The sequence below is a fragment of the Lygodium microphyllum genome, chromosome 12, assembly GCF_053477565.2.
Source record: "Lygodium microphyllum isolate KBCC chromosome 12, Lygodium_microphyllum_v1.1.10, whole genome shotgun sequence".
Taxonomy (NCBI): Eukaryota; Viridiplantae; Streptophyta; class Polypodiopsida; order Schizaeales; family Lygodiaceae; genus Lygodium; species Lygodium microphyllum.
Window position 1 is genome coordinate 103,677,565 of NC_141146.1, and position 72,089 is coordinate 103,749,653.

Genomic DNA, 72,089 nt, shown 5'->3' on the forward strand with positions numbered 1-72,089 from the left:
AATGTTGATCCATTTTAGTGAGGAGGTAAGTGCTCCAATCAATAGCAACTCCTTTCAACACCATCCTGGAAGTTGTGAAAAGCTCTTTGGACAAGTACTGGGATGGCGTTTTGGCAGGCATAAACCTGCCCTGGAGAAACTGACAGACCATCTTCCATACGGGATCAGTGATCATGGAAAAGGAAACACCTGAAGAGTTGATCACCTTCTTAACATCCAACATTTCCCGTGTTTGTTTTTGCAACAGCTTCAGAATCTCTTCATTAGAGAAAAGCTGACGAGTGGTAACAAAAGGTTCACCTTTGGAGGGAAGAGACAGAGCCTTCCCTAGGCCTCGAGGTGTCAAAGTCATAGAAATTCCCTGGACTAGTCCTATCTTCTTACTGTAGGAGGCCAGAAACTCATCACATAACGATGGATCCTCGGGAAGTAATGGAAAGGAAGTAGCCACAAAAGCAGCGAGTCCCGCCTTCGTGAGAGGCTCAAAAGTGAGTAGGGAAGAGTAATCCCTACTAACTAATGGGACATACTGGATAGGGGGAGGAGCGTGAGAAGGCACCATTCAGATGGTTACACACACACCACAAACACAGACAATCAAGGAAAATGTCTACAAAGCAACAGACAAAAATCCAAGGATAAGAGAACAACCAAAACAATAAAACGTGACTCGACCAACTAACCCCAAGCAAATCACAACCTAGAAAAAATTCGACATGACCTAGAGACATATGCGACCAAAAGCTTCATGCTATGCATCAGACAAACACCCAGAACCCCGTATCAGGCAATAAAAGAAAAAACTACACACCGTACCCTTAATCGTATCAAAGACAGTAAACCAAAACATCACCACATCCGACACATATAAAGACTATATCGTTGATAAACCAGTGTTTAACCATGGAAATAACGCTAATGACTGCGCATACCCATCCCACGAAACGGTTCGTTAAAAAGGGGAATTAAGTGCAGTGAGGGGGGACTAAGTTAATGAAGGGTTTATTTTAAGAAATTATTAAGAATGGGTGAATTTTTATTAAGTGATAAACCTTAGCAAGAAAACGACGGTTCTTTCTTATAAATTTAATTACCAATTATTAGGTGAAAAGGTGCTTTAATTCGAATCCCGGACTGCGACACCCAGACTGGGTCTCTAAATGCAAGTTCATTGATTACAAATTAAAGTGATGTGGAGCGCTTTTTTGCCAACGCGTGCTCTTGTGACGGAGGGTCATTTTAATTAAAAATTAAAGTACCTCTGTAGCGCATGTAGCGCGTGCTAAGTGAACGGTGAGTTTATTTTAATTAAAAAATATGGTGTGTTTAGCACGAATGCGCGTGGAAACTATGGGTGAATAAATAGGGCATTTTAACAATTAAGTTGTGATTAAGGGGGAAATGAAAATAAATAAAGCACATAAAATAAATACCTGGAAGGGGTGTGTATGTAATGGCCTAAATGCGCACGGAAGAGTCCCCCAAAAGGAGTGAATCCAGTAAAAGAAAAGTAAAGACCACTGACGAAATAACAAAGACAACACCTTAGTGGGTTTGTTGATTGTTATTATTTTTTAGTATTGTATGACGAGTTATTAGTATGCTTTGTGTTTGTGTTGTTTTTTTTAATTTTAATTTTGTTTTGTTGTGTTTTGTTTTTGTGTTTTTTTTAAAAAAATTAGGTGTAGTATTTTTTGTTTGTCTTTTTTCAAGTGGTTAGGGTGATATTTGAGGGGTAATATGTGTGGTGGTTGGAGTTATGTGTGGTTGGCTGGATGTGTTTTTTAATAAATTGTATGTGGTGGTGTACTTATTTTATTGTTTATTTTCAAAAGGAAGAAGAATTAAAAATGGATATGGGATGAAGGAAAAAGAAAATTTCAGCTAGTTAGGAAATATCCACATTTTAGGGTATGAAAATAAGATGGAGATGTTTAGGGTGAAGTGGTGTGTGTTGGTCGTCTCTTTTTCTTTTCATGGTGTTGTGTTTTTCTTTTGTGTGTTTTTTTTTGTTTTTTTTTTTTAAATAGGGGTTCCATATATGAAAATATTTTAAAGTGAAAAATGAAGGAAAAAAGGTCAAGGGGGGTGATTGGAATTTTTTAGAATTTTTAAGAAAATTTTTGGGTATTTTTTACTAATTTTAAATGAATTTTTTACATTTGTTGGTAATTTTGGGATAAATTGGGAAATATGGAATTTTCAGAAATTTTGGGGGTGGAAATTTCCAGCTGACAAAATTTCAAAAATTTTCAAAAAGCGAAGGGAATTTTTATTTTTTTTTTGAAATTTTATGAGGTGGAAATTAATTTATAAATTAATTAAATCAGTTAAATCAAGAAAATCAACTTCGTTTGGTAAGTGAGGTCAAATTAAGTCAGCTAAGTCTTGGTAGTCTGTGTAAATCATGTAAGTCAGATTAAATCAAGTCAAGTTAATCAAATGGAACTAGGTTAGTCTCTGTCAAGGCAGATAAGTAAATTAAAGCAAGTTAGTGGAGACTAACCTAAATGGGGTTAGTGTAACTAAGCTAGGGGTAGATGACTAGGTTAGGGGTAGTCTAACCTAACTAGGGTTAGTTGGGTAGGTTAGGGTTAGTCTAACCTAACTAGGGTTAGTTAGGTAGGTTAGGGTTAGTCTAACCTAACTAGGGTTAGCTAGGTAGGTTAGGGTTAGTCTAACCTAACTAGGGTTAGTTGGGTAGGTTAGGGTTAGTCTAACCTAACTAGGGTTAGTTAACAAAGTGGTGGGGTTAGTTAACTAAGGGATAGGGTTACTGAACTAAGTTAGGGTTAGACTAACTTAATTAAGGTTAGTTTGACTAATTAGGTTAATGATCTTAATTCAAGTTAGTTAAACTAACTTGAGGGTTAGTTAGGAGGAGGAGGGAGAGGGGGGTGGCGGCACGGCCAGCGGGAGAGGTGGCAAGGAGGGCTGGGCAGCGGCGGCGACATCGACGGCAGCGGCGACTTCGGCGGTCCGCGGCGGTGACGTCGGGCCAGGCGTCGAGGACGAAAGGGCGGCGGCGAGGGCCAGCGACTGGCGTCCCGGCATTGGCGGCGACGGCATACAACTCCAGGGCGGGGCGGCGACTGCGGGGCCAGGCATGGGGGGCGTTGGAGCCAGCGACGGCAGCGACTTCGGGGCCATGCGTGGGCGGCGTTGGAGCTAGCGACGAGCGGGCGAAGGCGGAGTAGCGGGGAGGGAGTACGAGGTAGGAGGGGAACACGATGGGGGAAGGAGGGGCGATGGAGGGTGGAGGCAGGAGGTGGGGAGGAGGAAGAAGGCACAGAGGAGGCGGGGGGAGGCGGTGCCTGGAGGGAGGAGGGGAGGAAGAAGAAAGGGAGGAAGCGATGGAGGAGGCGGTGGGAGCAGAAGAGGGCGGGATGGAGGAAGAAGGGAGGTAGAGGGAGGAGGCAAAAGGAATCAGCAGGGGGGAGGGATGGAGGGGAGAGTCGCGGAGAGAGAAAGAGGGGTAGGAGAGAGAAAGAGGGGAGATGAAGAAGAAGAGAGAGAGAGGGGGATGGTGGTTGAGATTCGGGGGGGGGAGAGGGTGTCCGTTGGGGGGATGGGTGGGGTAAAATAAATTTTAAAAAATAAGGTAATTAATTAATTAAAAGAAGAAAAAAAAAGAGGGAAAGGTGAGACGCCCCTGTCCCGCGCGCATGCGCGGAGCGGGGGTAAAAAAAATTTGCGGTGATGGGAGGGAAAGGGCGCCCGAATATGGGGACGGAGCACGCGGACATGACCGGGGCGCGTTAAAACGCGTAAAATCGAAAACGGGCGCGTTCACGCGCGGGACGGAGCGCGTAAAAACTCATAAAAATAAAGAAAAATTAATAACTCCCAATCCGTACGTCAAAACGAAATGACATAAAAATAAAAAGTGGACAGGACGACAGGAGGAAGCCAGGAAAAATATGCAACGGAGGTTTCAGGAGGGGTAAAGGGTGGTCACGTGCAAAAAACACAAAAAACAAACCAAAAAACACAATTAAAAATTAATCTCGGGAGATCCGTGCATCGGAACGAGGTGCAGGAAAAAGGAAAAATGTGCAAAAAGATGTGCCCGACAATCCGATCACATCAAAACATAGTTCCGACCGAGATAAGACGCATTCACGTGGGAAAACCCCAAAAAACAAACCCGAAAATGGGATCGGAAATTAATATTGGACGAATCGTGTGCCGGAATGACATGCAATAAGAAGGAAAAATGTCCGCAGGAAGGAGTGGCACAAGGTTATCATGTTAAATTGCAGTTCCGGTGGAAATAGGAGGGGTTCACATACAAAAAACACCAAAAATACACCCAAAAACTCATTGAAAAATTAATAATAATAAATTCGAAAGGAAAAAGAGGGGGGACGAAAAAGGAAAAAGGCGAGGGAAGACACGGAAGATACGATTGTCAAATCAAATTGGAATTCCGATGCAAACAAGGTAGGTTCACATGGAAAAATGTCAAAAAGACGCACGAAAAAGTCTTAAAAAACCGGAAAATTAATATTGGACAAACCGTGTATCGGAATGACTCGGAGTAAAAAGGAAAAATCTCAAGGGAAAAGTGGTTGGCAGGGCTATGACATCAGATCACGGTTCCGAAGCAAGAAAGGCGCGTTCACATGGTAAACCGATTAATTTGCACAAAATTCTTTAAAAATTAATAACTCGAAAACCGTGCACTGGAACAAGGGTAGGTAAAAAGAAAAAATGGTCAGTTCAAAGGGAGGAACAGGGCTATAAGGTTGGATTTAGACTTCGGTGAACATAGGGTGCATTCACATGGTAGGACCTCAAAATCAAGGAATGAAGGAAAACTGCAAGGGAACAACCCCAAGGGTGGGTGGAACATAAACTGTTGGGTGGGAAGGGACCCCATCAAGGTAATAGCAAGTCATGGCATACATGCATGAGCAGGTTAAGGCATATGCAGAAGGGTAGGCAATGTAGACGCGCAGGGACGCGTCCCCACTCGTAAGACCTTAATGGATAGGGTTAACCGAGCAACAGGGACCTAGGACCATGCTACAGACCATCCACTAACGTCCCCACACTTAAAACATGAACATCACGGAGAAACAAAAGTTGTAGGGTTAGAAAACTTGGCCCATGTTGTTGAGGATCACGGTTGATTGTCGATGGCACATCCGGTGTCGTTGTCGGCTGTTGGAGGTACCAAGGCATCTTTACAGCACACGTCCTTCATGGCAGGGACCATGCGGCAGCACCCAGGGAGGTGGCTGATGGAAGGAATCGCAGGAAATTCGTTGTCGATGATGAGAGATACTACACTCAACTCACAGTCACTCAAATGAAATGAAAGAACTGTCACTCGCCTCATAACTAATATCACTCGAGGAAAAAGGATTGAAACCCATATCTCATACCCGGTTTAGAAATCAACAGGGGAATGGTGCAGAAGGAGTATGCCAAGGTGCACAGTTGATGGTGCATTAGTGCGTCCAACCCGTCTGGCATAAGTGCAAGGAGAAAGGCAAGGGAGCCTTACAGTGCAGTGTACAGAACAGGGTGACGTGTCTTGTGATGACAATAGAGACCCAACCTGTGGGTGCATAGGGAAACGAGAACATACCTGACTCCAAATGTCGTAACGTCCCTCAATCTCACCTCTTGGTAATTGATTGAAGAAACTCCAGTCACACTCAGCCCACCCTCTGTCTCACGCTCTGTGGATAGTTACAGGAGGCAACCATGTCCTGAAACCCGTTGATGTAATCCTCACGGTCACTTGTGCAAAGGTTGTATGCCTTGTGCGCATTTGATGGTGCAACTGTGCATCCCGCCCTGTGCCGGCATACGGTGCGAGAAGGAAGGCCAGGGAGCCTTATGGTGCAGTGCACAGAAACAAATTGTGCTTTGTGCATTGAGAGGCCCATCCCATGTATGCAACACTTCATTCACACTTCTCACCTCTCATTTGATTTGAAGGGAAAAGACTGGTCACTCGGCCCACCCTCTGTCTCACTCTCTGTGGATAGTTACAGAGGGCAACCCATGCTCACGTCCCCATCCGGTTAGGATGAAAGCTCACGTCACTTGATTGTTTGTCAATGAAGATCGCGTCGTCAGTTGTTGAAGAGGCGTATCCAAGGAGATAGCCATCAAATCGAACGTTGAGTTGGATAGAACATGGCGTCTGCTAGAGGATAGTTAGACACTCTGCAGAGAGACCTAATACGCATCGTACCAAGGGAGGCAGCTTCGGAATTGGATCCTGGAAATTTCAAGTGATGAATCCACTTTCTGGACTGCTGGGTATTACCACCTTTTCCACAGCCAGCTTCTCGCCCAAGGGTGTGTGCCACCTTTTCTTGGAACGAGGCCTGCTATGACATGGAATTGCTTCCTTTTCTCCCATAACAGATTTGTTTTTCTTTTTTTTTCTTTTTTTTCTTCTTTTTTTAAAAAAAATCTTTTTTTGTTTGTTTTCCCCTATTCCCGAGGGTGTTTCTACCTTTTCTCGAAGAATAGGTCGGCATGACAGGGACCTAAGTCCTTTTCTCCCATGACCGATATGTTTTCTTTTTTTTTATTTCTTTTTCTTTTTTTTGTTTTTGTTTTTTTATTCTTTTTTTTTTCTCTTCGAATTGAGCAAGGGAATGGTAGAAAGACCATTTGTCAGAACCAACCTTGCCACTGTCGCTGGTGGAAAATAGAGGATAAGAGATCAAGGCTGGAAGGTGGAGTTGAGGGGACAGAGGGTTGCGTCCATCTCATCAGGAGTGACTGAAGAACGGCTATCAGAAGTAGCATCATAAGAAGTACAGTGCCGCGCCAACGAGGGAAAGGATCAAGTGACCGTAATTGTCAAGATCCCCAAGGAGGAAAGTACTTCTTCAGGCGATATCCATTGATCAGAAAGGGATCATCAAAGGCATCAACGGTCTGCACTTGGACAGAGCCATTAGGGTTGATGGCAAGTACCTTATAGGGGCCCATCCACCGCTATTGGAGCTTGCCAGGAAACTTGCCAAATCGTGAATCATAGGCTAGGACCAAGTCATCTTCTTTGAACTCCTTGTGCTTGATGAAGCTGTCATGGTAAGCCTTATGTCGAGCTTGCGTGGCTTCCATGCAGTGTAGAGCCATCCTGCAAATTTCGTCCAAACATTCCAGGTGCAGGAGACGGCATTGCAGTGAATCATCGTCCCCCAAACGCTCTTTGATAGCCACTCTCAAAGAGGGTAATTCCAGTTCAACAGGGAAAACAGCTTCTGTACCGTACACCAGTTGGAAAGGTGTCTGTCCTATTGCTGCTTTATGAGAGGTTCTGTACGCCCAGAGGGCCTCTGTAAGTCGATCATCCCAATCACGACGATGTGCGGAAATTGTTCTTGTCAGAATCGAACAGAGGATGCGATTCGTGACTTCGACTTGGCCATTGGCTCTGGGGTAATAAGGAGTGGACTTGCGATGGTGGATCTTATACAACTCTGTCAACTCTTCCATGACTTTGTTAAGGAAATGAGTGCCTCTGTCACTTACCAGCTCTAAGGGACTGCCAAAACGGGTGATGATATTCTCGTACATGAACAAGGCCACACTGTTACCATCATCCCACTTTAGGGCTTTAGCTTCACACCACTTTGTAACATAATCCATACATACGAGGATGTATCGGTTCTGTTTCCTTCTCGTGGGAGGATCGATTAGACCTACGAAGTCAATGCCCCACTTCTCAAACGGATTTAAAGGAAGGATAGGTTGCAATGGCATGGCACTTGTCTTCGTGGGTTTCCCCATTCTCTGACAAGCATCACATCTTTTACAGTAATCATAGGAATCCTTATGAATGGTAGGCCACCAATATCCTGCTAGCAGAGCCTTCCTGGCTGTAGCTTCTCCTGCAAAGTGACCTCCACATGGCTCGTCATGGCAAGCCTTCAAAACAATCCCAATCTCATCTTCTGCAACACATCTTCTGAGCACTTCATCTTTGCCTTTCTTGTACAGTGCACCACCTAGCAGGGTGTAGGGGGTTGATTCTAGCATAAGCTTCTTCCTTTCCCGACTAGAGATACCAGGAGGGTACTGTTGGGTTGCCAACAGATTGGCAATGTCTGCATACTAGGGAGTTACAGTTTCTACCAAGAATAGGGAAGCATCAGGGAGGTCTGGATCATCTTGCTCCTCGTCTGCAATTTGTGGGATACAAGACAGATGATCAGCCAAAACATGGGAACGACCAGGTTTAGTAATCCCCTCAAAGTCGAACTCCTGGAATAGAAGGAGCCATCTCATCATTCGTCCTTTCACATCTGCTTTGTTCATCAGGAAGGATAGGGCCTCATGATCCACATAAAATTTAAAGTGGGTGGACAGGAGGTAATGGCGAAACTTCTCTAGGGCAAACACCATTGCCAAGCACTCTAGCTCTGTCACTGTATAGTTCCGTTTCCTATCAGTGACTTTTCGGCTTGCATAATAGATCGGCTAATCCAGCTTCGAGGAACCCTTCTGGCAGAGAATTGCGCCTAAGCCCTCAACAGATGCATCAGTATGTACATGAAACTCCTTTGTCCAATCAGGAGGTTGCAGAATGGGTGCCTCAATTAGACACTGCTTCAGAGTGTTGAAGGCTTTGTCACATTCTTCTGTCCAAGTAAACTCTGCATCTTTCCTCAGAAGCTTGTGCAAGGAGGTTGCCGTTGTTGCAAAATGGGCTATGAACCTTCTGTAGTAACCCACATGGCCTAAGAATCCCCTCAACTATTTGAGGTTGGTGGATGCTGTCAAAGCTGCGATCTTTTCGATCTTTGCAGTGTCTGTTGATATCCCTTGTGCAGAGACAATGTGGCCCAATAGGACTCCAGAAGAGACCCCAAAGATGCATTTATTGCGGTTGAGGGAAATCCCATACTCCCGACATCGGTCAAAGCATATCAATAAAGTCGTGCAGACGATTTTGAAATGCGGCCATCATGACTCGCTGGAAAGTAGCAGGGGCATTGCAGAGTCCAAACGGCATCACTCGGTAAGCGTAGGTCCCCCATTCTGTGGTGAAGGTTGTTTTGGATTGGTCCTCTTCTGCTATCTGCACTTGGTTGTATCCGCTGAATCCATCCAGAAGGGAGTAAAGCTCATGTCCTACCACTGTGTCCAACAATTGGTCTGTGAAAGGGATAGAAAAGTGATCCTTCTTCGTCTTGGAATTGAGCTTGCGGAAGTCCACACATATTCGCAATTTGCCATTCTTTTTGGATACAACCACGATGGGTGAGACCCATTCACTATTTGCCACTGGATAGATGAACTCGGCTTCCAGAAGCTTCAGCAGCTTTGCTTTCACCAATGTGGAATAATTCGGGTTCATTTGCCTCTGTCGTTGCCGTACTGGCTTGGCATCAGGCTCCAAGTCAATATGATGCTGACATATTGTGGAATCAATCCCCTTTAGGTCTTTTTAGGACCACGCAAACACGTCCAAATTCTCTTTCAACAAGTTGTACAAGGTTGACAACTCCTCTTCTGGGAGACTGCTACCCACCTTCAAGTGGCGTTCAGTGCCTTCTGCATCCACAAAAGTTAACTGCCTTTCACCTTCTACTTCATGGATGAAGGTCCCGCGGACTGCTTCTGGATACAGATCTGACTCCTTCAAGGAAGTGGTGTCCTCATCTGATGTCCCACTAGACCCAACTTCTTCTTTTGGTGGAGACTTAGGTTGCTCCTTAAGATGTTGAAATGGGATTAGAGCTGTTTCGGGTTTGGTTTCAAGATTAATTACCTCTTGGCTTGAAGACTCATCTTCCGATGGCACATCCAGGAACGTCACATAACAGGGACCCTCTGATGCTTGTTGGGTTTGTAGGACTGGTGCTTGTTGGCACGGTGCATCATCATCATCTTTCTTTGGCAAGGATGGGTTAGGACGGCATGAGCCACTGTTGAAAGATGGCTTGTTCTTCTTAATCCATTTCTTATAAAGATTTTGCATACGATAATATCCATTTACCAGACCAAATGGTACCATTGCCATTCTGTCCCATAGCATGAGCTCATCTGCTTCTGATGCTTCTGGAACTTCTTCTCCAAATGTATCCTCTTTGGGTGGAATAGACTTTTCTAGCTCATTTTCATAACCTTCTTCTTCCATATCATATTCATCCTCTTCTATCTCTGTCTCTGCTTCTGTCTCTGCTTCCATCTCTGCTTCTGTCTCTGCTTCTATCTCTGTAGGAGCTCTGTAACAGAAGAACAGATTCTCTGTTTCCTCTTCTGCCTCTATCTCTGTCTCTGCTATGGCCATGTAACAGGGAGAGCAGTACATCCATGCTTCTATCTCACTGTCAGAAGTGATTTCGGAAATCGTTCCTGGTTCAGGCAGAAAGTATTCACCCATTGATAATGGCTTTGCATCTTTTGGAAGTCGGCTTATAGTATCCACTGTTAAGGAATGTGCCACCGTTTTCTTGGGAAGGATCTGTCTGACAGGATCTTTGTTTGCTGATGTTCCATCTGTAGCCTCATTAGGGGAGTCAGAAGATAATTCCAAGGAGGTGGATCCATGTCCTTTTTGAGAACCATACAGTTTCAGCACCACTTTGTTGGGTCCTCTACCCAAGGTCAAGGTTCCTTTGAACCAATCCAGGCTTCAAAAAGCCATAGTCTGCCCAGTAACAGAGGGTAGGATGTACTATAAGAGTTTGGCTTCACCACCAGATAGGTTAGCCAATAATCTTTTCCAGCCACTGTAGTCTTCACATATGGGAGAATGCCCAAAGGCTTGATTCTACTCTGATCCGCCAGTCTGATGAGCCATTGGGTGGGTTGCACACCTTGTAGGCCTAGATCCTTCATTGTCACATCCGTCATAATGTTCACTGATGATCCTCCATCAATCAGTGCATTTGCAATGAAGCAGCCTTCTATCCACACGCCAGTCTCTGGAGTACCCGGATCTAGGAAGGCGTTAGCCACATCCACTTCTTTGACAGGCTCTGGAGCTTTGTTGGACTTTGTCGCTGTTGAGGGAGCAATCCTTAAACCACGTCTTCTTGTCAGTATACTTTTGAACCTTTTCCGACAACTGGGAGACAACATCAATAATTGTCAGAATGTGAGGTTTGGTTTAAAGGTATCTAGATCTCTAACCAGATCGTATTCCTTAATAGGATCCACTGGCTTCTCTAATCGGTTAGGGAATGGGGCAACACCCATTTTCATTTTCCCTCTTTCTTCCAACAGGGGAATCATGGGAACTTCTTCTGCCACTTGTGGCACTTCCTCCTCTTCTGTCTCCTGGACCTCTGGTCCTATCTCTGGAACTGTCTCTGTAACTCTCTGTGGCACTGTAGTGCTCTGTACGGCACTGTCAAGCTCTGTTCTATTCTGTTCTTCTGGTGGAAGATTGAACTTCACTGTTCTGGCAGGAGGATTATTTTCTTTCTGGATAGGTTGTTCCTTCTGCTTTGCATAAGTGATGGCAGCAACTTCCAATTCCACTAAATTGGAGGTAGGCTCTTGGGCCTTGGCCGGGACTATCAGTAGCACTATTTTTCACTGGGACTGGGCTTGGACAGTCTTTTGCAGTGTGGCCTTCTCCTTTGCATCAACTGCATAAGGGCTTGTAATCCACTGACCTTCTGGGATTTGGACAATTTGGTGAGATGTGTCTCTTTTCTCCACATCTGTAACACTCCACTTTTGTCCTCTGACCACCGCCAGACTGTCTTCCTCTGTAACTTTGGGAAGGAAATCTTCTGGGTCCGAAATTAGGACCAAACTCTCTAGGCTTGGGTTCAATATCCTGTGTTGTCATTTTGGATTCCAGCAAGTTAAATCTTGCGTCTTCTTCCTTCCTTCTCCTATCATGCATCTCCTTCAGAGAGCAAATGTCCTCTGTATGGTTCTTCCGCAAACAGTAGGAACAGAAAGCTCCAGGGATAGTTGGTTTGCGTGTACATTCGATGGCTAAATGGCCTGCTTGATGACACTTACCACACCAAGTATTTGACCACATCACATCTCTTTCTGCTCCTGTAACGTTGGATATGCTAGCGGTGTGTTCACTTTCAGCGTCTGTAGCTGCTCTGTAATCACATCCATCAACTCCTTTTTGATGTTTGCAACTGAGTTGGATAAGTAGTCTTTCAAGCTTTCTCCTCCTGAGGCACTGGCAGGAGGGTTTTGAGGAGTCTCTGTAATCACTACATAAACTGGTTGGGCTGGTACAGAGGGATCTCTGTTCTGGTTCTGATTCAGAGCTCCTATTTGAACTGCTGACTGTTGACTCCAGTTGGTAGGGTTCCACTGTTGCTGTTGATTTGGCATTGAGGAAATTGGTTGGGACTATTGTTGTTGTGGTTAAACTATCATTTGAGGCATTGATTGTGGCCACCGAGGATTTGGTGCACTGTACTGTGATACTGAGGGCATCTGTTTGGTAGGGGTAGGGAACAGTCCCTGGGATTGCATTTGGTGGATACATCATTTCTGGCATCAGAGGAGGTAGGACTCCTCTTCCTGGATTCATCACCAATCTAGCTTCCACTTCATCGTATAGTCTTGCACCTTCTATTGTGCAGCTTGCAGTGTGGCTGGTCTTTGCAGCTCCACAAACTTACGGACTTCTGGTTGTAATCCCCTGAGAAACACCCCCTTCTGAATGCCATCATCTAGATTATGGTTAGTCCATCTCTTCAGGATGGATTCCATTCATGAGACATAAGCTTCTACTCTTTCTCCAGAAGACTGACTTAGGTTCATAAATTCCTCTCACATCCGCTCTTCAAAACCTTCACGCCTGAATTTAGTGAGGAATGCCAACTTCAGGTCGTCCCATGTGCCAAAAGTTCCTGCTGCTTGTCTCTCATACCATTGAAACGACGCGCCCTTGAAAGTGGCGGGGAATATTGCCAACCAATGCTCAGGGGTTCTGGCATTGTTAGCCACACATGCTACCATAAACTCTGCTACATGAAGATCGGGGTCTTCATTGTACTCTCCCTTAAAAACTGGCAATGGGACTACATTCGCTAGCCTGTCATCAATATTTCCAGGATGGATCTGGCTTGGAAGTGGACCTCCAGCAGGAGGAGGAAGGGCTTGATGTGCCATTGGGACTTCTGTAAATAGTTCCGCAAGGGCTTCAAAGGCAGCTTCTACTGCGAGCTCGATCTCGGCTCTGATTTTTGCTTTCTCTCTTCTCGTGTACCTCTGGACTCGTTCTAACGCTTGCCTCTTTATTGCATCATTCATCAGGGGGTTGGCTCCACTATGTTGTTAGTGCTCCACAGAGGGTTAACAGAAGGCTTCAGTCTCTGGAGGACTCTCTTGCCAACATTTCTTCTACTTCTTTCTTTTCAACGTCCCTGAATTCTGCTTTCATTCCACTGCACAGAGGAAGGTATTCGGTTCTGAAGGTGTCAAAATGCATACGTCTGAGCATTGTGGTGGTGCCATCATCATAGTAATGCCAGCTTCTGATGGTTTCAACAGTGTATGTTGTGAAAAACACTCTGTCTACCAACTTCCAGTGGGTTGCTAATTGAACAAACAAAAGATTATCAGTACATCAAGCATCCCATGTATCTTGCTGTTGAGCATCCACGAACAAATTCCAACTCTTTTCCTTCTTGTCTTTGTGAACTTCCACAGCCCAAGACTCCTGAAGCTTCTTCACAATCTCCCACTTGATGTTGTCTGGAAACTTCTCAATGAATGCCAAATCTTCCATGGATGGTCATTCTCTCTGTTTCTGCTCTTCAGTTTATTCCTAAACAGTTTGCCACCAAGATGCAAGTTTCTGCTGCTTCAACAGGAAGAGGAAACTGTCCACCACATAGAGCATGCATCATGATGGTGATGTGTTTCTGCCATTGTGGGATGAAATTCTTGTGGAAAGTGGCTTTGATTATGAGGAATTCCAACTCTTGAGTGGAAAAAGGAACTTTACAAACATCCATTGAATTCTTCTCTTCTTGGCAATGCCATTTCCTTCATTTTCCACCTCTTCTGGTGCTTGTTGATGGCAAGTTTCCCCGGCTGCGCACCAAAAACATGGAGCCCCAAGAGGAACACCAAGGAAAGGGGAATTCTCTTGCAAGAAAATAGATCTTGTAACATCAACAAGCTTGTTTATCATGTTTCATATGATCACAATGAAGAAAAGAACACCAGGCACAACAAATCTTCATACAGCATCATGTAGATCTCCCACGGATTTGATAGAATCAACCATATTCTTCAACATCTTCACAAAATCCATCAATAGAAAAAATAAAGCAAAGAAATACACCATCTTTGAATGGAAATACATCACATATTATTCATCTTCAATATCTTCATAGTCTTCTCTCTCAATCTCTCATATACAATCACTCTATTTGAGTAGAATTGGCTATCTCTGACTCTCTCTCTCTCTCTCCATCAATAATACATCATATCCTCACTACAATCTCTCAAAATCACTCTCAATAATCCTTCTTAGGTCGTGGATACCCCTCCCAAGAGGTATGTCTGATATGAAGAGTCACCAGAGCCACTACAGTGTCCTTTCATAACTCACTATTGTCACTTCACTCCATCTTCACTTGAGTCTTCAGCAGCTACTTCTTTCACTTCTTTCAGCTCTTTTGCACTTGTATTCACCTCTTTCCAGGCTAGAAAACTTTCCCAAGCTACACTCTCATTCATCAGAACACATACAGAAGCATACAGAACAGTCTACAGACAGTACCAGAACAGCTACAGTATAGAACAGAACAGAACAGAAACAGAGGCTCTACAGAAGACCTACAGAAGGTTACAGAAGGTCATCAAAACCACATAACTCATACTCAAACCATTCCAAACTCTCACAAACCATTCAATAAGCTTTCACAAGATCTCAATCTTCATCAATCAATACTCCACCCCTCCTTACAGAAGACAATCAGAACAAAACAGAACAAAACAAAAGGTATACAGAACCAATCAGAACCTATCAAAACATCACACAACCACTAATAAACATCATGAACTTCCAAAACACAATCAATATCATCCAAAACACTCTCAAACCACTTCCAAACCAATCAATCATCTCATAAAATCAACAATTCAGCTCTCAAAAACAACAAAAATCAGCCAAAAAACAAGTCATTTCAACACTCAACATGGAGAGGTATCCTATGCCATGCTCAATGAAAAAGACTTGCCAGATTTTTATTGGGCTGAGGCAGTTGCTACAGTAGTCTACATAATGAACAGGACTCCCACTGCAGCAATACATGGGATGACTCTAGAGGAGAGGTATATTGATAGGAAACCATATATTTCTCATTTGAAAATTTTTGGTTGCATTGCCTATGTTCATGTGCCAGATGAGTTGAGATCCAAGTTGGATCCAAAAGCTGAGAAGTGCATCTTTATTGTTTACTCTTTGTAGCAGAAAGGGTATAGATGCTATAACCCTTCTACTCGTAAGTTTACAGTGAGCAGAGATGTTGTTTTTGATGAGATGAGTAGCTGGTATAAACCAGTAAATGTGATTGATAATGTAGATGCACAAAACGGTAATGCTGCACAAAATTCAAAGCAGCAGTCACAAGATATTAATGGACTTGGAGCGTCCTCTAGCAGTGGTTCACATTCTTTGCCATGGACAGGCAGATTGAGATCAGGAGAATCTTGTCAAAGCAATGCAGATAGTGGTATGCAGGTATCACGAAAAGGAAAAGAGAAGGTAGATCAGCCCATGTTTGATGTGAATGCAGGTCACTCTTATGTGGATGGTGAATCCAGTGGCTCAGAATAGAGCATTGATGATGAGTTGGGTATTCCTTCTATTGTTACACCTGGATTAAGGAAGACCAGGGATGTTTTGAGAGCACCTGGGAGTGAACCTACTTTGCGCAGGTCTAATAGAGCTAGGTATCCTGTGGATAGGCTGAAATATGATGGATTTACAGCCATTCACTATGCATATATGGTCAAAGTGATACATGAACCAGAACCCACTTCTTTTGAGCAAGCCATGGGAAAAGAAAAATGGGAGAAAGCCATGGATGCCTTGGAAGCAAATGCTACATAGGAATTGGTACATTTGCCTAAAGATAAGCATGCAATTGGTTATAAGTGGGTTTATAAGGTGAAACACAATGCAGATGGCTCTGTGAATAGATATAAGGCAAGATTAGTAGTCAAGGGGTATGCACAAACATATGGCATTGATTATGAAGAAACATTCAGTCCGGTTGCAAGGATGGCAACCGTAAGAGCAGTCATTGCTATGGCTGTATCAAAGGGATGGTCTTTACATCAGATGGATGTAAAGAATGCCTTCTTGCATGGTGATTTTCAAGAAGAGGTCTATATGGAGCAGCCACCAGGTTATGTGCATGCTGTTCATCCTGAGTTTGTTTGTAGGTTGAAGAAAGCCTTGTATGGCTTGAAGCAAGCACCTAGAGCATGGTTTGACAAGATAGGATAGTATCTTGTCACTATTGGCTTTCAGATTTCCAAGGCAGATTTCTCACTTTATGTGAGAAAAACAGAGAAAGGTATTATGCTACTTGTCATTTATGTTGATGATTTGATTGTGACAGGTGACAGTGATGAAGATATCCTTCATGTGAAAATGCTATTGAAGCAAAAGTTTGAGATGAAGGATTTGGGAGAGCTGCGTTATTTCTTGGGCATTGAGGTGATTAGATCACCAAGTGGGATACGGCTCTTGCAGAGGCAGTATGGATTGGACATGCTGTCCAAATATGGGATGACAGGCTGTAAGCTTTTGGAGATACGTTATTTCAGTTCCTTTAGAGCAGATGCAGGTGAGCTTTTGGAAGACCCTAGGAAGTTTGATTTATATGACTATTACCAGGCCAGATTTGAGCTATGATGTTGGATTGGTAAGTCAGTCTATGCAGGTGAGCTTTTGGAAGACCCTAGGAAGTTTGATTTATATGACTATTACCAGGCCAGATTTGAGCTATGCTGTTGGATTGGTAAGTCAGTTTATGCAGGCTCCAAGGAAACCACATTTAGATGCGGCTAGACGCATACTCAGGTATGTGAAGTCCACATTGCAGTATGGACTATTTTATGAGACTGGGGTTCAGATACAGTTGCATGGATACACTGATGCTGATTGGGCTGGTAGTATTTCTGATAGACGATCTACCAGTGGATATGTGTTCTCTTTTGGGAGTGCTGCAATCACTTGGAGCAGCAAGAAACAACCTACAGTTGCCTTGTCGAGCACAGAGGCTGAGTACAGGGGTGCAGCAATGGCTGCATGTAAGGTAGCTTGGTTGCATAAGCTACTTTATGATATGCATTAGCCTACAGATGGGACAGTTGTCATTTATTGTGACAACATGAGCAGTATACACTTGGCAAATAATCCAGTCTATCATGCTAGAACAAAGCACATTGAGGTGCATTATCACTATGTGCAGGAGAGGGTTTTACTACGTCTTATTGATCTAGTTTATGTCAGCACAGAGGATCAGGTAGCTGACATATTCACGAAAGCATTGGGCGCAGAGAAGCTGCGCAAGTTCAGAGACCTGCTTGGTGTGCATGAATTGGGATTGAGCTGGAGGGGGAGTGTTGAGATATCGAGCTCCACTCCTGATATGCCAGGGTGACCGTTGTGTATTTATGTCACCGACTTGTGAGTTGGCAGATGCGGTTGGTACACCGCCCATGAATAATAGCTAGATGACAGCTATCCTTATCTACTCTAGTTCGTGGCTCAGTTAGTATGCCACCTTAGTTAGTTGAGTTTGGTTTGAGACCCATATATAGGGTTCTTCTATTTCTTTGTACAAGAGTTCTTTTGGCTTACACAACTAAGAAGAGGAAAATTGTTTTCAGCCTCCACCTTTGTGTGTATTCCCCCATTGTGCAAGCAAGAAAGCTACAAGTGAGACTCCTTCCTTCTCTCCCACAATCTTGACATCTTGGGGATGGAGGAACCTAGAAAGAACTACATGTGATCAATTGCTCATCAATTGGCCTTATAGAGAGAGAGTCATTGGCTTTGTAAGGTCACATCATCCGGACACAAAACCCAATGGTCAACTTCACCAACCCCCAAACTGGTGCATCTAACTAAGCTTATAACATCCCCCATAGGCAACCCACTTTGGGTGTGCAAGAAAAAAAGGGATATTAAAGACCCATCCACCCAATTGGCTATGAAGACCTAGGTAGAATGGAGGAAGGAATTCCTGCACACTAGACCATCAACATGAAGAAAGAGAACTCAAAAGGCGCAGTGGGCTATGAAGTCAAACAAATCAAATGCACTGATATAGCGACACATGACAATCAATATGCTACTTATTAGAGCTAGGATCTCCAAGATTGTTAAGGTATCTTCGTGGTGTGTATCGTGTAGGAATAACAAGGAATGTACCAAGCACCTGTTCTAGGGTTTCCCCTAGTCCCAAGTAGTTTGGAGAGTGCCAATGACATGGTAAGAGTGCACATGGAAGTTTGTCTTATAAAGAAATAAAAATGGAAAATAGATTGAAAAATGGTTATATAAAATGCATTAGTGCCTATATACATAGCCCATCTAGTTGTCCTTCATATTCTATAGCACACGCAATTTAGTTGCAATATTTTGCAAGTAGCAACCAATCATGTGACAATAGCTATATGTTTCAAGGATAGAATCCATCATGATCCTGAAAGGCCAAAGTTTGAACCTGTTAGTGCAAAAAAAGTGGATTTAAGCAAGTTAGAACTCATTCTATCAGATAGTGTGGAAGGAAAATGGAACTAATATAGGTAATGCTTGTTCTAAGGGAAATATTTTTGGTGAGATTTCTTAGATGGCTTTCACTCCATTGCCCAAATAAGTAATATCATAGCTTATTTTACATCATGCCATAATTAAAATGTGTAGGTGTCCCAAAAGATGTCACCCAAAAAAAACAATGCATGATCATAAGAAGGGTGCCTAAAGTGTCTCTTTTGGAAGATAAGAGGAACTACATTGTCCAAATAAATAACATCATGGTTTATTGGACATAATCCCATCACTATAATATGTAGGTGTCCCAAAAGATTACCCACAAAAAAATACATGATCATAAGAAGGGGACCTAAAGTGATCTAATTAAAGGTGGTTTATAGGACAAGCATTACCAAGGTGGAGAGAGAACAAGATAAATCCATATACTTGGGAGTTTGTTGCTCATTTAAAGGTCCTACATGAGCAAAAAGATAAGTGTTGTGTTAATGCTTTCGAGGGTGCATTTTGTGTTAAGTCTGGATTCTTTGGCCACAATTTCCCTATTTCTAGTCTCCCCATGCCCAATGTGCTCACCACAGGTATTGTCATCCGTGATCATCTGCAGCTCATGATGTACAACATTGTCTATAGGATGATGTTCAACACAAGGTTCAAAGGGTTTGATGACCCCCTCTATGTGTAGTTCATGACCCTTAACACGGACAATGGACTTATCGTGCAGAGCTTCAAGTACAACTATGGTGACTTTGTGGCTTCCTTCAAGCCCCTCATCTGCGGGTACCTCAAGGAGGTCTCAGACGCCAACCAACAGAGGCTCGCATTCCTCCGGGACGTGTTTCTTAATGAGTGCAAGAAGTAAGAGTTACTCGTCATTTGCTGCTTTGTTTGTAGATTCCGACCATCTATTGTACTATACCGAAGGAAACATTACTTAACCTAAATGCTATGTATTGAGGATTTTGAGACCCACGGTGCAATGCTTTAATCTACAAGCACGTTCTAGTGTTGTATGGGTGCAATTCCTACCATTATGCAAGACTTGTAATTTCTGATGTATTCTTTTAATTGGCTTTGCAGGCAGAAGGGGAAGAAGATCGGAGTGGACTTCTTTGTGGACGCCTACCTCAAAGGAGATATTAGTGAAAACAGTGTGTTGTATCTTATTCAAAACATGAATGTTGCAGGTAGGCTATTCATCTGTATCTTGATGTAGCAAATTTAATCTTTTCACTTGGAGCATTGAACAATATTCACTACTTCTAGGGGCCTTTACAAACCTGATCTGTATATAGATAGGGAGTTCTCCTCACTCATGGTGGAAGACAAATGTCTAATAATGGATGACACTCTAGTCAGTACTGTACACCTGCAGGCGCTACAAGGAATCACTTTAGGGAAAAATGATTCTATAAAGGGCTTAGATTCTTCACCTTGTAAAACATTCATGAATTATGTTCTTATATGATTGTTTGGACTTATTTTCATGTGCAACAATTGAAACCACATTGTGGTCATTGAAATGGGGCATTGCAGAGCTTGTGAACAATCCATACATCCAAAAGAAGATAAGGGATGAATTGAATACAGTGCTAGGAAAGGGTGTACCAATAACTGAGCCTGATGTCCCAAATTTACCCTTCTTACAGGCAAGCTTCCCAGATTTGTGCATAATTTTTGGACACTTGAAAACATTCTGCATGTATAAGTGGATGAAATGCAAGATGTGTGCAAAAGATGATTTGGAACTATAGCACTTCATGTGTGCAAAATTCTCTTCAAGTCAATGAAGATGAAGAAAAATCGGTACCCAGCATTGGTGTTGTTTGTATCAGGCCACAATGAAGGAAATCCTCCAAACACACATGGTCATTCCCTTGTTGGTACCCCATATGAACCTCCAAGCAGCCAAGCTATGAGGCTTTGACATTCCAACAAACACCATAGTTTTAGTAAATGCATGGGGCATAGCAAATGACCCCAGGCAATGGGACAAGCCAAGAGAAGTTCATGTCGGAGCGGTTTTTGCAGTGGAAGATAGAGCTCATTGAGGCTGACTTTAGTTTAATCCCATTTGGCTCAAGCAGGAGGAGCTGTCTAAGGAGTATTATAGCTTTGCCAATACTAGCACTAGTGTTGGGAAAGATGGTGCAGGCCTTTGAGCTTCTGCCTCCACCTGGCATGGATAAAGTGGACCTAAGGTCTGCTGGAGGAGAAGAGTTGAGTCTCAGTATTGCAGTGAGGTCCATTGTGGTGGTCAAGCCAATGGAAGATAGAGAGAGAGAGAGAGAGAGAGAGAGAGAGAGAGAGAGAGAGAGAGAGAGAGAGAGAGAGAGACAGAGAGAGAGAGAGAGAGAGAGAGAGAGAGAGAGAGAGAGACAGAGAGAAAGAGAATGAGAGAGAGAGAGAGTGAGAGTGAGAGAGAGAGAGAGAGAGTTGATGAACATCTGGGGTGTTGTGCTTCTACTGCCTAGAAGCCCCTACAGCATGTACTTCCTCCATAAATTGGACAATGGTAGTCTAATTGTAGATGCACCAACAAGTAGTCCATAGGTACCTATGATGCACCTCAATTAGAGCCAGCTCAAATTGGGCCAACTCAATTCATTAATAGAGGGTTAGTGCATTGCTAGAGTTTTTGTGGCAATATATGCTAGCCACATCTTGGGCTAGTGATACCTCAGTTCAAAATGTGTGCTAATATTTCAAGGACTAATATGGTGTGAGGTTTTCTCATCTAATGTTCACTATGTGTACTGATATTTGTTGCATATGCAAGTTTCTATTTCAATAAGAAAAGCATCATCATCAAAGGATGTTTCAAAGAAGAGTAAAGGTTCCAAGGAGGAACGAAAAAAAAAAAGAGAGAAAGGTGTATAGTTTACCAGGGTAGAAGCATGATGCTCCACATGAGGTGGCATATATTCTCTCTCTCTCTCTCTTGCTTGGGTCTTAATTTGTCAAAGCTATTTTGATTACTTATATACATCATAACTTTATTGGCTCTTCTTTCACACGGATCCTCTCAGGATTTTTTATGAGAGTTTGTACAAGGAAAACCCTAAAAGGGAAATCAGTACACATGCATGCGCACATACAAGCATGAGAGTTAGAAGGATGCACAGATTTTGGTCATTGAGAAGTACAAGAAGAGTGTCCTCCACTATGTAGCCCGATATGGCCAGAGCTCCTGCTACAATATCAACCAATTGCTTGGTTGTTGGGCCAACTGTTGCGGCGATCTTTTAGATGAGGAAGAAGACTACAAGACTTTCCTTGCGGAAGTTGTGAAGGCAGGAAATGCAAAAGCTATGAAAGTTGTGAGGAGTAGCATAGCAAATACAAGTCTGAACAAACCAGTATATCAAGGAGGAGCCCAACCAAGTGGTGCCCAACACTCACATTGAATAGAAAATTGAGGACCTAGGGCACATGAAGAAGGTGATGCTTAGGAGTCAGGATAGTTGGAAACTGGCTGGTAACACGAAGGGCTACATCAAGCAACATCAAGCACCATGGCACGGCTTTCATCAGAGGCACCATCAGTAATGTTTAAGCACATGTACTAATTACCGGTCAATGTTGGTTTCTAGCTTGGAAGATGTCTGTGGGATGCTACCTTAAGATGATCAAATATGAAATGCCAAAGGATCATGGCATAAAGGAAGTAACCACAAATGCTCAGGTGAGAGTTTTAATAATTTTTCTTGTCCTTTTTTTCAACATGGTTTTTTAAGAATAGTGGATCAAATTTGAAGAGATGCAAAATTTGAAGCCAATTTTCAGCTGGGTGAGCCATTCAGTGCATGACAATTCCATTATCCAATCTCTTTGTGGGCTACGAGCAGCTTTAGGGAGACGCTTGACATCAACAGAGCTTGGGAACTTGTTCCTTCATACCGGGTTTTCCTAGCTCCTTGCCTTGTATTCATGATGTGTGATATCATCTTTCAGCTCCAGCTATGCTGTTGAGCCCTTGGTAGTTCTTTAATGGTTCTAAATAATATAATTAGCCACACTTTATTTTGCCAAAAAAGGCTGAAGTGGTGAGTAAAGAGGCATTAAGTGGTGGGCAAGAAAGTCAAAGACAGAGATCGAGGAAGAAATAGTAGGGCAAGGAGCTGATGTATCATGTACAGAAAGTTATACACTAGAAAGGAGAGGGGTGGGTCAGGTTGAGGATAAGTAAGGATGGGCACGGAAAGTTAGGAGGGGCCACCTTATGATTTTGTAAAGCACTATTGACAGGTTTCTCTGTGATTTTGTAGTATTAGGTGGTGTTAAGGTGTAACCAACTAAAATCTTTGTATGTATGAGTGTGTAAACAATGAATTTGGTTTCTTTATAATGCTATCAGTATACTAACTCCAAAATTTGTAGCCATCATTTGAAGGATCACAAGCTGCAACTTTACATGGTGCTAATTTTAACTCTTCAAATAGGTTATGGCTGAGGAAGCAACAACACATCATTTGAAATTATTGATCCCTATGTTGCTCAGGTACCAATTTTCACCAACAAAAATCCTAATTTTGATGCACAATCACTATCAGAATTGTGTCTAGGATAGCAATTAACAAACAGTGCATGCCTTTCTCCTTTGAAGCACCCCTGATGCCAGGAGGCATATTCCACGATGGATTCCGTGAGGTTTTACGGTGGATTCCGTAAACTTAGATGACCGGGGCTCATACACAAAGAGGATTCTTTGTGCGAGAAGTTGATGGAGATGCCTATCCTTTTCGGGCGTTTCATTAATTTAGTGTGTACATGGGTGATTCCATAGTGGGTGATTTCGCAAAATGCATATTAAATTAATAAATGTTTATGAGTTTAGAGTGCGCACTCGTAATAAATTAAGGTTAGGATTTATTTCTAACCAGTTGATTTATTTTTGTAGCTGAAGACTGCTAGGTATTCACTTTTGTCGGTTTAATTGTATTATTTTACTAACGATTGTGAATGCTTCAGTTGATGTGTAGAGATAGTAGCAGTGGCGGAGGAAAGCATTGGAGTCTAGCGAGTATTCGACTTATGGATTATATTTTTATAGGCGCCACCCTCACGTAGTGAATCCCGGAAGGTCCCCAAGAACAATGAACTCTACCTTTTTGCACAAAAAACAATGTAAAAGCATGAACGACAAGAAGCAAGAGACCAATTGGGTTCAATCTCCCCCCATGCCTTGTGTGAGCGCTTCACAAAGCATGTATTTTATGTATATTTCCATCTTCATGCTTAATAATAGCCCAATTTACAAAAATATGACAAGCTTTTAGCTTTTGAGTTTGCTTTCTACAAAAATAGGAAATAAAGCTAATGGAGAGTGCCCATGGAGTCTGGCACGCCCAATCTCAATGTCCCAAATAGAAATAACATATCCATGCGCATAGGCGCATACAAAATAATAATCAATAATCGATGTCTCAATAGACATAACAAAATATAGGCGTGGCGCCTATCAAAATATAATCCATAAGTCGATTACTCGCTAGACTCCAATGCTTTCCTCCGCCACTGCTGCTATCTCTACATATCAGCTAAAGCATTCACAATCGTTAGTAAAATAATACAATTAAACCGACAAAAGTGAATACCTAGCAGTCTTCAGCTACAAAAATAAATCAACTGGTTAGAAATAAATCCTAACCTTAATTTATTACGAGTGCACACTCTAAACTCATAAACGTTTATTAATTTAATATGCATTTTGCGGAATCACCCGTTATGGAATCACCCATGTACACACTAAATTAATGAAACGCCCGAAAAGGACAGGCGTCCCCATCGACTTCTCGCACAAAGAATCCTCTTTGTGTATGAGCCCCGGTCATCTAAGTTTACGAAATCCACCGTAAAACCTCACGGAATCCACCGTGGAATATGGGAATTGACGGGGGCCCGCACAAGCGGTGGAGCATGTGGTTTAATTCGATGCAATGCGAAGAACCTTACCAGGGCTTGACATACTGCGAATCCTTTTGAAAAAAAGGAGTGCCTTCGGGAACGTGGATACAGGTGGTGCATGGCTGTCGTCAGCTCGTGCCGTAAGGTGTTGGGTTAAGTCCCGCAACGAGCGCAACCCTCATGTTTAGTTGCCATTACTCAAATTGGAACCCTAAACAGACTGCCGGTGATAAGCCGGAGGAAGGTGGGGATGACGTCAAGTCAGCATGCCCCTCACGCTCAGGGCGACACAAGTGCTACAATGGCCGGGACAGAGGGTCGCGACCCCGTGAGGGCAAGCTAACCTCAGAAACTCGGCCTCAGTTCGGATTGCAGGCTGCACACGGTGGATTCCGTGAGGTTTTACGGTGGATTCCGTAAACTTAGATGACCGGGGCTCATACACAAAGAGGATTCTTTGTGCGAGAAGTTGATGGGGATGCCTGTCCTTTTCGGGCGTTTCATTAATTTAGTGTGTACATGGGTGATTCCATAGCGGGTGATTCCGCAAAATGCATATTAAATTAATAAAAGTTTATGAGTTTAGAGTGCGCACTCGTAATAAATTAAGGTTAGGATTTATTTCTAACCAGTTGATTTATTTTTGTAGCTGAAGACTGCTAGGTATTCACTTTTGTTGGTTTAATTGTATTATTTTACTAACGATTGTGAATGCTTCAGTTGATGTGTAGAGATAGCAGCAGTGGCGGAGGAAAGCATTGGAGTCTAGCGAGTATTCGACTTATGGATTATATTTTGATAGGCGCCACGCCTATATTTTGTTATGTCTATTGAGACATCGATTATTGATTATTATTTTGTATGCGCCTATGCGCATGGATATGTTATTTCTATTTGGGACATTGAGATTGGGTGTGCCAGACTCCATGGGCACTGTCCATTAGCTTTATTTCCTATTTTTGTAGAAAGCAAACTCAAAAGCTAAAAGCTTGTCATATTTTTGTAAATTGGGCTATTATTGAGCATGAAGATGGAAATATACATAAAATACATGCTTTGTGAAGCGCTCACACAAGGCATGGGGGGAGATTGAACCCAATTGGTCTCTTACTTCTTGTCATTCATGCTTTTACATTGTTTTTTGTGCAAAAAGGTAGAGTTCATTGTTCTTGGGGACCTTCCGGGATTCACTACGTGAGCATACTGCAATCGATCTACGCACCAACCCCCTATCATAGGTAGGCCATGTCAAAAAGCATGTGGATAGACATGTTTTGGAGTACAATCATTGGTGCAAACATCGCTAGCAGCAATGTGTAAGTTGAGGGCTGTAGGCTCACAGTGACATGTGGAAGAAGTAGGAGATGTATTCAGCAAAGATCATGCTGAATTCCATGATGCATAGAATCAGTAGAAGCAAACTCAAAGATGATACCTTTTGTATCGACTTCTTGGAGCTTAATGAATTCATAAGAATCATTGGGCATATTGGATTTGAAGGAGTGGTTTCTTGAGTTCTCTTGAGACTCATCTATGGATTGGTACTTTAGTTCACCTTGGATATTCAATAGTTAAGACCAATCTAACTAGTGGAATATGGCTTGCTTATAGGACATTTTTCATCGGCATCATCATTTCTAATAGGAGTATCAATGCTTAGCTAGCATTTGAGAAAATCAAGGATTCTTTATTATGAATCTCTGTCTAATCTTTTAGATGAAGCCTATGCACGCTTGAAATCTCACTACTAAGAGGCTTGTTCTATCTAGCAGCTTTTGCCTATGGAGTTAGAGTGGTCATGGTAGCAACTCTTCCATACATGGGCAATGCCAACAAGGTTCTTGGAGGAGGGGAAGCATCTCAAACCTTGGACTGCCACCACAAGTTATGTATCCTTATGAAGAAAATCCATAGAAGGTACAACTCTTGCTACTTTAGTGCTCTTACATTAGATGCACCTCTTGCTACTTTGGTTGTAGCAATCCCAATAAAAAGTTAGATTGGTTGAAGTTTGAGCTTGATGGATATGTATGTTTCATCCACCTATCTAAACAGCTTGCTAAAACATTGAAAATGAAGAATGTAAGTTGAGGGTTTTGATATCCTATTTGCATGTAGTGGTAATCTAAATCAATTTGACTTGGTATGATACTTCAATCTATTGGATTCCTATCTTGTGGGCAAACTCAACCCTAGCATATGTGTTTGGTAAATCTTGTAGTTTGAGAGTCTAAATAGCATTGCATATTCCCACAAGGGTATGCATTGATTTGGATAGGCATTACATTTATCCCCATTATTAAGTATGATACAGTATGGTTCCATGAGCAAACAATTTAAATATCATTTCATTATTTGTAATGTTATGGATAGGACTACACGGTTTGAAGCATACAACTAGTAGAGTAGATCTATGTTGTGGAGCTATGGGAGATTGTAGTGCTTTTAGGATCAAAGGAAAGGCAGTTTGCTAAAAATGGTAGGTCTTCTCTTGTTGCTTTGATCTTTTTTCGCAATGCATAGGTTTGAGCCTTTTGATATCCTTGCTGATTGTAAGCATGAAATGTATCTAGGGACAACATTGTTGGTCACAGCAACAAGGATTTGCATTTCAAAAAAAAGAAAGGGAGGCTTAGGAAGAGCCAAGAAGACTTAAATTTTTTAATGGTGGAGCAAATCCGAAGAGGATGACAACTCTAGACCTATCTTAGGTGTTGTAGAATATGATGAAGCAGAGAGAATGTACTGTTCAAGACAATTTTTTTAGTGGAATCCATCACAATTCTATTGCTAACAATACAACATTGTGAAAAAATTGTGATTAATTTGCCTAACATGATATATTAGTGTGATAATGGCTAGTATTAATGGTTTCGACTAGTTTTCTTGTATAGGAAAATTTTACTATATCTATGGTTTCAACTAGTTTTCTTATCTAGGAATATTTTACTAGATCATAAACTAGGAATTTTAAAATTTTTCTATATAGAAATATTTTACTAGATCACTAACTTGTAAAGTGTTCCACTTTTACTAGTTGAGACTTTTTCTAGATACTTTGATAAGTATCTAGAAAATATCTCTTTTTGTACTATATGGAAAAGTGTTTAAAGTTCCTTGTGTCTTGTGTCGTTTTTCATGTGCGCCTCTTTTCTGGATTTTGGAGCAAGAGTTGCTTGCTATTTGGAGCAAGAGTAGCAATAGCAAGCAACTTGTCGGGTTGGCCCCCTCTATTATCTCACACACTCTCTCACTGCATGCAATCTTAATGTAACCATGTTTGTATGTTTTAAGCCTTGGAGACTATGGCTTATATAGCAGTTGCCTCTCCGCCCTCATTCATTGGCCTTTGCTCCCTCCGCATCCACGTCAATGCTTTGCTTCATCGGATCGATTCGGGATTGGCGTTCCACCTTTGTGGGGGTTGAACGACGTACCTTTCGTTGCCTGCAAGCTTTGCTCAATATTAACTATCAATCGACGCCTCTTCCTCGTGCTCACGACCCCTCCTTATTCAATGATGACCTGCTGCAACTTTTTTTAAAATTTTTAAATTTTCTTCTTTTTCTTCTTCAATTCATTTCCTTTCCCCCCTCCATTCTAAACCTTAGAATAGACATTAAAACAATCAAACAGAAATGTACCAATCAACCCTCTTCCACAACTCAGCTTGAACCACCATCATCTTTACGTTTTTTAGCCCACGACTCATCATCACAATCCCTTCCTTCATTCTGGAACTAGCTCCACACCCTTGCAACCACCACATGCATAGCCACATAGAGAGGAGTTGATAGAGAAGAAAAACTGTAAAGAGGAAATTGGAAATACCAATTCATTGCTCTTTCTCACTCTATCCTCACATACTACCTCAAATATACTATTCACCACAAGGAATGGATAAAAAGAAAAAATAATGAAAGAGAACTTCAAATCTATAATACCTTCGCTTAGCATTCACTCCATGATCTTTTTATGAATACTTATCTTTGAAGATGTTGCTACCATAAGATTCTTCCAAGGAGCCTTTAGAACTTTAAATTTGACGATCTTAAATCTGGCTCGCATTGTTGACCTCCACATCACATAGAGCTGTTAGATTTATATGTAGTTGTAGGTAGAATAGGTGAGAGGTATTCTTAGAGGGTTCATGCATCAAACCCTTAAAAGAATAAGGGTGTGTCAAATGATCCTCACTTTGAGCTCATAGAGTGTAACACTTTGGCTTGGTGGCCAGAGCAAAGATACTTTGGTTAAGGAGATATCATGTGCTTTGCATTGCGGGTTACGAGGGGCATGCAAGTGTTACTTAGGTGATGTGCCAAACCACCACAAAGCTCCTAGACCTGCCCCTTTTCACTAAAGCAATATCAAAATTGGTGTTGGAAAGAGAGGAGTCATGGGAGAGAATACAAAATCTTATCTTCTCTAGGTGATAATAATTCCATATGGGAAAATTTTAGATTGGTCATGGTTGGGATTCACTAAGGAAATCTATCAGATTTTGTCCAAAACTCCACCTTCTACTCATACAAGAATTTCCTTGTATCGACATCTCCTGGCCAACTATATAGAAACCTCCTCCAAAAAGAGCAACAACGAAGACCGCATTTGCATTAAATTAAAGTAAAAATTTCGTAACAATGTGCCAATTGTGCATAATTTTACTTTTTTTTTTGTAATATTAGGCATTGTTTCTAGGTGTTGTCAGAAAAACATCATGAGCTTATTAAAACCATTCCATCCTATCCAAAACACTCTCAAACCACTTCCAAACCAATCAATCATTATGTAAAATCAACTACTCAGCTCACAAAAATAACAAAAATCAACCAAAAAAACAAGTCATTTAAGCATTCAACATCTCTCTTTCACGAACTCCTTTGTCTACGACACCTCCTTTCTCTAGTGCCGCTCGACAATTCTAGATACAAAAAATTGAATATCACAGACTTTGAATTTATTGACTTCAAACTCCAAGTACTTCCCTATATCAACATCCCATGCCAAAGAAGAAATTATAAACTGCAAGCTTCAACTGGCCAAATAAGCTTGCATTATAAAAACCACTCACATTTGAAATACCATATGTAACCTTTAGAAGGAGAAATGCATTGAGGCATGTACTCCATCCATAGCTAGCATCTCTGTGGGAGCTTCCACTCAATCGCCAAGACCCACAGACCGCTTATTGTTTCAAGTGTTCCAAGCCGAGCACTAATGGCTACCTCTCACATAGCCGATGTGCCATCCATATCTACGGGTGTAGTGAGCTTACCTCCATGCCGATCGAGTTACCTCCTCTCCTACGTACTCCGGTAGCTCCACAATCCAAGTGCAAGCTTCAAGCAAGCTCCATCCTCAAGCTCCATGCTCCAAGCTCCATAGCCACGAGCAAGAGAAGAGAAGAGAAGAGAAGAGAAGAAGAGAGGGGAAGATGGAGAGCTTCTCCTCCCCGGTCCCTCACCCTCACACACTCACTCCCTCACACTCTCACGCTCCCTCTCTCAAGCACAAGCTCAACCAAGCAATAAGAAGAAGAAGAAGAAGAAGAAGAAAGCCACTTTTGGCCACACACAAGAATGAGCTTCTCATTCAATTTTCAACTTTATATACAAAACCCTAAATCCCTTTTGGGTGTTCATCCCCTTATCCCCTTTTTTACATGGTCAGCCGTGGCCTAGGCCCTTTTTCCCATTGTCCTTCTATCTTCCTAGCTTCCTTTCCATCGCCTATCTTCATTTACAAATTACATGGGTGAGAGCCCGGCGCTCCTTAAATTAAATCATGATGTGCTTGCACTCTTTTACAAAAGTATTGACTTGCGCTTTTCCTTGTGTGCCTTTTTTCCTTATTTAGGACTTTTCTACGCTTCTTATGTTTTTACATTTTTCTTGGCGTGCCTTCGTCTTCCGTTTCACTTTGCCTTGGTCTTTGTCTTCTGCTTTAGCTTTTCCAAATTTTCCATCTTGTTCGTCTAACGGTTAACATTACCCCCTCCTCGACGAGTGCCAGTCCCATGGCACTCACCGTCGTATAGGTAGCGGCTTTGGCATGCATTGAAGACATGGGTGGAAGGGACATCGGTGGTTGCCGTGGAGAAGTGTTGGTGGTGGTGTGGAGGAAGGTCATTGGGGGCACATTGGTGGTGTGGGTGGCTGGTGGTAGGGTTGTTGGAGTTGGTGGTAGGGCTATTCTTTGTTGGGGATTTCACTGATTGTCAGCACAAGTGTTGGTTTGTTGGGGATTCTGCATATGAGGATTGTTGGCGGGCTTGCAGGATGATAAAGGATAAGAATTTAGAGTTGGGTGTCGATAAAGAGCAAATGACACTTTTGTTGGAGTCTTCAATACCTGCAATTGAAAACCTCATAGGTGGTCTCTCCCTAGGGGTACTGCTAGTCTTCTCTATTGTGCACAAGACATGGTTCAATTAGTTTGCGAGACAGGTCGAACTCTAAGCAAGCTGAGAGTATTGTCTTGCACTTGAGGACCCAAACTGTGTATATATTTTGGTACAGATATTATGTGAGTGCTCGTGCATACTTAGATATTACGTAGTTAGAAGACCGCGGGCTGGTTTCTCGTAACAATGTGTGGATGAAGCAAAGTTGTCCATGCTGAGAAGTACACGTGAAGGTGTATGAGACATCCTTTGCATTGTGACTGCACAATGTAGCATAATTGAACACAGGGGCACTGCACTTTCTGTAGCTAGGAGCTATTGGACTTATTTAATGAGTACGGTGTACCTTTCATGGTCATTCGTGCGGTGCTTACCACAATTGATTGCAATGGTATTAAGGTAGAGTGCAAGAGGGAATTGTGCGAATGGGCCAGGGTGACAGGTCTAACCATAGGCGAGACAAGCTCCCTAGGTATGTCTTTCCCTTGATATGCCCTGAACAATTGTGAGTGATGTTAAAGGGCTAGGGGACTAGGGATAGAGCCAGTCGACCAAGGTCACTGGACGTACCTAGTTTGAGGACCCCTAGGTGATGTGCTGTGATTGTGGGTGCTTTGTATATTTTCATTCTTTTCTTTTCTTTTATCCTTTTCCATTTTCTTTTTTGTTTCTTTTTCTTGTGCTTATTTATTTATTTATTTATTTCTCTTCTCTTTTCTCCTCTTTTTTTTTTTGGGACTTGCCTGAGTACAACCATTGCAATATGTTGAGGCTATCAGCCTTTAAATGGGTTGGGAAATGTCAAGCTTCGAAGGCTCTAGAAATGGATATTACAGTGATGATTGTGTCCTAGCCTCGTTGTTAGAGAAGCACTTATTGAGATGGGGAGAGACACTTGAGATTTTGCAACCCTCTTTAGAACGTGCGATGTTGGTACAATTGAGGTAACAGCTGCCGTGAGTGCCCGGCATAGAGTGTAACCCAGAAAGAGGAAGTGGTTAAGATCATGCTTTGGGCCATGCGATGTGGGCACTCGCAAGGGTTATTTTTGCTTTCGGAAGCGTGGCTTTGTTGCTGTTCTTTGTGAGGTTGGTGGTCTTGCGGTGACTTGGGCATTGAATACGTTTGCACGAAGACTTGTGTCATCCTACATCCACTTGTCACTTCATGAGAGCATATGCAAGTCTCATGCATCAAGTACAATGAACAGATGCAATCATGTTAAGATATTACTTTATCAAAATCCTATGATGCTTATTGCGATGCATATTCTGTTGCTTGTTAAAGACGTGGCATATATTAGCAATAGGTAAGGAAAGTGTATACAGGTGGGGAGCCTACCCCTTTAACCATTTAAAGACAAAAAGTTATGGCAATATGGCCTTGTTAAGCTGCTTATATATCATAGGGGCTACTCTATTTGCATGAGGCGGGGTGAGTCTGGGTGGTTGGGCGACTGAGGCTCTACTGGTGAGGGGCTCCTGTAAGGTTGGGTAGGGAAGATGTCGACCGGGACCTGAATGGTGTAGTCCTTGGCCGCAACTGTTTCTGAAATGCTTTTGAACAATGCATAAAATCTTGCTTGTCTCGAGCTGCCCTCTCCTCTTTTGAGCACTTGGTGCCCGAACGTCTGGTGGGAGCCCGCTCGAATGGTGTTGCTATGCCCGATGTGCTCCCTTGAGCTTCTATTCCCCTGGCATGGGGATTTTCGGCCTATGTCCAGGGTGGTGTCGCTTGGGGCCTCATGTCTTTGCATACCTTTTAAGGGTAGGTACATAGCGTTTCGACAGAGGAGCTTGTGCTGCATGCTCCCTTCGATGGTAGATAGCGTCCTTGCAATCCAGCTGCACCGGGTGCTCCATGTCGGCTACCATAGGGGGATCTGTAAAATGAAAACCAAGGATTAGGCCTTGACATAGGATAAAATTATTCTCATGGAAGGGATTATATAGTGGGTTATCAAGCGCATATAATGAGGAGGCGAGAAGTGAGGCATGCAATGTTTGTTGTAGAGAGATGGCCCCCATGATGATGTTCGTTTTGCCTCCAGCCATTTGCAAATCTTGGCTTATGCTAAGTTGCATGGAGTGGTTGTCATGGAGTGGAGTAGGGCTCATCCCTGGAAGGATAGACCAAAAAAGGGGAAAGGTGTATAGAAAGGGACGGTGCCCCATCTACACCTTCACAGAGATGTTGGGTAGAGCTTTGTATGGCGATAATGAAGGTTGCATGCCCTCCTCCTAGATGTGGGAATGGTCACACAAATTCTAAATGCGTGGTGAGAGGAGGACCTGATGAGCTCAACCTGTCAAACCCAACTCTTCTCCCTGTGCTTGACTATCATTGCTTGTGTGTGTTGATCTTATCTATACATAGTCACAAAAGCCATTGTTTATTTATATACATATTTACGAATCCATGTCACTTCACAATGATAAAAACCAATTGTAGAACTCGGGATTGTACTGGAGCGTGGCACATTCATCCAGTACTTGTGGTAGCCTTCTTAATAACATCACGTATTTTGCAACGTCAAGTATCATGGTACCTTGTCCAAGTCTACTTGCAACATGTAGCTCCTCCTTAATGAGAACCTTATTAGCCAAAGAGTTCTCTTGGCTAGTTTCAGCTAAGTCCATACCTCGAATGGCAGTTAGCACTCGAAAGGAAGTTGGCCCCACATAGGTTGGGTCTCTTTGAGACCGCTGTCGTGATGCTGTGCATCTGAGCCGTGAACACCTCCATTTTTGTTGTGCATTTGTGTTAATTTCTGCGTGTGATTCATCGTTTGTGTGGCACATTTTAATAAACTACATTCAATGTATGTATATATTCCCTTAAATGTATTGCATACTCGATGCTTGTAATAGGAAGGAAAACCTATCCTACCCTTTGTAGACCGTCCTGTTCGTGGGAGCATCTGAGACTTGGGGCAAGCTTACAATGAGTCCTTCACTGAACCAGATGGTAATCAGGACTCTAGTGAAAAGGTCCCTGATTTTGTTGAGACTATGATATACTGTCCAAACGAGGCCGTTCGTATGGATGGTCGCTATGGATTAAAGGAGGAATTCACAAATGGGAAGATAGGGAGCTAAAGATAGTGGATAAATATTCGTATGGCAAAAAGAGGGGGAAAAGGAGGATTTGAATGGCTAAAGGGGGAGGGAAAAAGTTCAGAAAATTCAGGACCTCCCCGTGCTCGAAATGGGAGAGCTATTTTTGAAATGGTGGTTGAGGGCATTCGGGATGACTCGGCGGAGGATAAGAGAAAGGGAATGGAACGGAGTCTCGTGTGTTTTTTAATCGGATTCTGCAGGCATGGCGAGAGGAAGAACTGGAATCAGACTCAGATGACGAGTTCAAGACGAGTAGCAGATTGACAGACACATCTGCAGCACAGGCAAGACAAAGGAAAGACATACAGGGAATCCGTTGGAATAGATTGCAATTTACAAAGGAAAAGTATCAAGAGAGCAGATTGCAACAATACAAGAATTATGAGAATCTGAACAGGTCGCATCAAGACTTGGATAAGGAATGCTTGCAAGTAAGCAAAGATGGCAAATACTATGCATTCCGTCATAATACAAGATCGGTCCAGTCCACTGTTGTGCATTTCCAGTTGAGGAACCTTGTCTGGACTACGTCAAAGCATGATATTTACGTGGTGCAGCAGATTTCTTCGTTGTCAAGGGCTGTGACCTATGAAAAAGAAATTCCAGCACACCACGAAGGTGAGGAGGAAGCGGCGAACTAGGCTGCCAGGGAAGCACCTCCTTACGAATGGATGAAGAAGCTTTGTCCGATTGATAGTGAAGGGGAGAATGATTAATTGCTGAGCACTACTGTCATGGATTCCATCGACAGTCGGGATGCATACATCTCTCGTGTTGGAATCAGCGATTCAGAAGGCATAGCGTGAATGGATATGGGAGCTGCATCTCGCTGAAGGAAGGACTTCACTGACGGAAATCTAAACTCTCAGCTACATTCGCGTTGGATTCATCGCTTGCCCATGAAACGATTGCTGTTGCGATCAGCAACATTTCCAGTCACAATGGATAACAGTCCATGTTAAGTTGTGAAACAAAGCTCATATCTGGGATAGGGGGGGTGGATAAGCTCTGCTGATCGTGATTGCCATCTGGGGCTTGTTGCTGTGATCGACGTTCAGAGTGAGTTTTTCCATTGATAATGGAGGTCTAAGCTATGGAAATCTTTCTATCTTTGTATTTGAGGGTGCCACTAATCACAATGTACCCAGCCTTCAAACAGGATTTGCACGAGTGCTGCTGAACAAGTCTACCTATTCTATACTCGATGCTCTCAGCAAAAGCTAGTCTTTTGAAATTACTCGAGCGATGATGCTGGAATATGGGAAGAGGTCTAATGGAAAATAAACTGGGAACGTAATCTCACGAATTTCATTAGTTGATCCTGTGGCCTTTTCAGGCGCCATCAATTCTTTTTGGCTGGTCTGAAATATTAGCCTTGTACTCTCAAGATAAAAACTAATTGGAAATGCTCCATCCATGACAGTTTTTTTTTTACTGTGGTGGTTTCCCCCCTTTGAGCTTGTATCTGCTCTCAGGCAGTTTGAAGTTGATTTTGTGCTGTTGGCGGGATACCTAAAATTACTACCTGGAAAACTTATTAAGGCATACTCAGTTCCAATTTCTGCTTAGCAACATGCTAAGATGAAGAAGAGCCTCACACATGTTGAACGAACAAAATCCTGTGAAAGTACTCTGCTTCATCATGGAGATTTGAAAGAGTGTTAGGGTGGTCACATTTAACAGCAAAGTATTGTGGAGCCTTGATTGAGATTTGAGTGACATAATTCGCATTTTGTAACTGGTGTACTGTGATAATGTATGGAGCAGAGACATCAGTAACGATGTTTAGGTCTTCTTCCATCTCTATTGTTTAATGGAATATATGCAGTTTGTGTTCTTTGGCATTGATTTGGTACCTTGTGATCTCAACTACTTAGAGTTCCAAACAGTCTTTCATTTAAAGTACCCTTCAGACTGATAACAATAGAGCTGTTTATGATTAAGTCTTGAAACAGAGAGAATTACTTGGTGCCCTGAGAAGCAAGCTCTTATGCTTTATTGTGAAGCAGTGGTCAGATTGTCTTACTTTGACATTTATTTTGACTCTTCTCTCGTAAAGTACTTGACAAGCATTATAGTGATCTTTGGCGTCAAATATTGAGACTTTCTTGTTAGCCTCATTTCTTGCTGTACCTTGAACCCAGTGTTCTGCAGCTCTTGCACGATCTCTTTGACATTTCTGGTGAACCCGACGTGAAAGTGCTGCATCATCAGCAAGATGGGAGACTCGCAAGAAGAGATGACAGATGATAATGTCATGAAGAACCTGTTTCAGTCATTTACCATGTATATGCATCAGCAAGCTCATGCAAAACGTGACAGTGATGCTATGGATGCTTTGAAAGCTGTCCAACAGGAGATGAAGCAGTTTAATGGCCAGCAAGTGTCAACTTACTTGCATTTGTATGAAGAAAAGATGAAGTTTTTTGGAGTTTCCCAAGATGTTTGGAGCCGCTACTTCTTGCGGATCGTGGTGCGCGCTCTTGAAGGTCGAATTGCAGAAATTCAAGAGGCACATGCAGGTTGGGCTGAATTTAAAAAGGCATTAAAAGATGAATATTTCTTGGAGGATACAGGTCTTATGAATCGCAGGAATTTTTTAGCATGGGTTTCTATGCCTAATAAGGGACTTTCTGTTACCGCTCTTCTGCGAGAGTTTGAAAGCCGTTATGATCAGTTGGATGGGACTGAACAGCAAGCTTTGGAGATGCAGAAAGTGGAGTTGTTTTTGCAAGCTGCAGATGCTGATTTACAGGAAAAGTTGGATGATTTTTTGGAAGATCAAGCTACTGATTCAGGTTTAAAGACTGAGTGGAGACATGTTATTGATGCTGTGAATGCCCTTGTCAAGAAGCAGCGCAGGAGAGTCAGATTGCATCGTAATACAGGATTAGTTCCTGAAAAATCCTTGGAGACTTCTTCTTCTACCCCTGCTGCTTCTTTGCCTAAGCCTACTCTTCCTGTTGTGAATCCACCAGTACCTGCTGCTCCAGTGCCCTTATCTGTAGATGATGTTATTAAAGGCTTGGCGGATTTGACAATTGAAGCAGTCAAAGCTGAAGTTGGTAAGTTAAAGGAGCAACTTATGTCAGTACCTGCTGTAGCACCTGCTCCAGTGACTGCTTTTCCAGCTGGTCAAAGAAAAGGGTGACGATGTATTTGGTGTGATAGTACAGAGCACCAACACTGTAGAGATTGTAATGCTTTTCAGGAAGCACGTAGGAAGAATGTAGTGTTCTGGGGACAAGATGGGAAGATATGGCTGACAGAGACTGGCGCTCCTCTTGACACGAACTTTGGTAAGGGAGGTATGAAGAAGCTTGTTGATGATATGGCTGCGCGATCAGCTTATGTGAGTGTTAGAGGAGATGCTTCAGCTTTTGGAGTCCAGCTTGAGCAGAAATCTGATGGAGACTCTGCTTTATGGTCTTCTGCCTTGGAGATAGCGAGAAGAGGGAAAGTTCAAACTTCTACTATGACTTGTGTGGGCTCTAGCATCCGAGGAGAAACAGGATGGGATTCTCCTATTGACAGGTATTCTATTTTTGCTTATATGGCTAAAACGCAGGGTTTAGATGCCATGGTTGAGGAAAAGAGAAGAAGAGATGAGGAGGGTCCTAGCTCCTCCAAAAAGACTAGAGGGGGTGACTTTGTTTCACCTCCTGTTACAGCTCCACCTATGTCAAATTCTCCAACTCAAACAGGTTCCGATCAGCCAATGGAAGACAAGCAGAAGGAAAAGAGACAACCAAGAAAAGAGCCAGGATTCAAGCTCTTGTCAGACCTTGATATGCAAACGGATATGAGTAAGATTTTTCATGAAAGAATTTTGAATAGTGAAGTCACTTTTACTGTTGGAGAGGCTCTTGGGATTGCTAGAAGAGAAATACAGGATCAGATGTAGGATCTTTTGCGGAGGAAACTGCATGCGATGGAAGGACCTGCTTTACAGGGATTGTGGCATGGAGCTCTTGAGAAAGAGCATGATGATGATGCAGTGATGGTTGAGAATGCTTCTGTTAATCCGCAATTGGAGAAAATAGTGCAGCCTATGCAGTATGAAGATGATGAGACCCCTATTCTCATTCCTCGCAGCCATTTTTCACGAAGTCATTGGGCTAGAGCGACCACTGAGACAGTGGTAAGGATTGGAGAGAAACAAATTCCCTTGATTGCTTTAGTTGATCATGGTTCTGAGATTAATCTTATTGCTCGAGGTGTTTATGAGAGTGGCAAGTGGCCTATGGATGCAGAGCATGGCTGGCGCATGAGAGCCGCCAATAATACTTCTGGTGATATGTATGCTGCTTGTCCGAGTATCAGAATTTCTATTGGTAATGTTGAAGAGGATTATCATTGCTTTGTTCAGGATTCATGCTCTTATCCGATTATTCTTGGACAGCCTTTCATTACAGAAGCAAGAATGGAAACAAAAGTGATGGATGATGGATCAGCTTATGCGCGGATACGCAGTAAAGATGGTATGCGAGCTGTTCAGTTTATGACTGTTGGGGTAAATCATCCGAGAAACAGGGACTCCTTGCGTGAGGCACCACTACCTGCGAAGGAGTTGGATTTTCATTAGGTACCGCTGTCTTGCGAGACGCCAGTGGTACGGAGCGGAGAAAAGAGGAGATCTCGCCTCCTGGCAGCCAGTCTTTCTCCAATAACTTTGTTGGGATTACTTCAGATAGTTTGGTAAGTTATCAGAAAATTTCAGATTTGCCTAGAGCTGCCAGGCAGTACATTGGTCGTAAGGAGAAAGAGTTGAAGAATGCAGGTATTTTGCAAGCAGAAGAACATGTGGATGGATTGTATGAAGGGATGTCTTATGCAGATACATTGTTTGAGATGAGTGCAATGCTGAAAACTGATGTATGCAAGGGTTCAAAGTTCATACCTGTGCAAACCTTGGAAATGTTTCAGGAAATTTCTGGTTTTATGCTGCAAACAGAGTTAGAGGCTGAGAAAACTCAGCAAACTGAATTTATGGCTGATCTTGATCAGCTAACAGAAGTGCAGAGGGCTGAATCCATTCAGCCAACAGAGTTGAATGCAGAAAAATTTCTGCATACAGAGTTTCAGGATGCATCTATGCAGTCCATAGAGCCGAGGGTTGAATCCATTCAGCCAACAGAGTTGAATGCAGAAAAATTTCTGCATACAGAGTTTCAGGCTGCACCCATGCAGTCCATAGAGCTAAAGGCTGAAATTTTTCAGCCAACAGAATTGAAAGATGCTGAAAATTTGCAGAAATTGCAGCAAAGAAAAGAGTGCTTGAATGATGCCAAGGTTGACACAAAATATAAAACAGTTGATAAGAAGGTTAAGCCGATTGCAGGCCCGCTTCCTTCTGATAGTGATGAGCAGATTGAAAAAGCTATGAAACAGCCTATGTTGAGGGATCCTGCAAATATTGGACATAAGTTTTCAGGGCTGAAATCTGTTTTTGCTGTTAATGAAGTCATCATAGTTGGACATATGGTTGGATACTATGGCAGAAAGCCTTCTCCTGCAAAGGTGGATGCCATAAACGGGATTGCAGAGTATTGCTCAACTACTTCAAAGGTGCGGAGATTTGTGGGAGCTTGTGTATTTTACATGAATTGGATTCCACATTTTGCTCATATTGCAGATGTTCTCTATCAGTTGTTTCGAAAGGGGCAGAAATATTATAGGGATGATGAAGCTGATGAAGAAACAGGTTTACTAGAATCAGAAGATGGACTTGACCTATTTGTGGAGTTGAATGATCCTGGATAGTTGGCACATCCGGAGGATGCGCAGGTTTAGAGGGGGTGGATGTCGTGATGCTGCGCATCTGAGCCGTGAACACCTCCATTTTTGTTGTGCATTTGTGTTAATTTCTGCGTGTGATTCATCGTTTGTGTGGCGCATTTTAATAAACTACATTCAATGTATGTATATATTCCCTTAAATGTATTGCATATTCGATGCTTGTAATAGGAAGGAAAACCTATCCTACCCTTTGTAGACCGTCCTGTTCGTGGGAGCATCCGAGACTTGGGGCAAGCTTACAATGAGTCCTTCACTGAACCAGATGGTAATCAGGACTCTAGTGAAAAGGTCCCTGATTTTGTTGAGACTATGATATACTGTCCAAACGAGGCCGTTCGTATGGATGGTCGCTATGGATTAAAGGAGGAATTCACAAATGGGAAGATAGGGAGCTAAAGATAGTGGATAAATATTCGTATGGCAAAAAGAGGGGGAAAAGGAGGATTTGAATGGCTAAAGGGGGGGGGAAAAAGTTCAGAAAATTCAGGACCTCCCCGTGCTCGAAATGGGAGAGCTATTTTTGAAATGGTGGTTGAGGGCATTCGGGATGACTCGGCGGAGGATAAGAGAAAGGGAATGGAACGGAGTCTCGTGTGTTTTTTAATCGGATTCTGCAGGCATGGCGAGAGGAAGAACTGGAATCAGACTCAGATGACGAGTTCAAGACGAGTAGCAGATTGACAGACACATCTGCAGCACAGGCAAGACAAAGGAAAGACATACAGGGAATCCGTTGGAATAGATTGCAATTTACAAAGGAAAAGTATCAAGAGAGCAGATTGCAACAATACAAGAATTATGAGAATCTGAACAGGTCGCATCAAGACTTGGATAAGGAATGCTTGCAAGTAAGCAAAGATGGCAAATACTATGCATTCCGTCATAATACAAGATCGGTCCAGTCCACTGTTGTGCATTTCCAGTTGAGGAACCTTGTCTGGACTACGTCAAAGCATGATATTTACGTGGTGCAGCAGATTTCTTCGTTGTCAAGGGCTGTGACCTATGAAAAAGAAATTCCAGCACACCACGAAGGTGAGGAGGAAGCGGCGAACTAGGCTGCCAGGGAAGCACCTCCTTACGAATGGATGAAGAAGCTTTGTCCGATTGATAGTGAAGGGGAGAATGATTAATTGCTGAGCACTACTGTCATGGATTCCATCGACAGTCGGGATGCATACATCTCTCGTGTTGGAATCAGCGATTCAGAAGGCATAGCGTGAATGGATATGGGAGCTGCATCTCGCTGAAGGAAGGACTTCACTGACGGAAATCTAAACTCTCAGCTACATTCGCGTTGGATTCATCGCTTGCCCATGAAACGATTGCTGTTGCGATCAGCAACATTTCCAGTCACAATGGATAACAGTCCATGTTAAGTTGTGAAACAAAGCTCATATCTGGGATAGGGGGGGTGGATAAGCTCTGCTGATCGTGATTGCCATCTGGGGCTTGTTGCTGTGATCGACGTTCAGAGTGAGTTTTTCCATTGATAATGGAGGTCTAAGCTATGGAAATCTTTCTATCTTTGTATTTGAGGGTGCCACTAATCACAATGTACCCAGCCTTCAAACAGGATTTGCACGAGTGCTGCTGAACAAGTCTACCTATTCTATACTCGATGCTCTCAGCAAAAGCTAGTCTTTTGAAATTACTCGAGCGATGATGCTGGAATATGGGAAGAGGTCTAATGGAAAATAAACTGGGAACGTAATCTCACGAATTTCATTAGTTGATCCTGTGGCCTTTTCAGGCGCCATCAATTCTTTTTGGCTGGTCTGAAATATTAGCCTTGTACTCTCAAGATAAAAACTAATTGGAAATGCTCCATCCATGACAGTTTTTTTTTTACTGTGGTGGTTTCCCCCCTTTGAGCTTGTATCTGCTCTCAGGCAGTTTGAAGTTGATTTTGTGCTGTTGGCGGGATACCTAAAATTACTACCTGGAAAACTTATTAAGGCATACTCAGTTCCAATTTCTGCTTAGCAACATGCTAAGATGAAGAAGAGCCTCACACATGTTGAACGAACAAAATCCTGTGAAAGTACTCTGCTTCATCATGGAGATTTGAAAGAGTGTTAGGGTAGTCACATTTAACAGCAAAGTATTGTGGAGCCTTGATTGAGATTTGAGTGACATAATTCGCATTTTGTAACTGGTGTACTGTGATAATGTATGGAGCAGAGACATCAGTAACGATGTTTAGGTCTTCTTCCATCTCTATTGTTTAATGGAATATATGCAGTTTGTGTTCTTTGGCATTGATTTGGTACCTTGTGATCTCAACTACTTAGAGTTCCAAACAGTCTTTCATTTAAAGTACCCTTCAGACTGATAACAATAGAGCTGTTTATGATTAAGTCTTGAAACAGAGAGAATTACTTGGTGCCCTGAGAAGCAAGCTCTTATGCTTTATTGTGAAGCAGTGGTCAGATTGTCTTACTTTGACATTTATTTTGACTCTTCTCTCGTAAAGTACTTGACAAGCATTATAGTGATCTTTGGCGTCAAATATTGAGACTTTCTTGTTAGCCTCATTTCTTGCTGTACCTTGAACCCAGTGTTCTGCAGATCTTGCACGATCTCTTTGACACCGCATTTCTCAAATTGAATTTGACTCCGATTGCTGCTTTAATTGCTCTATTTCTAAGAGATTTGGTTGGTAGAGCACATCATCGAATGTTACAGTTAAGCGTAGTTCGTCGGCTTCCTCGTCAGAGATGAGTCACATAAGTTCATGTAGGAGCCTGTCATAGTGCTCGTTAAGATGTCCTTGCTCTTCCTAGGATAGGAAAAATGGCAAGTATTCTCCAAGCTGCTCCTTAGGGAATGCGCCCATGTCTACAAGGACATAGACACATGCGAACACCTTGAGCTTAGCATCCAACTCAGTTAAGCGTTCTGCAACAGTTCTATGTTCAACGAGGGCTTGCTCGATTGCTATCTCATGCAAGGTTCTAGGAGTTTGCCTAGGCTTTAGCATAGCTGGGGGCTCATGCCTAGATGAGCAAGATTGGTCAACTCTAGGATTGCTTATGCTCTCAGGGTTTCCATGTTTCTCCTGAGGCTTTGTTATTGCGCCATGGTTCTCCTTGGATGTGACTGGTATAAATTTATCACCCTGTTGTGATAGCATTGTATCCACTCTTGATTGGTCAATGCAAGTTCTATTTTCGGCGGATTGAGTATTGAAAGTAACCATTGATGGTAATGGCTGCCTTGATTTTTCAGAGCACACGAATGTGTTTGGGTTTCACTACTATTAAGAGAGACATCAATGGGTTCATTGGTGGATGGTCTCGATGCTTTATTCCTCAGCTCTTCGGCACTCTTGGTTTCAATCTTTTTGGGGTCTACAGCCACTTGCAACTGCTATTGTTGTCTTCTTTCTTTTCTCTTCTTTTTTGTAGGCAATCGAGGTGTATCCCTTGAAGACTTAGGACCTTGAACTAGGTCAGTTGTTGATGTGCTTGGCTGGGCCTCAGCATTCTCTTTCTCTAGTGTGTCCTCCTGGGGCATAGCCGTGGTCTGCTGAATAGCCTCGCTAGGTTGTGAGGGTACAACTGCCTCTCTTTTTGGAAAGTCTAGCTCTTCATCCAATTCTCTTCAATTTAACTCCTCTAGCCTAGGCTTTAAGCACTTTGGAAATGTTGGAGTTGTCAAGGATGTTGGTTGCGGCACCTCCTCCACAGGTGAACTGCTAAGGACACGTTTTGCAAGGGGCCTTGTTATGGCCAGGGGTTTGACTGTTGTGATCCCTGATTGGAAGTAGTAGTAGCTATTTCAGTGGGCTGGCTACTATTAATAGATTACAGTGTCAAGTCCTAGGGCTATCAAAAGTGGTCGTTTCTTTTGTTACCCTTTGACCGTTCACTTGTGTAGATTGAGCATGAGTTGATCTAGTCACATTAGGTTGCACATGCATATCCTTGGGCCGAGAGCTATGGATGGTGTCATGTCCCACCTCTTGGACATTTGGAAGCTTAGATGAAGATAGAGATTGGGATTGATCAGCTACACTTGATGACTGTTGTTGTGCTTCCTGTGTCCATTTAGGAAAAGAGGGTGTAGGGGACTTGGGGCTCCTAAGTGGCTCCGACATTGGTTGGAAGATTTGCTCGTGTGGCTGTTAGGCGATTTTACTATTTGCTTTGTTGAGTATTTAACCTTGCCATGAGCAATGTTGTGCCTATGATGCCTGTTATCCTCTTGGGGAATCAAAGGCTCCTTGGGCACTAGTGGCTTTTGCGTATCCTCAATGATTCCATCTGATATTTGCTTGCCAAGCACGCTAGGCTGAGGATCTACCCTCCGATTGGTCTCGTTTGGTTTCTTGATTTCGATCATGAGGGGCCCGGTCACTCCAATGTTTTTGACTCGAGACTTGGTCTTTCATTTAGATCTCCTCCTACACTTCTTTCCTCTTGATACAATCTGGCCTTCAATCCACAGAGGAGGTTTAGCAAGGGGTTTGGGCACCCAAATCCATCGGTTACCTGCGTAATACCCTTGAGCACGTAGCAACGCTTTGGATATCCATCGCGGTGTTGTGCTAACCCTCTGTCGATGCCTTCGTCTTTAAGGCTTGGGCTTCTTTTTGGGTTTTCTATGATATTTGTAAGTCCAAAGCCCGTCCTTGGCATTGTCTCCTAACCTTCTTATCTCAGACATGGCCTCACTCACTGGTTCTTGTTGTTCGACTTGTGCTTGCATCAACTCTTCCAACAAGTCCTTGCTCTTGTTAGTAGGCTTAACTGTTATGTCAGCACCTTCCTTGCCTTTCCCTCGAGGTTCGATGAGGTCACCCTTGCTAAAGGTTGTGACTATCCTCACTCTCGATAGTGTCAGGTGTATCCTCTGTGCTACATAGTCAGCCTCACACTTGGTCGCCCTTTTGAAGGGTCTTCCTAGGAGGGTTTCCTTCATGTAATTAGCACTATTTGGAGGAACATGAAATAGGATAGACAAGCTTTCAGTTTCAATTGTCGCAAGGATTTTGCACTTCCCTATGAGAGCTTGTGGGTGTCCCCCATAAGGGCTAAGAGTTGCATTAGTCAGTGTGAGCTCTGGTTGGCCTAGTAGGGTCCATGATTCATAGGTCAAGATATTAAAATCTGCTCCTTCAACAATCAAAGCATTGATAGTGTTCTCTCTTTTCGCGATGAGTTTTATCCTAAGATAAGCAGGTGGTACCATGTCTTCGTCTTCTAGGTCTTGGCTTGCAAATTTAAGCCTTTTGACAAATGTCCTTGAGTCCCCAACTACACGACCAGATGTGGATTCTCCACTCATGTCTTGGATCGTCAGTGCAGTGCTATTCAAGGAGCATCTATCGTCAGGACTGTCATATCTAGTCATTCTTGCTGTTGTAGCTTGATGTTGTTGCTTTTTGCTTTGACTAGATGCAGTCCGAATGCAACACATATGTGTTTTTCCAGTGAAAGGGTCTCTGCTTCTCTATGTTCGGGTATGGGCTTTTGGTTGCTCTTTTGCAAGTGAGAATCCATGCTCATGTAGAGCCATTACTACACTAGGGTCCAATTTGGAGGACCTGTCACGATGCACATTTTCTCTCCAACCTACTTGGGGGAGGTGCGGAGGGGGCAGAGCCCAGTAAATGCCATACGTGAATTGAAAGACCATTTATAGCCAAATTTTGAACTACTTGCTCTAAGTTTCAGCCCAGTGATCAATCTATGATATGGTTTTGGCTCTATATGGTCTCTCGATCAGTTTCACTATCTTCAGGTTAAAATTTGAAAAAATCTAAACTCGGCCCAATAGGTCCGAATTGCAGGGGCTGAGTGCCCGATTTGGCCCATCCGAGGGCCGAGTAGAAAGGGCCGAATGTAATGGGTCCGAATGCCAAATTCGGCCAGTCTGAGTCTGGTTCTCTGAGGGGTCAGCCGAGTGGTCGAGTGGGCCGAGGGCCGAGTCAGGTGGGCCGAGTCGGCAGGGCCAAGGGCTGAATGGCCGAGTGGTCCGAGGGCCAATTTTGGGACTCGACCCAGAATCGTCGTCACTTGGACACGCCAAGCGCGGCGCGTTTTTTTCCGTTGGACTTCAAAAATTTTGTTGCGCCGAGCATTGGAGGCCTTCCCACTGGTCGAGCAGCTCCAGATCCAACCTACTCATGCAATGGAAGGTGTGGAATTACCTAGGCTGGGCAAATAACTCCCGGATGGCCAAATCAAAGCGGATCCACTCAACGAAGCTTTCTTCCTCTCTCCTGCTCTCGTGAAACCCTGCAATGCACAATGTGGCCTTTCTTGCCACTCTTCGCTCCTTATTATTACCTTTCCAGGCCTGGACTCACCTTAATTTTGCTTCCCTTACTAACATTTAACCCAAAATTTCATTTCTTGCTCTTCTTTTCCCTGTTTCAGCCTGTTATACAACAACAGAAAACCCTACTGTTTGCTCAAACGTTTTTCTCCTATCCTTTCCAAATGCAAGAAAAAACTATAAGAAAAATATCTACACTACTCAATCATGCTTTCCCAAGTACAAAACAACAAAAACCTACTTGCTAAGGATATTTAATACCTCTTTAAACTCCCTCGATTCCTACCTATCTACCTCAAGCACCGGTTCGAGGAAAACCCTACTTTAATGCTTGATTCAAAGCGCGCAAGCGCTCAAGGCTTGAATCCGTTTGTCCAGGCAACGGAACCAAAATGTGGGAGCTTTCGCTCAACCGCCAAGACCCACAGACCACTTATTGTTTCAAGCATTCCAAGCCGAGCACTAATGGCTATCTCTCACATAGCGGACACGCCATCCATATCTACGGGTATAGTGAGCTTACCTTCATAGTGCGATCGAGTTACCAACTCTCTCGCACACTCCGGTAGCTCCACGATCCAAGTGCAAGCTTCAAGCAAGCTCCATCCTCAAGCTCCACGCTCCAAGCTCCATAGCCATGAGTAAGAAAAGAGAAGAGAAGAGAAGAGAAGAAGAGAGGGGAAGATCGAGAGCTTCTCCTCCCCGGTCCCTCACCCTCACACACTCACTCCCTCACACTCTCACACTCCCTCTCTCAAGCACAAGCTCAAGCAAGCAAGAAGAAGAAGAAGAAGAAGAAGAGGAGAGCCACTTTTGGCCACACACAAGAATGAGCTTCTCATTCACTTTTCAACTTTATATACAAAACCCTAAATCCCTTTTGGGCAGTCATTCCCTTATCCCCTTTTTTACATGGTCGGCTATGGCCTATGCCCTTTTTCCCATTGTTATTCTATCTTCCTAGCTTCTTTTCCACCACCCATCTTCATTTACAAATTACACGAGTGAGAGCCCGACGCTCCTTAAATTAAATCATGATGCGCTTGCACTCTTTTACAAAAGTATTGACTTGCACTTTTCCTTGTGGGCCTTTTCCCCTTATTTAGGACTTTTCTGCGCTTCTTGTGTTTCTAGATTTTTCTTGGCACGCCTTCATCTTCCATTTCACTTTGCCTTGGCCTTTGTCTTCTGCTTTAGCTTTTTCAGATTTTCCACCTTGTTTGTCTAACGGTTAACAATCTCCAAGGCCTTGTTGTTGTGGGATCCACATAATCCTTGTACTCAGATTACATAAAAGGGTTGTTACAAAAAGAATATCCTCCATGTAGGCCGCACATTTGCACCCCCCTAGAAGCATAGGCGAAGCTTTTTTTGGGTTGACATCTTCAAAGAATAGGATCCAAACCTCAAAGAAGAGATATAGATACTTACTATATATATCGAGCACTCCATGGTAGCCCATGCTAGCAGTATTTGTAAAATAACAAATGTTTTGTTGAATGTAGTACAATATCAAACTCCAGTGAGAGCTATTCAATCATCAAAGTAGATAAATAACCAAAACAAAGATAAAAGAAATAGGTCTACATAGACAAACAATGTTATTTAATCAAGCACTTATTTTTTATGGTACAAAATGAAGATAGTTCACACATCATTAGTCGAGATGTAACACCATTGCTTCAAAGTGTCTGTCCATGAGACTTTTTTGTCTTGCAAGAGATGTCACAAGAGAGCAATAGTAGAGGGTCAATAAAATATATGGATCTGTGGATCTTCAGTGGCAGTAGTGATATTACATAGCTATCAAATGCAAGGGGCACAAAAATAGATTAGTAAGGTGGCATACCAATGATTTAGAGGCTCGAAAAACAAATAACTAAAACTTACTATTGGAGGGCAAGAAGGATAGATTTAGTCAATTCCTCTTCATTAGGGTGAGCAAGCACTCCAATGTCTAGTGCATCTAGCTCCACAACCTACCGCTACCTTCTCAAAGGTACATCTAACGTAGCAGGAGCCACTACATCCCCCATTGTTTGCTGAGCACTCATTGAGGATGAGGTCAGGCTCATTATTGAGGGTAAGCTCATTCTCCATCAAAATCAATGGATTGTGGGGAGCTGAGATGGAGGTAGAGGTGCAAGAAAGTGTTAATGAGGAGAAGGGAGCTATTGTAAGCTGGATGTGTAGGGGCTCAACGTGATGGGGATCAATCTAAGTGGCTTGGTCTTGGTGGGGGAAACCTATCTTTGAGGGGGTCCCCTTGGAGACACTCATCCTAGAGGGCCTCATGAGATGGGACTTGGAGGGGCTCATGGTAGTGGGGATCATCTTTGAGGGATTGGGAGTGGTGGGGTGGGACTTGGAGGTGCTCTAAGTGGGGCTTTGAGTGGTAGGGCTAGACTTGGAGGGGCTCGGAGTGGTGGGATGGGACTTAAAGGGGCTACAAGTAGTGGGGCTTATCATGGAGGGGCTCAAAGTGGTGGTATAGGACCTAGAGGAACTCGAAGGCTGGGACCTTGGGGGGGCTCGAGGGTTGAGACCTAGAAGGCTTGAAGTGGTGGGGCTCATTCTAGAGAATCTAGAGGGGCTTAGAATGATGGAAATTGGGATGGTGGGGCAAGAGGCTTGGAGCCAGTTGGCAAGTCTCAATAACTTACTAGACTACTACTCTTACTCTCTGTAATCACATGTCCCTCTCATGTGGGACGGGGGATCTCGGCCTGAATCATCGATGGTGAAGAGGTGGGAAGGTAAGAATTTCCTACATGCTTCACTAAGATAGGGTTGCAAGAAAATATGGATCCTCGAAAAACTCTGTGAGAAAGTCCTCTACAATCTACTGAAGATATAGAATTATAGATATGCTCCATCTCATGTCAATGTTCCATTCCTTGCAAATTTTACAAACCAACCTTTCAAACTTCATGCATGGTATTGTAGGCTGCATGTAATTTTCTATCTTGCATAGCTCTCCAAGCACTGTCTATTGGTAAGCCTAGTATCTTATGCGTCTTGAGCAAGATGGAGGCATCAAACCTAAAGTAAAGACCAAAGAGAGTCACTACCAAGCAATAGAGACTATTGACTTACACTTACAAACTACACACCCAGAGAACTTGACTCTTAAGGACAATAACATGGGACAAGGGCCACCATCAAGTGAGGGAGGCTTCCTCTCACAATGGATAACAAACACCACTATTAGGTGGTGACTCTCAAAGACAATAACATTGGATGAGAGTCACCATCGAGCGATAAAGGCTTTCCCTGGTAATGAACATGTACTAAATGCTGTGTAGATTGACCCTCAAGTGCACCTTCTTAATCTAGTATTATGGGACACCACCAACCAAGGGAGGCTTCTCCCTAGGCTTAAGAACTCCCTTATTTCTTGGTTTTAACCCTCACGTGCATTGAACATAGTATGGGTCACCACACAATGATGGGGGCACCTCCCTAGGCTCAAGGGCTCGCACATTTCTTGATGTTGACCCTCATGTGCTCTTGAAAAAAGTATGAGACACCACCATATGAGGGAGGCTTATACCTAGGCTATAGATCTCCTACATCACTTAGGTTTGACATCATGTCCACTTAAATGCAGTATGGGTCACCAACAAGTGAGAGAGACTTCTCCCCAGGGTCAAGGGCCCCTGTAGTATTGCTTGATGTTGACCCTCATGGATCACCACCAATAAAGGGAGGCTTCTATCTAGACCAAAGGGCTCCTAGATCACTTGATTTTGATGTAATGTCCACTTGAACATACCATGGGACATCAACAAGTGAGGTAGGCTTTTGGTTGGGCTAAAGAGATCTCACATCACTTGGTTTTAGCATCGTGTCTACTTGAATGCAGTATGGGTTACCACCAAGTGAGGGCTTCTCCCTAGGGTTAAGGGCCCATGTATCACTTCATATTGATCCTCATGGGTCACCATCAAGTAAGGAAGGCTTCTATCTAGGCCAAAGAGCTTGCACATCACTTGCTTTTGATGTAGTGCTCACTTGAACGCAACATGGGACACCACCAAGTGAGGTAGTGGGCAAAATGAATCTCTTGGTGTTGACCCTCATGTGCACTTGAATGCACTATGGATCACCACCAAGTGAGGGATGTATGATTTAAAGCAGTTTGTTTAGCTTGGAGAATCATTTTCTACTTTTTGATTTTTTGTTGGGCACAAAAAATAGTAAGATCAATTTGGTATTTAAGAGTGACATGGAAGAGACCACGGATGAAAAGCTATATATACTCCTCTATAATACTAGTGCTCACTTGCGTGCTTCCAAGTTGTCATGCATGTTCAACTCAATGCTTTCTATTGAGAAAGTATTGGGATCCTTTGGGAATTTGCTGGTTGAGAAAATGGAGAAGTTTTCAAAGAATCACGTCATTTGGTAGGCTGACCATTAATGCAAAGAAATATGTTCCCTCAAATAGCTTCATGACCAACAATGTCGCCAAGAGAAAGTTAGCCAAGGCACTGGAAAAATTACCTACCAGTGCATACAAGGGCATGGAGGATTGCTAGTACACTCAAAGAGGTGTCATGTACTACATTATTTCTTTGTGTTCCTTTTCTACTTGCATCTCCTACCAGATAGGAATGACTCACAAGGGGCTTCGCAAGCATTACATGCTAGCAATAGGAGACAATCTACTATTTCTAATAGAGAGGTTGATGAGGTAGAGGTGATCATATCCTTTGATGTAAAGGTGGAGGTAGCAAAGGATGCTTGGAAAAGGCAAAGTTTTTACAAAGCCCTAGTTACTATCCTTGCCGGTCTAGAGGATGCACTACCACTAGATTCATATGCCGAGGAAGGAGGCATGCAAACCTATGTTTACAATGTTGGATGATTAGAATTATGTGTTGGCTACTGACATTATGATTTTACTAGACATCCATGAGGATTACGGTCTCACTGCCTTGGCCCAGTTTGGTGAGGTTGACTTAGGGTGAGTAGTGAATGACATAGGACTACATCTCCTCGCCAATGCTGCAATTGAAGATGTAAAATGTACATCATGTGGGGAGATCCTCGAAAGGCTTGAAGTGGAGGCCAAGGTCTATGAGCAATAGCAATAGTCTACTAAAGAGGAAAGACGGATAATAATGCAAAGGCTTGCCATTGTGAACATGGAACAACATGAAACATCAACGCCATAAAAATCCAGGGGTGACACAATCCCTTTATAGACATCATGGTTTCTTGAAAAGTGATGAAAATCAACTGGTATTTAATCTGTGTGCTCTTCTTATTCTTGGTCTACAATGGTTCCCAGCTTCTTTTCTAAGAATGTTAATTTTGCAAGTAGATGCTAGTTGATAACGAGATTATGACTTCCTTGCACAAGCAAGGGGCTCAAGGACATCAATTGTCAATAGGTCCAAGGCAAGAGGCCACAAAAAATATGCCACTCTCTCACAATACATTGGAAAATTGGATCATACAGAGATACAAAGATATATACACACAAAGATATATTACAAAGAAAGATTACATATTGATCTAAATAAATCACTTTGTTGTTATAGTTTGTAATTTTTCATAATGAATATTCTTCAAAAAATGCAAGGCTCTCTATTTTTACACTGAAGATGCTAACCAAGTCTTGTGAAGAATATGTGCATTTGGAAAATCCAAAGAAAACAATTTTGGTTAAGAAGTGGTATGCATTGTGGGTATTTGGCATTGGATATGGATGCCAATCTTTGATGGCCCCTTACTATGTATGCCATTACAACAGGGGTCTAGAAACTAGGAGACTTGCATTCTTATGCAAAACAAGAATATTTGAGGTGGACAAAGTGTAGGGTTCCCATAGACCTTACCCCTCCAAGAGTGCTAGATATAGAGTCACTACCTCCAATGGAGCCAGCACCACTTATACAACTACTAATATTGGATGATGGGGTGATGAGTGTGAGAAAATGCTAGCAAAGAAGATGAAACCATCCCCTTCCAATCCATGGAGTGAGGAATGAATACCTACTTATCACCATTCAACAACTTAAAAAGGAGTACAAGAGGTGATCACATAGATCTTTGTTTTGTACTTGAATAAAGAGGTTGAAGATCAGTCTACAAATTGAGCAAGTCACCCAGCTTTGAAATATCTTCTTGAGGAGTATAGGGATTTTTTTGAAGGGCCTACTTCATTGCCTCCTAAGAGAGAAGTAGATCACCCCATTGATTTGGAGCCCAATTCAAAGCCAATTAATAAGCCACTTATAGATTGTCCAAGTGTGAGCATTAAGAATTAGCCAAGCAAATCAAGGGGCTTCTTGAAATGGGATTCATTGAATCTAGTTCTTCACCCTATGCATCTCCAGTCTTGTTAGTTAAAAATAAAGATGGATCTTTTAGGATGTGTATTGATTACAGAGATCTTAACAAGATCACAATGAAGAATAGATACCCGATACCCATAATTGATGATTTTTTTAATGAGTTCAAGGGGGCTAGATTCTTTACGAAGATTTAATTGAGGTCAGTGTATCATCAGATCTGTATGCAAGGGGGTGATGAAATCAAGACTGCTTTTAGGACTAATCAAGGGCCCTACCATTTCCTAATGATGCCATTTGGGCTTACAAATGCTCTAGCAACCTTCTAGAGTCTGATGAACAAGATTTTGCAACCTTTTCTCTTTCAATTTTTCTTGGTCTTCTTTGATGACATTTTTATTTACAACTGAAGTGGAATACTTGGGATATATTGTCAGTGAAAAAGGAATCCATGCTAACCCCAAGAAGATGTAGTGTGTTAAAGATTGGCCAACACCTACTACGACTACTTCACTTAGAGGATTTCCTGCTCTATCTTCATTTTATTTTCAATTCATCAAACATTATGTGGCTATTGCAGCTCCTTTGACTCATAGGTTGAAGAAAGAAGCTTTCTTTTGGGATGTTTTTTATCATAGTAGCTTCAACCAATCAAAGAAACTCCGTAATTCTTCTCCTATTCTAGTATGCCTAGATTTTTCAAAGGAGTTTACCATACAGTGTGATGCCAGTAGTTGAGGCATAGGGGCTATTTTGTTACATGATCATGGAGTGATTGCCTTTGAAAGTTGCAAGCTTCTAGATAAGGAAATGGCTATGAATGTTTATGACCAAGAGATGTTGGCTATCTTACATGCAATAAGGAAATGACACCATTATTTGTATGGTAGCTAATTTAGAGATCAAAATGATCACATGATCCTTAAGTATTTTCTCACTTAGTCCAATCTTACTTCTAAGAAGCATTGGTGGATAGCTACATTGCAAAATTATGATTTTGACATCACTTATATGAGGGGAAAGACAATGTAGTGGCTGATTCTCTTTCTCTATGTGGACATGCAAAGTTTCAATAATGATTGAGCAATACAATAACTAGATTGAAGAATTACAGGAAGCTTATCTTTTGGATGAAGACCTCAGTCATATTTTTCAGAAATTACAGCAAGGTCTCATGAAAGATAACTCACATGATCAACTTCAAAATGGCCTAATTTGGTTAAATGGCAAGATTGTCATTCCATCTACTTCTTTTATACAAAAAATTATGGAGAAATGGCATTCTTTGCCTTTAGCTAGACACCTTGGAGTTTTCAAAACCTATGATAGGATGAGAAAAAACTTTTATTGGAAAGAATTGTGGAAAGATGTCAAAGATTTTGTCATGAAGTGCATGCCTTGTCAGCAAAATAAGGATAGCACCCATAAGCTAAGTGGTTTGTTGTAGCCATTACCTATTCCTATAGGAAAATAGATGCACATTACCATGGATTCCATTACTAGCTTTTCTACTACCAAAAAGGGATGGAATAGTATATATGTGGTGGTGGATAAACTCACTAAGTAGCCCATTTCATTCCAACCAAGACCTAGTTTACTGCTTCTCAAGTGGCTAGTCAGTTTGTGGAACAGATTTTTAGATTACATAGATTACTGCAAGTGATTATTCATGACAATATTCAAAGTTCATGAGTAACTTTTGGTAGGCGCTATTCACATCCATGAGCACTAAATTGGCTTCTCAAGTGGCTAGTTAGTTTGTGGAACAAATTTTTAGATTACATAGATTACTGCAAGTGATTATTCATGACAATGTTCAAAGTTCATGAGTAACTTTTGGTAGGCGCTATTCACATCCATGAGCACTAAATTGGTTTCCTCTATGGTCTATCATCCATAAACTGATGGATAGATAGAAAGGGTAAATAAGTGGTTGGAGACTTACCTTCGCCATTTCTGTAATGATGTCTAAATTTCATGGGATTCTTGGTTACACTTGGCTGAGTTTTCCTACAATAACTCCACTCATGCTAGTATTGGAGTTTCACTCTTTGAGGCTATGTATGGTTATAAGGTGCCCTTATCCACAATCATTTTAAATGAAAGAATCAATCCTCATGAAAAGAAGAATTGGAAAGAATGCAGACCCTTATTCAGCAATATAAGATGATTCTTAGGAAAGCCAAAGACCAAATGAAGATGTATGCATATGAGAAGAGGCGACCTTTTTTGTTCCAAGAAGGAGAGTTAGTTTTGTGAAATGTGCCCATGTCTCGGTATTTTGCTTTGAAAGATGGATCCACCCAGTAACAAGCTAGCTCATAGATTTTATGGCCCCTATATAAGATCCTAAAGCGCATTCGAGACTTGGCATATAGATTGAAACTACCCTCTTCCACTAATATTCATAATGTATTCCATGTTAGTCAGCTCAAGTCAACTCAAGTCTTTCTATGGTGATCGTGCTGATACAAGTGATGAACTGCTTCCTATTGATGAAGAAGGTCTTATTCAATACATCCCAAAGGCTGTCATAGGTCAGTGTGAGAAGAAGCTTTGATCTTGCTCCATCATTGAATATTTAATCAAATGGAGAGGTTTATTGTTATAAGATCCGAGATACATGCTCGACCTTCTTATATACTTAAAAGATATATGGTCAATATTATGATGGCACAGAGAGAGAACATATGAGAGAAAAGAAAGATACAGAGAGAAAGAGGGAGAGAGATAGAGAGATTGACAACAAACGAGGGACTAGAAGATGGGCCAGTCCCCCCTCCCCCTTGTGGAGTTATATTATTGACAAGGAGAAAGCTCCTCTGTTACACATAAACTAATTCTTAACTTGTGGATCTTGGGAACAAGATCATGGTTCCTTGCATGGTATACAACTGGCTAACACTTGCACAACTTGGAAGTTTGCACCTTTTGATCCTCCTTGAGTCTCTCCTTCTCCCCTACACAATATGTGTAGGGCTCTCCTCTTGGATCTTGATTTCAGTAGAGCTTCTGTAACACTTGCACCTTCTCTTATCCTCTTGGAACTTGATTTCAGTAGAGCTTCCGCAACACTTGTGCCTTCTCTCCTACACAATATGTGTAGGAATCTCCTCTTGGAGCTTGATTTCAGCAGAGCTTCCGTAGCACTTGCACATTCTCTTCTCCTCTTGGAACTTGATTTCAACAAAGATTCTGTAGCACTCGCTCCTTCTCTTCTCCTCTTGGATGCATGTTTAGTGATGCTTCCCTCACCTCCCCCACACCCAAGGAGAGCCTCCCCTTTTATAGGCTCCAAGAGCTTCTCCTCTTGGAGAGAGACTTGAATGCCAAGATTGGGAAGGTTGATCTTCATGCAAGACGTGGCTGTTCCATGACCTACTCTGCAGCACCAATTTTGGATATCTCTCTCTGCGTTGTTCGGATGAAAAAATGTCCAACACAAAAGTTGTAGATCTCGTCATTCTCAATAACCTTGTAGACCATTTTTAGAGATCTCCTTTCTATCGCGAGATATTTTAAAAATGCATTCACCATGTCTATTTTAAGAAGAATAGCTTTTTAAATTGTACTCTTAACTTGTGGTCCATGCAACCACCTTGAGCCATAGATAAGGAGAGCTCATTAGATTGCCTTGGGCCTCAACCTTAAGATTGAATTCCACACAAAAGCTTGTGTCATTTTAGACCTTAGAAAAGGAAAATCACTTCTCTCTTCACTTCCAGAGGATCACGTCTCTCGTGTTTCTTAGTAATAGAATTACCTCTCTCATCTTTCTTAATGAAAGAAAAGACCTTAAACCTTGACTTGTAAGGAAGAGGATGTCTCCAAATGAATGCAATGCTCATTACACACAAGTAAACATTCTCAGGCATCCCCGTATGCACGCATAAATACATATACACAATGCTAATGCACTTCCTCTTCTTAGAACTCAATCCATCTTCATTTATGTGTGACTCCTTAATTCTTGTGTACACTCTTACACTTGGCAAACACTTCCTTTCCCCTTCATAACTTGTACTGCTTATACTAGATATCCTTGTCATAGTGCTTTGATCACCCCATTAAGTGATGCACTAGGAATACAGGTCTTTAAATGCTCTCATGACCATGCCAGATCATCATCAACACTTAAAGAGAAGTGAGTCATTGGTTTATTGATATAAATTTACTAATTAGAGAATGCATAATAAGAAATCAATTTAGTGACATTTACCACACCTGAGGAAGCTTCTTGGAGGCTTGATTCCATATTAGATGAGTTTCCTTACCTAAGGGACACATCGATGGCTAAAGCTTACAGACTATGGAGCTAGTTATGATGCAGACAAGGATATGACCGTAGATTGTTTTAGGATGAGTTTTATTCTACCCAATTTTCAGAATTATTCCACCTACATAGAGTCAAAGTACTCTTCAAGAGCTACATTTTGACATGTGGCATACTTCATTTGGATACTTCTACTAGAAGTTATGGCAGAATTGGCTCAGCAGGGTCTATTCTTACAACGAGCTGTCTACTTCATTTTCAATTCATCATCTAAAGACTTTAAGGCTCCAAGTCCTTTTGAAGCATTCTTTCTTATGTATATAGTTGAGGCTTAATTCCATTCCTTCATTTTAGTCCATATGTCTCTCATCTTTCATTCATTTTTTCATTTGTAAAGTTGAAAACAGAGTAATACTCTATTCTATATCCATCCTTTTCCAATCTTTGTAAGTTTGTTTTTGAGGGGAAAAACCCTTGGGATAGGATGGTTTGTAAGAAGCTGGGAAGAATAATGGTTTAGTGTGAAAATAATAGTAATACCATAAATGAGGAGACATGTAATTTTTCTCATCTTTTGACACATTAATACATTACTATCTTTCTCCTCATTACCTTGCTCTCAGCTTCAATGGCTTCTTACTTCTTTCTTTCTCTCTCCTATCCTAGTATTTCTCTCTCCTTGTCACTCTCTTTCTCTCACATTTGCACTTCTTCTCTCTCTTCTATAGTGTTCTCTCTCCTCTTTCTTTCTCTCTAGTTCACTTATCGACAATTTCCTCTAAATTTTGCATCTTTTTTATTTTAATTTACTTATTTGGAAATGAAAACCTAGTGTTTTAATTCTCCAATGCTTCTCTTATCCTAAATTAATAACTTAGATTAATAATTCCTATCTTATCCCTATATTTTTTAATGTCCAAAATTTATTCCCTAAGTACTACAAAATTTTCATCTATAAGTTGAAGAAAACTTTTGTTGTATTTCCATCCTTTATATTAAATGAGTCTTAAATTCTATGGAAAGAATGTGGGATTGGGTTGTAAACTGATGGTGTACTATCCACACTTGTGGCTCCACTCATGGCTCTGGCACTTCTCATCCAAATTTTTTCCTCTTTAGGTCCATTGTGGATATAAAACCTCTTAAGTACTAGTCTCCCAACTTTGTCAGACTTGAAGGGTACAATAGAGAGCCTTGAGTAGCTAGATAAATCCTTTGTGAGATGGAGATGGAGTAGTCTATGGGTGCTAGAGGCTAGAGGGGGATGTATGGATAGATTTCCTACAAGATGAAGAGACACTCCCCTGCGTGATGTGAGTGGTATCAATGACTCTTCTCTTGTCTTTTTTCTTACGACTATTCTCTTCCCTTCTCCTACTCCTCCAACCTCTTTTTCTCATCTCTTCTTCTTCTCCTACTCTTCTTCTCTCCTCCTTCTCTCTCTTCTTCTTATACTCTTCTTTCTTCTCTCTCTCTCTCTCTCTCTCTCTCTCTCTCTCTCTCTCTCTCTCTCTCTCTCTCTCTCTCTCTCTCTCTCTCTCTCTCTCTCTCTCTCTCTTATCACAACAAACTAGGTGCCCCCGTGGAAAAGCCATGGTTAAGCCTTAGCTAAGGGCTTATTTCTTTACATTTCCTAAGCTATCAAGTATGCCTTATTGCAATAGTAGCATGTGGTGCATGGAAATACTTGGTGCTATCATTGAGTGGCTAGTGATTATTCCAAGGATGTCATGATCACATACTTGGTCAAGATTGATCACATCAAGGCGACATGGCATGTTCATTATATTGGTGATGAGGTCAAGGAGAGGGTGGTGTCTTGTGATCAACCGACAATAACTTGTCTTAATTTCATCGCTTTTTCTTCTTAATAATAATACTAAGGATTTTTTAAAAATCCTCAATTAGAAAACTTTTCTCCTTCAAAGCATTGGTCAATGCACAGGGGAAGCTCGAGGGGGTTACTCATGGATATATGTATATATCATGTAGACTCAAAATAATGAATTTTTAAAATACCATTTTTCTACATACAAACAGGGGTATTATAAAGGGATTTTTTATAGATTGAATAATAAATATTTTTATTTTATTCGAGAATAATTCATAGTTATATAGACCTTGAACACCCATGATATAGAGAATATACATGTAGTGAACCCCCTGAGAGGAGGAGAGGCATTACATCCTCAAGGTTTCCTCACCTTGAAAGAAACTAAGGATGTTGTTTACATAGGGTATCTCATCAATCAACATATGCTTTTTATTGATCCTTAGTAGCTTGGATATCGTGTATGATAGCCTCAACTTGTTCATCCATCTCTTCCAATATTTCCTTGGAAGCTTCTACCCTTATGATAGGGTTAGAAAAGTTCAATGAAGTTAGACATTCTTATCCATACAAAGCTTAGAATGGGGTCATCTAAATGCTTTGATGACATGATGGATTATAGGCAAATTCAACCAATGGTAAGTATTGTATGCACCTCTTAGGTTCTCTTGCAGCAATAAGCTCTAAGGATGTCTTCAATGACTAGATTCACTTGGTTAGTTTGACTATCAGTTTGGTGATGATAGATTGTGGTGAAACAAAATTGGGTACTAACAGCCTCAAACAAGTTCTTCCAAAAGTGAGAAGTGAAAATAGAATCATGATTGCTGATGATCCTTCTAGGTAACCCATAGCCTAAAGATCTCATTCACAAATAGCCTTGCGATATCTGAAACCTTGTGGTTGGTCTTAAATGGAATAAGGTGAGAAACCTTAGTTAGCATATCCACAATCACTAGAATTGAGTTATATCCTCCTTGGAGGGAGGGTAATCCCACTACAAAATCTACATTGATAAATTTCCATTTCATTTGCAAATTGTTAATTGGTTGGAGCTTCCTTGCCATCTTAACACATTAATATTTTACTTGTTGGTAGCTCAAACATTTAGTGACATATATAAGTATATCTCCTTTTAGTTTTTCCCAATACTCACTTCTTCTTATAGCATTGAGAGTCTTTGCATAGCGAGGGTATCCTAAGAATGGGGAATCATGTGCTTCCCAAAGTATACTCTTCTTGAGTTCTTGACTCCATCGGATACACAATCTTTTCTTGAAGTAGACAATAACTTTGTCTATAGAGAAGTTTAGATATTTGAGCTTGATTTTAGAAATTTTCTCCTTGGATAGGATCTCTTTTATCATATGTTGTACTATTGGGCATTAACACCATAGTTGCTAAATATCTTGCTTTATGTTGAGAGTGGAAAAAGACTGAATTTTTGACTGATTTTTGTTATTTTTGGTGGACATAATGATTGATTTGGTATGATTTTTGATTGATTTTAGAATGATTTGGATAGGTTTGCATTGATTTTGATAGCTCATGATATTTTTTGATGAAGATATATTTGTAACGTACTTGCATATAGACTGTCCAAGCACATTTTAGCAGTCGATCGAGAAACGAATATAAGCATTGATGCTTGGAATTCCCATGGAATGTTTCAGGATTTGTTACCTAGGATCAACTTGAAATCTAGGCTCCTAGTGGCCAAGGTCACTTGAAAGCATTCTAGCATCGGGTCCTAGACATCGTACTTTACACAGAGATACCCGAGCCGAAGCTGACCCATACTGCACTTGGCTCAAAGAGAATGGAAAATGAGAGGGATGCGCTACTAGACCTCTTTGCGCATAGGGCATAGTCCCATGTTGGTTCCCTAAAACGGCATGAATCAAAGTTCTATCCTAACAATTTCCAAGGGTGGATCATCGGTAAATCCTTGTGAGAAGCCTCTCAGTTCTCTGGGACCACCCTACCATAGGACAGACCTGTCGAGGGTGTCGCCCACCCCCTTTCCTCAATAGGCATTCTTTAGTTATCTAATTAGGTCTTATCACATTTATGTGTGACATTTAAAATCAGCTTCCTCAATTAAGCCTTTTAGGGAATAGGGTTTGTTTGCGTAAATTACAGCACAGACACAAATACAGAGCAAGCAATCTATTGACAAACAAGTTCAAACAAGTTCCTTAACTTATCTGCATGTTAATCTTTGTCCCCTACCCATACATGAGAAATTATGTATCCCTTCTCCCCAACAGAAGTATCCCTTCTGCCTGCAGAAGTAACCGGTCCAAATCACATGGCACCACAATTTCTATCCTTTATCTAGAATAGGATCTTCTAACATTCCCAGACGGTGGGGGCCACGGAGGTCTTTAACTCCATTCTAGACCTAGCAAGGGGTGTCCATAGCTCCACCTGACCCGCAAGCTGTCTAGGAGCGAAACATCATTCCCGTGGTTTGGCCTTTTCACCACTCGACCTTTGGCCCATGAATCAAACAATGCCCTCTTTGGGTTAATCCGCGGTGCAATCATGGAGGCGATCCACCCCTGCAATATATCCTTCCTTAATTAAATCCTTTAAAAATCAACAAGGCATTCATTCCTAATATCATCTTCCAGGAAAACATTCCTTTATCCCCATGGCAACTTGTCATCACAGACCCTTTCCATGCATTCACCATAGATTACAAGCACTTAAAATAATCATCCAAACAACAAACCAACAACCAATTGAATGTAAAAGCATTTAGGTTGTTTTTCGATCAACCAACACAAAAAACCAATTGTATTCTTCCCAAACAATGCAAGAATAGTTGGGATAACATTCCCATTGCATATTTGCTCTCCCCCTTGGGATCAAAGAGAGATTCTATGTAAAATTTACTTAAAACTTGTATGCACAATTTTTAATGTCATTTTTTTTAACGATTATGCCATTCATAACCCCTGATTGATTCTTCATTGTAATTTCTCTATCGATGAATAAGCCACATGCAACTAGGTGCAATTAACTTCCCTTGATACATGCACTTTGCAAGCTCCATCTTTTGAATATGTGAGATGAAATTTATCCTTTCCAATGTCCTATACTCGTGCAAGTCCTTGGATAGGATGACTTTGCAGTCATACTACTATATCCACTGACAGAGATATGTTAGTGATGAGGGGGAGATTGGATAAAGGAAAAGAAAATATGTTTGATGATGTGACTAGCCCACTTACATCTAGATATGAATCACCTAACAGTGATAGTCTTGATAGTAAATTGGGCATACCATTAGTTATGATGCTTGGTGCAAGGCAAAGCAGGTATGTGCCACCTCATGAGAGACAAACCTAGAAAGCACTGCACTTGAGGAGATCTGAAAGGGTAAAAAAACCAATTGATAGGCTGACATATGTTGAGAATAGCAAATGATGCTTGGTATGTATGCCCATAGAGGCTAAATGCGTGTCCAAAAGAGGCTTGCCCATAAGTGGCTTTGTATGAGAGATATGACAAAGATGTATGCTCTAGAAGCTCTAAGAAGATATGTCCAAAATCCCATATGCACAGTGAGGTACAGTGGTACTATCGAAAAATCTATAAAGGCATGTACTTGGTTGACACTCATTTCAAGGATAATGGTACTTTTGGTTTGAGTCACTCAAGATTGTGTTTATGAGTCCAAGCTAAACTATCTTGGAACCTAATTCACTTGAGTTACAATCTCTTCTCTCTATCATGTATCGGTTCTATGATTTGCGTCCACCATAGCCAACTAGCTTAGATCTGACATTTTTAACATGGTATCGGAGCCATGGCAAGCTAGCATGGCGAGCTAGTTCTAGCATCATTAGTTAGCCACATTCTAATGTAAATGGATAGTAGGAGTTGAACCTACTTTAAGGCCCTCTACCATATCCATATCTTAGGCCACCTATAGCCAAGAAAGAGGCTTAAAAATCCTTCTCTTTGTTGGGCTTGATGAACAAACAGATTTTGGCTTTACTTTCCCATTGTCCACTCAAAGAATCTACCCAACATCCCAGGAAAAAATCTACAACCTTTTGTCTTTGTCATCAAGGGAGTCCAAGGAGGATTTTAGACTTGCTCCAAAGGGAAAAAATGGACTGAAGCCTATTCAGAAGACCTTTCAACAACAGGGTAAGAAAGGAACCCCTGCAAAGGCCAAGAAGCTGACTCAAGAAAAAGGAGTCTATATCAGGCATGTCAGAGCTTCCCATGGAATTGGATCTCTCATCCTCAAGCATCCAACTCCTTCCATAGATTACTCCGCACGTATAGCAAAGTTGTAGAAGAACTTTCGGCTTGATGCAGAGGAAGCACAAGAGTCAGGAGGTAGGCAACACATTGCTCTAATAAGCGGAAAGTCTGCTGCTATGTATGATGAGACTCTCAAGTAGAGAGAGAAGCTGAGACAAAGGAAGATGGTGAAAAGAAGTTTGCAGGAGAAGCTCCGATGAAGTATCTTGTGAAGGTGGCTATGGCGACTCCTTGTGGGCTCAGCAATATAGGAGTTATGATTACATCACGAGTGGCACCTAGCTCCTGCTCCCTCTCCTTGTCACAACCCAAATGCATGCTTGTAGCTCGACATTATCCTTGTTTTGTTTTGTTTTTTCTAAAGTCTATTTTTTTGTAAAGGTTAATAGTAAGATTAAAGACCTAGCCTTTAAAGTCCACTCACACCGGCTCATCTTCTCTCTCCCACACTTACTTATTCACACCACTTCTCCAAAATCCATTGCCATGTCAAGCCTTTTCAACAATTGTCTATCCATTGAGCCAAATAAAATCCAAAAATTCATGTATCCCGAAATTCATTTCATGTATGAGAGCTTGTCAAACCAAGCCCATGTACTCATCAGTGTGCTCACATGTAAAAGACTGAAGCAAAAAGAGAAGTATCATGTACCACACATCAACAAAAGGGATAAAGAGCACAATAGAAGAAAAGAGCAAGAAGACAAAGAAGATCGAACGATGCCAAAGAAGATGAAGAAAATAATCTCCACCACCAATAACAAAAACCTTCCCATAGTGGATCTTTATTTCCCGTAGTGGATTTTTTTTTTTGTTTCCCTTAGTGGATTTGCTTTGTAAAAAAAAACCCTTGCCAAAGATGTAAAGTTTCAAGCTTTAACTTAACTAGGCTGCCTATGAGCTAGTCTCCCGGGCCATGTTATCATGAAGGGAAGGCAAAAGCCAGCAAGTGTAGGAACTCACCATTTGAGGGGGGGTGTTGAGAATAGCAAATGATGCTTGGTATGTATGTCCATAGAGGCTAAATGTGTGCCCAAAAGAGGCTTACCCATAAGTGTCTTTGTATGAGAGATATGACAAAGATGTATGCTCTAGAAGCTCTAAGAAGAGATGTCCAAAATCCCATATGCACAGTGAGGTACAGTGGCACTATCCAAAAATCTATAAAGGCATGTACTTGGTTGACACTCATTTCAAGGAGAATGGTACTTTCAGTTTGAGTCACTCAAGATTGTGTTTATGAGTCCAAGCTAATCTATCTTGGAACCTAATTCACTTGAGTTACAATCTCTTCTCTCTATCATATATCGGTTCTATGATTTGCATCCACCATAGCCAACTACCTTAGATCTGACATTTTTAACAACATACAGTGGGTATTCAGCCAAAAATTATGTATATATGACTAAAGTGTAAGGCTACAGCCCTATGAAGTTCAGTGAGACAGTTACAGATGAAAATTGGTATGTTGCCACGGATGAGGAATATGCATCATTAGCTAAAAATGAGACATGGGAATTGGTCCGTTTGCCTAAAGGAAAAGTACCCATTGGCTGCAAATGGGATAATAAAGTGAAATGCAAGTTAGATGTTTGCATTAGTGGCTTCTAAGGGCTGGAAATTATGGCAGATGGATGTCAAAAATGCATTCTTGAACGGTGACTTTCTTAAAGAGGTGTATATGGAGCAGCTTGAGGGTTATGTACACCCTGATTATTTGACATATGTGTGTAAGTTGAAAAAGACCTTGTATGGGCTGAAACAAGCACCGAGAGCATTGAATTCTTGCATAAGCACTTATTTGCAACAACTTGTTTTTTAGATAGGTCATGCAGATCATAGCGTGTTTACAAAGAAGATAGAGCATGGTTATGTATTTTTGGTGGTTTATGTCGATGATTTGATCATCACCGGAGATGATGATCATGGGATTGTTGAAATTAAAGTGATGTTACAGGCTGAATTCAAAGTCAAGGATCTTGGTGAGCTAAAGTGGTAATAAATCCCCCCTTCACATGTTCCATAGGAACCCCCCCTATAATTTTCCACTAAAATTATTGCAAATTTTATTTATCTCCTTTCCCCCCTTGTCGACGTCGAACAGGTGCCGGGGGGAGGGGGGGGAAGAGAAGATAACGATGATAATGATGAAGGGGGATGTCACGTGGCCTACCACCCCCTTGGCCATCTTGCCCAGTTTGCGGCCACCAGGGGAGTTGAGAACTCCCCTACCACCATGCAAACATTGCTCTAAGATCTGAACTATGTCATTTTTCCAATATGGTGTTAAGTCTGTACTAAACAAGTCTTTTTTGCTCGACATGCAAACACTGCTCTAAGATCTGGACTATGTCATTTTTCCAATATGGTGTTAAGTATGCACTAAACAAGTCTTTTTTGCTCAACATGCTAAACAAGTGCGCATCGGGTAAGTCGTCTATAATCCCCTGTTAAGAGGCTTCTCCTATGGTGGGTATGCAGGATGTGTGGTCACAGCCATGTAATGCTATTTATCCTTGTATACTATCATAGAGAAGTCAAACTCTAAAAGCAAAAGCAATTATCTAGCTATGCATCCTGTAGTGCATGGTTTATTTACAAGATAAAGCAAAGGTTGATCATCCATAAAGAAGGTAAAGGGCATAACCAAAACATAATGCCAAAACTTTACAGAAAATACCATGGCCAGTTCTTCTCTCTTCATTGTAGAGTAGTTCATCTTTGTATGCATGAGTTATCTACTAGCAAAGCTCACCAGATAGTTAAGATTGTGTTCACTAAGCTGGCACAAAACAACTCCCATAGCAAACTTTGATGTGTCAATGTGCACATGGAATATTATGCCCCAATCTCGGGCTCGTAGAATAGTGCTCCATGAAGGGAAATGGATAATGGTCACTCCCAGTTGCAGCATTGACTTTTTTGTAGTTTATGCACACTTGGATTTTTCCATTCTTTTTTAGGTCAATCACGATGGGTGATACCCAGTCCTTTGTGCTCGATCTCATAGATGAATCTGGCCTTCAATGTTGCATCATTAGGTAAGATCATTGCATGCTTTGGATTCATTAGGTAAGATCATTGCTTCACCAATGTTGCATCATGAGTCATTGGAATGTTATATGTTACGACTCTCAGATCAACTCCTTTGAGTTCATCTAAGGACCAGAGGCAAACATGTCTATGTAATCTCACAAGAGAGCAATGAGATCAGCCTCCTCTTGCTTTGGTTAGATCATCGGCTACTAAATGGGTCAAGGCTTCTCCCCTTCTTGTGCTAAGTTGCCTTCCTTAACTTTGGTAGGCCCTTCTATTGGTTAGCTTTCCTGTCCCTGTCTCTTCGCTCCCAACAAGATCACTACCCTATCTCCCTTCTTGAATTTAGTGAAGCACTTTGGTAGGTCTTAGGGCTTCCTTTGTTGTTCAGCCCCTTTGATCCCTTTCGTTGTCCTCTCTTTTCCTCTTTCCCTGGCTTACTCTCAAAGCTTACTTCTAATTCCAAGTTAAACTAGCACCACTCACTAGAGGAGGGAGTCTCCCCTAGTGTTTCTAACTCTGAGGCTGATTCCATTCTGAAGAGAGTTACAACACTAGGTTGGACTAGCCCTACTTGCTTATAGTCCATCACACCTAAGTGATCCAACCAAGTGCGATCACATTCAGATTTGAAGACTCCTCTTTCAATTCTATAAACTCATTGGCTATTCGCAGCTTGGAATGTACTCTTATTTGTTTGATCAGTTGGCCATTTGTGTCATAATCTAACTTCTCGATCTCTTCTTCACTTTCCTCAATTGTGGAGCAACAGTCCTCATACTCGTTGTCCAAATCACTACATTTTGACTGCTTGTCATTGTCTAGGTATCTATTCTCAATTCCTTTTTCATCTGTGATCAACGCCAGGCCATGCATCTTTGTGCATCACCATTTTGGCTCATCAATGACGTCTCGGAGTGGCTTGATATTAGTGGTTGGGTTACCAGGATAGCTTTGTCATCAAGTACTCAAGAATCCCTTGGAGCTCAAGTCTATTAAAGTAATATGGATAGGAATAGGGGTTTTCATCTACTAGGGCTCACCTGTTGTCCTTATTACTTGCTTATAATCCTCTTTTTTATTTGAAAATGGTAGGTCGATTGTATCTAGCACATGCATCCAATCCCGCTCGTCTTTAGGACGATAAGGAATATACTTTGTTAATGGCCTTCATCAATTTTTGGCCTATGAGTCTCCCTTCAAGATAAAGGAGATGGCATCCAAGTCCATCAGCGTGGTCTTCTAGATGTCCATCTTGACTCTCACTACCTCCAACCTATTACCTAGGAATATAAGACTGTTACCCTAGTCTTTGATTACTCATGTGTTCCGCATCTAGGGTTGGCCTAGCAGGATATAATAGTCTACTCCCTTTATAACTATGAAGTTCATTGATAATTGGACACACGATATTTTCAAGGGCCAGTCCTTCAGCACTCTCAATGGCCAGTCCTTCAGCACTCTGAATGGCCTAACTTTCAAGGGCCATTAGCTAGCGTGATGTTAAACCTTGGGGTAGTTCATTGATAATTGGACACACGATATTTTCAAGGGCCAGTCCTTCAGCACTCTGAATGACCTAACTTTCATGCCATGACGTTAAACCTTGGGTTCTCCACTGGCAGGTTACCCCATGCCTATAGGACCGCATGGCTAAGCACACTAACTCCCAATATTGTGTCTACAATCCCCTTTCCTATGGTGTCTCCTAACACCACCATTGGTAGGATTACATGCATCTTTGTCCCTCCCAAAAAGCATTTACATGCAAGGACTTAGGCACACAATTCAGTGTTAGGATTGGTATTTGTGTGGCTGTGTTAGGGTCATGCAGATTAGCCACTCTTGGCTCGTTAGATCCCTCTACCCACTACTTTAACTCTTGTCACAATGAGGAACTCTTCCTAAGAAGATCCCCCATTGGTAGAGTCATAGGGGCCGATATCAAGGTTGTAAGCATGCCATTAACTGCTTGTACAATTTATGTCTCAACTCTCTTTCTTCTCCTCCTACAACTCCTCTTCCCCATGGAGATTGCATCAAGGTTGGTAAGTCCAAGTAATGAGATGTTGGTCTATCTTGTTAGTGCCCTAGTCATGACATTCAATGAGATGGGGGCGGCCTTGCCATCAAGTGTCTTGACTCCTAATAGCCCCAAAGGTACGGATGGCATGATAGTTGAACTAATGGATGGTTTCCACCTAGGAAACTTGGCATACAAATGAGTGATTCCACACTAAGATCATCTCAAGTCAATCTTTTCTCGATTATCTTTCTCTTATTTAGGACAACAAGATGAGATGTGTCCTCGGTGGCTGTAAGTCCATCATGCAATAGGTTCTTGGTTTTGACCTTCTAGGTCTCTACCCCTTCCTCGATCTAATACCATCATCGGTATTGGTCTAAAATCCATTAGAATGGGATTACCCTCTTCTTTGTAGGAGATGTAAGGGTTTACATATGCCTCTTCCTCACTTGGCTCCTTAACATAATGCATTGGAGCGTCACTCAATGGATTGGTTATGAAGGACCAGGTGATTAAGGTACCCCTATGGGGTTGATGTCCATCCTAGGGATAGTTGGCCTTAAGTCATTGGGTGTTGGAAGAGCTAATGGAGCTCCCCTTCCATAAGCTGGTGGTCTATTTCCTAAGTAGTAAGCTGATTTTATGGATGTGGGTATGGCAACCGCCTCAACAATTGGCAATGTACTACATCATGGCCTATCGTAATGGGTTCTTGTTATGATGCAACATCTCACTATTAGGAAATAATGATATATGCTATGGAAAGATGAAGTGCTCAAGTATAGAATGAAAAATTTTACTTCAAGCAGTCCACATAGTTCAACCAAGAATTCCATGAAAATTTTCCTTAAGTAAAATGAACTTTTATGAGTCCTTCTTGCTTTTTAAAGTTTGGTTTAGTGTTCAAGTCATGTAACTTTTCTACCTTACCCCCTCCCCTCTGAGAGTGATGAAAATCCTTCCTAGGATTGGAGGATGAGGTATTAAGGGCATTAAGTGCATGCTTATTGTGCTTTACTTTGTCATGAGAGACATGTAGAAGTTTGGGTTATACTCCATGTGGGCATGAAGGTCCATGTCATGAGGTCTAATGTGTGTGTGCGTAATGTAGGTCAGGACATCAGTGAGAAATTCACTTGAGTTCATCCTGCTAGTGATTTGCATTTCTTCCTTGGTCAAGATTTGATCAAAATAGGGGTGGGTCATGACATGGTCCTCTAACAATTAATTGAAACTGTCTATGGTGGCCAATACTTTGAAAGAGATAGGGGCCACATAGGTTGGATTGTACTTAGAGATTTTGATTGCTCGTCTCTACTCGGCGTTGTCATGATTTGATAGCCCATTTGTTCCCATTGAAGACGAAGAGCATACCATTTACGCCGAAAAGAAGAGTCAGCCCACCGCTAGCTTTATTAGCACTTCTAGCTCCTAGCTTGTTGCAGAGACTTTGCTTTTCTATAGGATCTGGTCAATCGTTGTTTGCAAGATTTCTCTCTCGAGATCTCATTGGTGATCAATTCCTTGGCTACCATGGGAAACTTGACAACTCTTCCAAGTGCATGACATGGAGCATATATTTGCTACTAACAGCTTGTTTAGGAGCCCTAAGTCCGACCATTCATAACTCCTAGCTAGCATCCAATCATATAATGAGGTGACTAAGTCATCCCCCATATTTTTGGCTAGGTCCAAGGCCAAGGCAAGGATAGCTCAATGCTCATAGGAGGGTCTTAGGCCTGTGAAAGAGGTTGGGTTTTGGCTAAGACTGGATAACTTAGGAATTGATGTCTACTTTGTGGATTCGATAGTAGGGTGTTTTGTGGCCACTTGTGCAATGGGTTAGTCTTGGGGCTCAGGTGATGGGATGATGTGTACTTATGGAGTAGTTGGGACACTGGGAATGTTAGGATGAGTGGGTCAAGGGGTAGCTAGTTGCAATTTTAACTAATAGACTCATTGAGCTTCTATGGGTTTGGTGCTCTTTGGGCCAATTGGTTTCTCATTCCTTGCTAGCTTACCATTTTGTTGAGATGGACTAGAGGTCCTGGATTGAGGGGCATGCATGCCACTCGTAGTCTTGGATAATAAAATCTAGTTGTTGATTTCATAGTAGCCTTGAGCATGAAACAGGTTTTTGGGCATCCATCCTAGCTTGACCATTTGTTTTCTTCTATAGCACCAACTTTGTCTCATAGGCCTAAAGTGTGAGGTTCTCTAGATATGGGTTTGTGCGATTTGGCTACTAGGTGGTTGCGTTTGGCATGTAGGCATCCATTTGATTTGTTGCTTAGTGGTCTTGGGTGTGGCTTTTTTGGGTTGCAACTAGTTCATTTTGGTAGGTGAGATTCATGACCCCCCTCCTTAGACCTTCCACTTGGGTCCTCTACCAATGGTAGTACAAGCTTCAATGGAGCCACATTGTCATTGCTAAAAGCTATGTCCAAGCATTGCCAATGGCAAGTGAATGTGCTATGAGTCATAGCTGACATGGCAGCATGCTTATTTTTTGAATTCGTGTCCTAGCAACTGGGAGGCCTTCGTGTGTTAGGCATCACATAGAATATAATAGGTAGGCTTTCAAAAGACACCGCTATTTTGCACTTTTTTAGTAGTGATTAGAATTTTCCCCCAAATGGATTGAGTTTAGCGTTAGTAGGCTACAGTTGGGGTTAAGAAATGAGGGTCCAATGATCATATGTAAGAATATTAAAGCCATTTCCCTTGTCAATCAGTGTGTCAAAGGCGTAGGTCTTTTGGGAAATCATCACTAATATGCATAGATAGACCAATTCTATTTCTTTCTCACCCTCATCCTCTATGTTGGTGATGGTAGCCACTCTTACATTCACATGAGGCTCTAGCATTGGAGGCTCGTATAGTGCATGCATTGGAGGGTAGTACTTCTTGAGGCAACTTCCACTGAAGAAACCTACGCCCTCACCCTCGAGGGTCTCGAGCTCTACATTGCCAATTTGACTAATGTTGTGGACCTTGAGAGGACCCAACCCTTTGAAATTAATCTTTTTCTTATGGCCTATTACAAAGTATAGTAGCACTAGGTCACCTTGCTCAAAGTCACATTGTTTGACATGTTTGTCAAACCAGCTCTTGCATCTTGCCTTTGCTTAAATTAGCGCATGGGTAGCTAAGATTCATGTCTCAAAAAATGCATTCTCTACCATGTATTCCATCCATGCCTCCTTTCCATCCCATCTCTTTTGCACAACCACTCTCAAGCTTGGAATGAAAAACTCCACTGGAAGGATTGCTTCGGTCCCATAGGTATCTTGAATGATGTTTGCTCTACAATTGTCTTGTAGCCTATTTTCTAGGCCCATAGCACTGCCATGAGCTTATTGTCCCAATCCCTATGTGTGGTAGAGACTACCTTAGTCAGTACGTTCACTAGGATCTTGTTCATGGATTCCATGTGACCGTTATCTTGAGGGTAATATGGTGATGATTTTCTATGGATGATCAAGAATGTAGACAATAATTGGGCAATCACTTCATTAATGAAGTGTGTGCCTTTATCACTAACTAGCTCAAGGGCAATCGAATGGCAAGATCACCTGCTCCCAAAGGAACTTAGCTATGTTCTTGGCATCATTCTTCTTGGTGGCATAAGCGTTGGTCCATTTCTTGAGATAATCCATCACTATAATGATGTAGTTCACTTGTGAGTACTCGGTTGCAAGGCTGATTGGCTCAATAAAGTTGACCCCCCAGTTTTCAAAGGGTTGTTGTGTGATTATCGGGGTCAAATCCATCTTGTCTTTATAGATGGGTACTTTCCTTTGACATCCATCGCAATGCTTCATGAACTTAGCAGCATCACGGAATAGGGTGGGTCACCATAGTTGGGATTACACCACCTCTTGCATGATGTAGTGTCTCCACTAAAGTACCCTTCTACGATTCCACCATGTGCTTTAGCAAGCACGTCATGCATTTCGTGCTCACACATGCATCTTCGCAATAACCCATCATGTCCTAGTCTATAGAGTTGGCCAACAATTAACTGATAGGGCTGAATCTTAAGGATAAGGCACTTTAGCCTAGCCTTTTCTATAGGTCTCTCAACAAATACATACTCTAGGACT

At 41.9% G+C, this 72,089-nt stretch overlaps 1 pseudogene; it reads left to right on the forward strand.

Moving 5' to 3' along the window:
- The first annotated feature begins 19,274 nt into the window (after nucleotides 1-19,274).
- LOC148028119 (trans-cinnamate 4-monooxygenase-like) lies at nucleotides 19,275-34,788 on the forward strand (annotated as a pseudogene).
- The last annotated feature ends 37,301 nt before the right edge of the window (nucleotides 34,789-72,089 follow it).